A 70,155-nucleotide genomic window follows, 5' to 3' on the forward strand; every position below is an offset into this window, starting at 1 on the left:
GCCAGCGCTACTGCGTCACAGATGCAAACAATTTCCATCAGGGTAAAAGCCCGGATGATACCACCATGGCAACCAATTTTAAATAGAAACAATAGGCCAGCTCCTTCGCTGAAATAAAGACACAGGACCTGAGGATCTGGTTCCATATTCGTACAACAGACAATGCAACTTTTGAGCATTCACATTTTATGTGTTTTTATTGCTTCGTTCCTCAGAGCATCTCAACATGCTGTTTGCAATTTATATGCAGTAAATATTAATGAATTGAAGGCATCTTTCTGTGGCTAGCAGCAGTCAGAAAACAGCATGGTGGATAAAGGAAGTTCTTGCCAACTTCATTATCTTTCCCCTTACAGAATCTTTAAGTCCCATGCAGAGAAGTCAGTCTTTTCCCTTGAAAATCTCCAAAAAATAAACAACAAATCATTAACGTTGAAAAGATGAAGTGCTGAATCATGCCTCCCACGCTTTAGAACTTGTGTTCCACTGAGTCTAATTATTTCACACTTGCTACATAAATCTTTGAGCAGTCTCTTCCAAGAATATTCACGGTCAGGGTTGGAAAGAAGGAAGTTCTGATGAAGAGTCTAACATGGGGACAAGAGTTCTGGTGAAACTCACTGGAACCTAATGTTGGCTCGTTTCACAGGAATGGGATTTTATTTGGCCCCAGCCAACCTCAAGCAAACTTGAAATTGCTGTGAGTACAGTGCAGTCAATGTGCAGCTGATTGAGCGTATGGAAACCGCAAGAAAACGTTGAACATATTTTTAAGCATTTTAACCAGGGTCTTTTGTGTATCTGAAATGGTGTGAAAATTTGTTAAGATCCCACCAGTTCTCTCTCTCCCTTCTTGCAGCCAGCAAGCCCTTAGCAGAGTCAGTGGGTGCAGAAATAGGAAACTACTTTTTGCTTTTGTTTGGGTATTGAGGATGAGGAGTTACTATTAAAAAAATAAATTAAAAATTACTAACCTACAGCAAATTCAGAAAGGGCATGTATCAAGTACTCCATGGCTCTCAATTCTGAGAAGGAAACTTCAGTGCTCTGGCTTTGTTTTCCCCTGTGCCATTCTTATCTGACAGGTAATATCAGTTGCCAGAAACTATGTGGGTTTATTCTGTACTTTGTATTCTAATATAAAGGGAGCTGAATACTTGTCATAGTCCTTTGGGCAGGGCTCCTTACTGCTGCAGAGTTTAATATTGAGATTGGCAACACTAAGTTAGCTGATGTAATCTGTTCCATTACAGATATTTACGGCACGCCATATTACAATACAAAGGCAGAGGTTGAAAGGCAGAAAGATGTGACAAGCCAAAAAAGCCAACCCATTCAAAACTGAGGCTGACACTGCAGGGGTCTATCCCCCTCATTGTACATTCACAAAAATGTCTTTTAATGCCATTAGGAGCATACGTGATGCAAAACTCACATCAGGCGTAAAGCAGCTCCACTGGTGGCAAACAAAGTCACTGTTATACACACCACATCTGACTGTAGATCTGTCTTTAACATTAGCCAGTGACTCATGATCACCAGCATGTACTGTCCAAAGTCACTCCTAGGTTTCCCCATTCTTTGGCCAAACATCACAAGCCTTGGCTTATTGTGGCGCAGGGGGAAGGGGCAGCATAGAGGAGAGTTTGTTCCTCTTTCTAGCAGCCTCTTTGTACTCCTGCAGTAGCCAGGAGCTGATACAGTGACCTGTGAGTTATTACAAGTCAGACAACTATTTGCCAGCTTATGCTTTCAAAGTCCTGCCTATTTCCTTCTTGAATTTCTTGCGTACCTCTAAGTCTCATCAAGCCTCATCAAGCAGCTCTTTCAGATTCGAGGGCAGGAGCTGAGTGATTCCCTACCTGTTTAAGAGCCCATTTCTTTCCTACAGCCCTCTTGGAGGATCTGTGGCGTCTGTTGGGCAGAATCGGCACTTTCATTAGTCTTAATGGAGCCTCTTCTTGTGGCAGACACTGGAGAGGCTTCGCACGTAACAGGAATTTCTATTACAGACCACGGAGAAGATATACACCCCACGCTGCCTGGTGCTTGTGATTTGAAGTGAAAGAAATACTGATAATGTGGTATGAATGCAGTGCTGTGTTTCCGATACAGGTGGGCCCAACCCAAGAGCTCGTTTCCCTGAATTTCTTAAAGTTCAAGGGAGGTTGGAGCCAAAGTGCTTAACTGAACAGACTCATTTTGTGTTTAGTTTTATTTGTCATTGAAATGGCAAAACTTGCTTTATGTAACCAATGTTGTTTGCCATACCATTAAATCAGTTTCTTGCCTTTTGCAATGGCTTCTCAGTGCTGTTGGTAAAAATAATGTTGCTTTTCCAGTATATCATGTAAAGTGATTTCAGCTGCATTTTTTCCATTCCTGACCTCTGCAATGCTTGCATTTTAGACAGTTTTATACCCTTATTGATTACCTGATGTAGTGTTCTAATTTCTAGGAAGTAAGAACATAGCCCTTAAATCATCCAGGCTCTTTGAAATGTTTTAATTTCCTCAAGTAAATAGAGCGTATTTTGCCAGGAATCTTAAATGTATGATACATGGATCTGATTCCACTTTTACACAGGTCTTGTACAACTCCCTTCAGTGAAATTGCTCCTGATTAGCATTGAGAATCAGGTCCAGAATATGGGGGGGAGAGTGGGTTAATGCCATTTTTTCTGACATTGAGTGCTTTAAAAGCACGCTGAGACTGTAACCCATTACCATTTCTCAGTAAGTGCCCTCTGAGAGGATTGGGAAGGATTGAAGAGTTTTTAACCAGTAAGTCACTTCAGGTCTTTCACAAAATATTAGAGATTTAGCCATTTCTAGCTGCTGGCTCTTTGATGATTATATATAGTGGGTAAGCTGGTGGTCTCAGCCACCGGTGGACAAGTGTCCATACCGCAAGCACTGCTATTGAATTGGCTCTTGAGGGCAATCTGGAAAGAGGGAGAATGGAGTGTGGGTCTGGTTCCTTTCCCAGGTTTTGCAAGTTTTCCTGCCAACCAGGAAAGCAAGTGTTTTTTAAAAATGCTTTACAAAAGCGTATTATTTGCCTCATCCAGAATTGTCATGCTCCAGCGCCTAAATATGAAGGCTGATATTCTCTAACAACCCCGTCAAACTCCCACACCGTAGATGACTGCTACAAGTTATAAGCACTCCCAAAATAGGGCTGGATTTTCACAGTGATAATTGAGAGCCATAACTTTCCACCGGGGAGGCTCTGTAGGTGGGAGCAATGGCAGAGACAGTAGTATCAACAGAGTCGAGGCTCTTTACCAGGATGTTACCCAATTCTATTATAGAATATATACCATAGTCTAGCAATGTATAGCCTTTCTTCAGTGGATGTCTCCTGTAATCGGTTATGGACCCATCTTTTGCCAGTGTGAGAAGAACCCTAGGGAAGCTAAGAAAAAGACTTTGTCCTTATGACTGCCCTAAGCTCTGGTTCACGAGAATGTTCATATTCAGGGCTGTGCTTAAGCTTTATGGACATTTTTTAATCAGTCTGGCTTTGGTGACCTGATGACCAGGAAAAAATATTCATACAGGTTTTGTTTTCCTTCAAAAGAACCGAAAAGGTTATCTAGTGCTACCACTACTAAGGAAAGCCTTAAATCACCACCAACTGCTCACTAGCTCAGTTCTGATGTAAATATCAGAATATTTAAATGCAAGTTAAATAATGAGAAGCTAAACAGAGCAATATTCTCAGTCACTGTAAGCAATAACTGTTGTTCTTTTGGGCCTACATGTCCAGAAAGATTGAATCAAAGAATACTTATGGGTCACATTCTTATCTGGCACGCCGCCGTCTCAATCAAATAACACCAGAGTTGCATTGCGGCAATTGCTGTTGAGATCAGAATCTGCATATAGATATTCTGTCTCTCAAGTTCTAAAAGTACTGTTACATTTCAACTCAAAGAGAAAAGAGAGAACAAATAACACAATTTATTGCTGCAGATTATTTTTATGCCTGTGTGCTCCGTTAAGAGAATAATCTGTAAATGACTTATTATCAAGAAAAGTTATTTGTTTGCACTAATCAAGCCTTAAACTTGGAGGCATAATATGGAACTAATTATTTTTAACTAACTAATCAACATGTTTCATTCATAAGTTGGGATTTATCAATATAGCACATGAAAGGAGAGAACATATTATTATTTCAATTTAGATAATATGCAAAAAGCACTGTGTTTGTAATGACCTGCTTTCACTGAATATAATCAAGCTCCAAAGCTCTATTACAGGCTGGAAATAGCAGCAGCTTACTTTAATGAGATTTCTGGCTCTGGGCCCCAGCTGTTCTACGCAAGGCTCTCCCTTTGCTCTATGACCTACCAATATGTGCTGTCACCAGTAATGAGACAGGACCTATTTCCTAACATGGGGAAAAATTGGAAAGCATGAGTTCATTCTACTCTGTCAGTGGAAACACACCCTCTTTCCCCTGCAAGGCATAAGGAGGGGAACACTGAATATACAACATCCCCCCCCTTCCCTTGCCAGTGGAAATATAACATGAAACCCCTAAGGTAGAGAACTCCAAGGTAAGACAGAAACTCTCTTCTCAACTCGTCCCCTTAGCCCACAGAAAACCAAAATTCATTAGGCACATACAGAATATGTCTCTCCCCTGTGAAGTACCCCAGCAGAGGACTTTACATTATCTGCAAGGGGAAGGGGGACCAGTAGCAGTCTTAAGCTCTGAATTTCATGGATTTTGTGGAATTATGCTCATCTCAGAGCCCTGTTGGGAATGTGCCAGGAGCCAAAGAGCTGCACTTAATTTGCCTAAAATGGAACAGATTACCACTGCTCTCCTTTTTAATAATGGAGATGCAGCCTGGAGACTACAGATTCCAGCAAGCAACGCTCCAAAATGAGCCAAGCAGCCCAGGAGCTGGGCTGGAGACAGAGCACTGCTCACCGGGACCCAGCCCCGGGGCCGCATCCTGACACGCTGCTGGGGGGGACACACACAGGGCTCCCGGGTGGGGAAAAAAAGGCCAGTCACATTTTGGTCACTCTGAATGAGACTCTTCATATTGCTTTCCTTGCTCTTTTCATTATTATATCCCACACTTTTCAGAAATTCTGTTCTTGAAAAGGTTTGATTAGCTGACATTTGGGGGATTTTATGCTATTTTTATCCTTAAGCTGTCACTTGGATTCATTAACACTTCGCACGTGAATCTGTTTTTTTAGGACAAGAAGGCAGTGTTTTTTCCCCTGAACAGCATTATTAAGTATTTCAGGAATCTAAAATCCATAAACTATTTCTGTGTCCTGGATACAAACCTCTTTGGAAAAAAAGCAATGAACATTTTAGTCAGAAAATTGGAAGGTGTGTGTTTAATGCACTTTGAAATTAAATGATTTGGTGCTTTTCAATTTGTCTTTTTGCCCTTCCCAAATACCCAAAGGCACTAGCCCACTTTGTAAATGAATAGGCTATGAAATCTTATTTTGAGAAATGAAGGTGTCACCGAGTTGCAGTAAAAATTATACTTAGCACCAGTGCACTTTGTAAGCCCTGACTAATTGGCCCTTCAAGAGCCCTGATGCATTCCTCCTTTATTAATAGGAATTAAATAACCAGTTATTTTATTTTAGAAGTGGGAAAAGTCAACAACTCAACAAAGAAAACCAACCCAACAACAGAAAAACAGAGAGATTGAGAAGCTGAGTCTCCATAGTACAAACAGCTCCTTTCCCACTAAATGTACTGAGCAACAACTGCCTTCCAGATGCCTCTTGGACACGGTGGGTGCCCGTGGACAGGCTGTCCTGGCTCAGCCTCCCAGATATTTGGGAGGGGGCAGCCCGCCTGTGCCCGAGGCTGTGCCTGCAGGGTAACCGCCTTTGGGGCAGACGTGCCCATCCTGAAAGGGTTCTGGGGAGCCCTGAGCACACAGCGCAGGCGCCAGAGCAGGATCTCCCTCTTGCTTCCCCCCTGGATGCAGTGCTGTGGTGCAGCTGTGATCAAATTTTAGGAACTTTCAGCTTCAGAAATCCCATCTCGGCAGAGGGAGAGGCGAGGTGCTCTGTGAAAGCCGGCAGTGGGCAAAGGAATATCCCTCGTGTACTTTTTTCCTTCTGCAATTTCAGAAATAAAACAACAACTGCCTTCCAGATGCCTCTTGGACACGGTGGGTGCCCGTGGACAGGCTGTCCTGGCTCAGCCTCCCAGATATTTGGGAGGGGGCAGCCTGCCTGTGCCCGAGGCTGTGCCTGCAGGGTAACCGCCTTTGGGGCAGACGTGCCCATCCTGAAAAGGTTTTGGGGAGCCCTGAGCACACAGCGCAGGCGCCAGAGCAGGATCTCCCTCTTGCTTCCCCCTGGATGCAGTGCTGTGGTGCAGCTGTGATCAAAATTTAGGAACTTTCAGCTTCAGAAATCCCATCTCAGCAGAGGGAGAGGCGAGGTGCTCTGTGAAAGCCTGCAGTGGGCTTTTTTCCTTCTGCAATTTCAGAAATAAAAGGCAGTGGGCAAAGGAATATCCCTCGTGTACTTTTTTCCTTCTGCAATTTCAGAAATAAAATTAGCTTTCAAATTTCCATTTTAAAGCCCTGTATCTGTGTGGAATTTTTCGTCCAGCTTGAGGGAGCAGTATCCTTAAATTAAAAAAGAATTTCCAAAGGCCACATCGCCAGATTTTGAAGTCCTGTGGTAAGAACACCACCGCCTTCACAACACCTATTTCCTCTTCTAAATTATTTATGTATTTATTGTATTTTACAGGAGCCGTGGAAGCTAGAGGCATTTTTGCAGTGTCAAGTCATTCTAAAGTACATTCCATACAAAGAACAGGGCTGGAAAATACAGTTGTACGTAATATTGTTCATTAATATTACATAATTACTGCACACAAAATAGTTCTTTGGGCAGTGATAAGGATTTTTTCATAAAGACTAAAGACTCCAAGGCAATGTATTCCATTAAGGGGTTGCTTAACGTATGAGAGTATATCAATATATAGTACCTTCATCCAGTTGCAAAAAATGACGAAGGCAGCTTAGCCAAATGAAGCCATTAGCATGTATAATGTGTTTTACACAAGAGTTAAATGGTTTACCGGGTTTATAAAATCATACTTTGATATTGCAATGACCAAGCTGAGATATGATCTAGCAAACAGGAGTTGCAGCTGCATCAGCAAAAAGTGAATTGTTGGATTTTCTCTGTGGCCTAGAGAACATTTTCTGCAGTCTTTAAGAATTGTTCTGAAATTAAAAAAAAATTCTCTATGTGTAGGATAATATTAGCTACTGACAGCTTGCCTCCAGTTTTTAGCTCAGCCTTCCTGGCGCAGTTGTTTAGGATAAAATGTTGATGCAGCTTTTCAGGTCTGTTGGTTGCCTTTATTACTGTTGAACGTGAGCAAGTCCTGCATCTTATGTGATATGTTAGACCTAAAATAATGTGGAAGAACACCTGAGTGACCAATAATCCCATAAATGATCCCTTTGGATTTTAGTATAGCCCAGTGTACCCTTCCTAAAGTTCTTGTGCTGTAAGTACAGTTTTAATTTTGACTTTTAATTTTATTTACTAAATTGTGCTCATATGTTGTAGACTGCTGTATGGACAAGATAAAACAACCATTATTAATATAAAACTGGAGATCTGGACATCCTGATAGGGCTTTTGACATTCAAGAAAATATCAGGCCTTGTTACAGTTTCTGGTACATATGATACAGTTGATAATTGTGCTCCTAGAAAAGAGATCCTTATCCTCTTTCTGCTCCTTTTTATTTGAAGGCAGAAAATGACTTTAATTGTACGGCAGTGAGACTCAAATTCTCAGTTTCCCCACTGAGAGTGTTAAATAGGTGCATCAGTCTGAGGTTTCTGTAATCGGCAGAGTGTGCAGTGTGAACGTTTGAAGTTCGTGTGTTGAGTCACCGAGGGTTCACCTTTCTTTCCAGATGACACCGTGACAGCTGCAATCAGCAGATGCATGAGAGCTGACAGGCCTTTGATTTTAAAAAAAGAGGGTTGCTGGCAAGGCGTTTTCCGTAAGGAGTTCCTTCTGAGCTCTGTAAGTCATTTCACTCCTTAGTTCAATAGGACCTTGATTTGATAACACCCGGGGTATATCACAAACCCCACATCTGCTCTCCTGGAGTCTCCCGGGGTGAGGGGGGTGATTGAGCTGGAGAGGCTTCTTCTTGGGGATTCCATTTTTTCCAGGTTTAGTTTATCTGTGAGCTAATTCTATTAAATTATTGTTAATGATTCCACATCTTATGGGTCATACTACCTTACCAAGGCTACATGGGCCACCTGACAAAATTGTTCTGTTTTGCCTTGAAGATTTTCCCCTTTTCTGTGTTTCATTGGGTGTGTAACGCTGAAGGGTTGGAGGGGTGCTCCACCAAACCCAGGAAAACCACAGATCTCAAGATTGTTTCTGACTGAGTAAAAGTGAGCAAACAGATTTTTCTACACCAGTTCAGCCATCCTGGGTTTTGCCTGTGACCCGAGTCACAGCTGAGCACTTACTGGGTGACGTGTTACTGTCAGAATAAAAGCAGGCTGAAAAATCTAATCCTCGGAGGAGAGCAATATGTTCCCACTTGTGATTTAGTCTCCCGGTGAAGAGGTTGTCAAGGGGTTTGCGATCCTGGAGGCTGATTCTGGGGGGAGGCTGCTCAGTGCACAGTGCCACTGGCAGTCATCAGCTAAAGCTGCCCAGCGATGTCAGCCGGGGTGGCCGGGGGGACCCTCTCCTCTAAGGTAGGCAGAAGAGTTAAATTGCTTCCAGAAACGAATCCATCAGGTGCTTATAGTGATTAGTGTAAGGTACCGTAATGACTAAAAGCACTTCAAGTGCAATTCAGTCGGAAACCTCTTTCAGGTGGAAGGTGTTAGATACATCACGACTGAGCTGGAGGTGGATGTGGCAGCAAATCTGGACACTCTGTCTCATCGCTATACGTGAACAAGCCCTACTGGGAAAACTCTTTCCTTTCCCTATTTTCTTGAAAATCTTATTGGATATTTATTGCTGAGGTAAAGGGAAATTTAGGATTAAATTACTAAATTAGTTTCACATTATTTAGATGCCCAGGGGTGTGGGGTTTTTTTTTATTATTTGGATCTTATGTTTCAAGTTGATCCAAAAGTTATGTCATGGTATAAGCTACGGGAAAAATCAGTGTGTCACTTCTTACACGGTAAAGGGTTGTTTTGACTGTACAAAGATTTGAGTTTATGGCTTGAGGGATTTTAAAAAATCTTCCTTATACCCTTAGCTTTGTGCTGAATTAGCAATATGAAAGTTGTTTGGAATGCTTGTCACTATTTTAATTTGTCTGTAACGAAAAGCAACAACAATAGTATCTTCATCACTCCATGGAAACCAGCTTGTTTTGCAGTGTTAGACAGCTGGGAAAGGAAGATTCTCTCCTGGAAAAGAAGGTGGCAAATGGAATTCTATTCCTATTAAAAGTAATGAATTTTAAAATGTTTGACAAATTTTTAAGCTAATCATGTAGCTGGTTTCATGATTAGCTTCTGCAATGCAACTCTTTGACACTTAAAAAAAAATAAATATCCTGTTGGTCTTCATCGATTAGCTTCTACAATTCAAGTCTTTGACACTTAAAAAAAAAATAAATATCCTGTTGGTCTTCATGCATTCCAAATAAAGCTCAGACACGTTATTTGAGACTCTTTACGTCATCCAGCCATCGAAGGGACAACTTCCTCGCAGGCTGTTAAATGCGATTATTTATAGACACTACTCACGCTCTTTAGTGATTTATTCTCCTTTGCAACTAAATGTAGTGACTGCAATTCCCGTACATTGTTCAGGCATTTTTCCTCATAAAATGACACAAATCCTGCTGGGCAGCTGATACCATCAAAATGTCAGACATTAAGAACCCTCCCATGGTTTCAGCAAACCGTGTTTGTCAGGCAAAGTGACTGAAGTCAGATTTTGGAAGTTCTGCTCCTATCACTCCAGTTGATCTGCATCTACCCTAACGCATTGCAAGGGTGTGCCCGAAATTAAATTACGGCCATCTACTCAGTCTTTCTCAAACTATTCATGTAATAGCAATCTGCTGCTGGAGCCAAGTTCAGAGCTGCTTGACAGAAGTGCTTGTTAGCCCTGGATCTGATGATGATGATGATAATAACAGTATGACTAGAAAAATACGGAGGAAAATAACACTTAATATCAGATGGGCTCACATAGGTTGCAAACAGTAAACAAAAAGGGAAATTACAACCCAGTAATTACATGTTCACAAACAATGATGTTTTCACCATATGTAAACAAGTTCCATTTTCACACATGGAAACAAGCATATAGGATTGCAAATAGTTTATTAAAATTGTTGAGAAATACTGGGTTTGGTAAAAATATCTGTATCATCCAAACTTACGATCAGGTGACTGAGTAGGCTGGAAAGAGTGTTGGAGGAAGTAGTAGTGGACATGGCACTAAAGGAAAAATACTCAGGAAATGTTTCTGCATGCTTCCTTTTCCACTTGAGTTTTCAAGTGGTGTATCTACATATAGCTATTTTTGATTTCACTATTTTTTTTAATGTTTAATTTTGAACTATATTTTATTTGCATGTTTTAATTTGTAGATGTGCAAAAAGGGCACCCACCCCAGTAATAAACTGGAATTTTACAAACTAGATCTGTAGTAGTCAAAAGTTATGATGTTTGCTCTTGACCCATCCACATTCCTGTGCGAGAATACACTTTAAAGCGCACGTCAGTTCTGGACTCATGGTTTGGACCCATAGACCACGTAACTGTATATACAAAAATCCAATCAGGTGTGCCATGTGTGGTGTGAGCCCTCTTGTAGCCACAGTAGAAGTAAAACTGGAATTTCACTCTGCATTGCCTGGCAGCTGGGGACAACCAAGGCCATTGCTTTTATACAGATATGCCATGCGTGATGAAGTAATAATCACTAGCTCTATAAAATATATGCTGAATTAATATTTGATGTTGTACAACTTGCTACAATACGCATTCACTTTCAATCCAGGATTTCCTAAAATAAATTAGAAAGGAGGGCCTTTGTGTTGGTTACTGGGACAGAATTTCTCACTGGGGCAATCCCATCCTCTGGTACCACACGCTCCAGCCAGCTTTCCACCAGGCTGAGGCGAAGGTAGGGTGGTCCAGGAGGCACTCCACGAGCTACAACAAAGTTCAAGATATCGGAATAGCGCAACAGAACTCCTCTCATCCCTCCACCACTCCAGCTCCAAGAGCTGCACTTCGGGACGGACGTCTCTATAATCCCCCTCCCCATAAACACCTCTATAAATAGTGCTTAAAAAGTTGTAATGGCCTCATCCATCATCCCGAAAGACGAGGCTTGCTGGCTGTCACTGCTCAAACATTGTCGCTTCATCGACAAATACAGCTGAAAACCAGAAGAATCCCTCTCGCACCCTCGGGACAGGAAGCGATTCCCCTGGCGCTGGGTGGGGAAGAGCCCAGCCTGGGCCCTGCAGCTCACTCAGCTGTGTCTATCTGTTTGTATCTTTCACTTATTAGCTTTTTGCCTTTTTTAAAAACCAACGTAACACAAGGTATTTGGGAAAGCCTTTAAAATACCTGAGCGAGTTTCAAAAGACTTTCAGAATGACCATCTTGGAAAACTCCCCAAGTTTCTCATACGTTTTTAATTATGGCCCTCTCTCATTGCGTCCCATTTCCACGTTTCAAGAGATAAAAAGCAAGCAGAAGTCAGTTGCTGTGGTATTTTCTCCACACCAGTTGCCCTCTGAGCATTTTGCTACATTATTTTGCTGACTTTCCGTTCCACAAGCGAGATGGCTTGAAGGTGGCCCCGGCCAGGGCAGTTTGGGTTCAACTCAGACCTTGGCCACCTAAGGGTGTTACAAACAGGAGTTTTGGGTGGGATTTGACCTTTAGGTATTAACCACGACATTACAGGAGGGGAGGCCTGTCAACATCCACCGGCCTGGGGTGCCCCCAGCCAGCCTGGCCTGTCAGAGCTCGGCCCCGCTGCCATCCCTCCGTGGAGGAGGACGACCTGCCCTGCACAAAGATGGCGGCTGGCGGCGGGAACCGCGCTCCTCAGCCCAAGATGGTCGCCCCGCCGGCCCATCCGTCTGACCTTTTGCCCTTACTTAGGATGGCTACCAAGCTTGCGGGGCGACGTGCCCACAACAAAGCTGGCCACCTTCCCCAGGCGGGGGGTGTTCCCTGCCCCTACCAAAAATGGCGGAGCGGGGCGGTGCCTCAGGGCGGGAGGAGGGGCGGGGCGGGGGGCGCGCCCTCCGCCGAACCGGAAGTGGCGCGCTGCCTCCGCCAGCTGGTTGTCATTTCGTGCGGCAGCTCGGTCCGGAGGAGACGGGGCTCGGCAGCGGCCGGGCGGGGAGGAGGAGGAGGAGAAGAAGGAGGGAGGGACACGCTGCGGCACCGAGGCAGGAAGCGGCGGCCGCTGGGGGGGTGGGGGGAGGGGAAGGAGACAGGAAAAAAAAGAAAAAGAAGCAAAACAAGGCGGCGGCAGCAGCGGAGGCTTCGTCGCGGCCAGGCTCGCCGGCTACCGAAGCGCCTCCCGACTCCCCGGAGCCGGTGTCGCGGCAGCTCTACCCTGTCTCTCCCCACCTCCCGGCAGCAGCGTCTCCCCCGCGGCGACCCTCCCGGCGCCCGGCCGGTTTACATGAGGGGGAAGGAAGCCCGGCTGGAGCCCAGAAGACGCACAGCAGGGGAAGGACTGCTCCGAGGAGCCGCCGCCGGACTTCACGCCCCGGTTAGTCCGCCGGGCCCCCCCCTCCGCGGCGTCCAGCGGCCGAGACCCCGTCCCGTAATCTCCGGGCGATTTGGGAGAACCGGTTAAACACCTTCCATGGGGGAGAGAGGAGCCCGGCCCCCCGCCGCCGCCTGCACCTTCCCCTCCCTGCCGGAGGCTGCTCCTCTCTTGAGGTAAAAAAAAAAAATAATAATAAATATCTCCCTCCTGCCTTCCCCCGACAGCAGGACTCTTGCGAGGGAGGGGGGGGACACCGCGGGGGGCACCCCAGAGAGAGCCGGGGCCTGGCCAGCCCAGCCCGCCCCGCTGGATGCCGAGCCCCTGAGGAGGAATAAGGCGTCCCCGCACATCCAGCCGGCCCCGCAGCCAGGCTCCGCGGGGAACCCGCGTATCTCGGTGGAAGGAGGCGAGCCCCGCACCAGAAACCACCCTCCCAGCAGCCGTGAGAGCAAGGAGAAAAAAAACAACCAACAAAAAACCAACCTCCTTCCCCTTCCTCCTGCACAACTCCCCTCCCTTCCCTTTTCCCCAACGCTGAATGCTGATTTCTGAGATGAAAATCTTCCTCTCCGGATAGCCGGGACTCATATGAAGGACACGCACATATTGGATCATAAATAAGAAGCGAGTCTGGCGAGCTCAGAAACCCAGCCCGAAAGGAGCAGCATCAAGAATCCACCCTTCTCCTGCACAACTCACTCCCCACCCAACACACAGAGAATACTAATTTCCTGAGATAAGATCTTACCCCTTTAAACAACCACACATACACACACAGAGCGTGTATTATTACTAAATATAATAGGTTAAACCCAGCAGCACGGGAAAAAGCCTCTTCTGTAACTCACTCCCCCTTTTCACCCTTCTGAATGCTGAGATCCTGAGGTAAATTTTTCTTTTACCCACAGCAAAGACTCTTTTTGAACAGGACACAAATATATATTAGATTATAGAGATGTATTAAATTATTCCAGATTTAAATCTATTTTTTGCTGCCAAGGGGTCAGGGGACCAGACGTCATTGTATATATATTTTTTTTTTTCCTCCCTCTTAACTCATTTATGGGCGAGTCAAGGCTGCTGAGGAGGAAAAAAACAGGATAGTTAGAATCTCTTTATCCTTATTCCCCAGAAGCTTTTTCTCTCATTGCTGTGCATTTCCTTTAGAAAAAGGAAACCTCTTATTTTGTGAACCAAAGATTTATTTTTTTCCCTTCCTCCTGGCCAAAGGAAGGAAACGGACACAAATTGACACATTTAAATAGCTGAAGAGATCTATCTTTTGCAAAAAAACAAGTATCTTTATCCAAATTTGAAATAAAAAGTGTGGAGGGAGAAACTGGAATATCTAGCTAAAAACAGGATTCTTACTAATCTCGCCTCAGAAGAGGACGAGGTAAACACTAAACATCAACTTGTTCTTACGGGAGGATTCAAACCCTAAATATAATAAATGGGGGATTACGGGTTTGGAGTGTTAGTGCAAAACAACACTGGAAATAAGTCAGCTTTTCCAGTCAGATTTCATCCACATCTGCAGCCTCCACACCATCATCAAAATGCAACCCCCAGCCCTGCTGCTTTTATAAATAATAACACAGCTGCCAATGGCAGTAGTGCTGGGTCAGCTTGGCTCTTTCCTGCTCCAGCTGCCCATAATATTCAGGATGAGATTCTGGGGTCAGAAAAATCTAAAACTCAGCAACAGGAAAAGCAAGAGTCCCTAGAAAAACAGCAGCTTTCCCCTGGTCAAAGTCAGGAAGCAGGCATGCTCTCTGAACCTGAGAAAGCTAAAACTGAAGAAAACCAGGGCGATAATTCTTCAGAGAACGGCAATGGAAAGGAGAAAATAAGAATAGAATCGCCGGTGTTAACAGGATTTGATTATCAAGAGGCTTCGGGGCTAGGTACTTCGACGCAGCCCTTGACATCCACTGCATCTTCTCTGACCGGTTTTAGTAACTGGTCTGCAGCTATAGCTCCTTCTTCTTCGACAATAATCAATGAAGATGCAAGTTTTTTTCACCAGGGAGGGGTCCCTACTGCCTCAGCTAATAATGGTGCTCTGCTGTTTCAGAATTTTCCACATCACGTCAGCCCTGGCTTTGGTGGTAGCTTTTCCCCCCAAATTGGACCCCTCTCTCAACACCACCCTCATCACCCCCATTTTCAGCACCATCACAATCAGCATCAGCAACAGAGGAGGTCTCCTGCAAGTCCTCATCCACCTCCATTCACACATAGAAATGCTGCTTTTAATCAATTGCCTCATTTGGCTAATAATCTTAACAAGCCACCTTCTCCATGGAGCAGCTACCAAAGTCCATCGCCTACACCATCTTCATGGAGCCCTGGTGGCGGTGGATACGGTGGGTGGGGTGGGTCCCAAGGTCGAGACCACCGCAGAGGACTGAACGGAGGGATAACACCCCTGAACTCCATCTCGCCCTTAAAGAAGAATTTTGCAAGTAATCATATCCAGTTGCAGAAATATGCTCGACCCAGCTCAGCCTTTGCTCCAAAATCGTGGATGGAAGACAGTTTGAATAGAGCTGACAACATTTTTCCTTTTCAGGTGAGCATACTCTGTTATAACCATAACAAAAATAACACCTAAGTGTATTAAAATGCCCTAGAAAGGCTTGGGGGTTTGAACGGTACCGTCTGATTGTATGACTTCTGTGCTTGCAACTGAAAAATAATAATATATGGCTAACTTAAAATGTTATAGTGTGATTTATGCTGCAATCTGTGAATCATGGGGTTTTTTTGAATAGTGGTAATCATGTAAATATCTGTTGCCCACCAGACACCTGTAGTGGCCAGTTTCCTTCAGCTTGATGCTTACAGACATTCAGAAATAGCCGATGAACAAATTTAGTTTTAAGTAGCAAGTAGGGCTACACAAAGGAGTAAGGAAAAAAAAAAGCTGCCTGACGAAGTATGAAAGATCTGAGGCCTTCTGAAGTATATGAGCATGTACCACATCTGAGAAAAAGTATGAAGTGATTGTATTTTGTTTTACAGTATGGACTTGTTGTGCAACATAAATTTTGTAGCATTTTTTGGGAAACTTTGAATTTTTTACATGATGCTAACCAATGTAATTTGCTTTCCTCAGTCATGGGCAGAAAATTTTGGTTACAGGCCATCACCAAAAATAGACATGGACGAGTTTCAGTTGATGTCTCCTATATTTTAATGTGGCCTTATCCTGGCTGGAGACAGGTTGTCTGGCAGTTCAGCCTCTCCTTCTAGGCTGACTTTTTATGAATTTGAAAAGAACTGTATAATATTGAACTTAATTTGCAGTAAAAAAAATTAAAACAGAAGTACTCTTCATCTCACTGCTGGTTAAACTGAGCTTTTGTGTGTGTGTGCCTTTTTGTAAAGTCCTTTAGGGTGAATCCAAAACCCAAAGAGTTCTTTTACATTTAGTGGGCTGTTTTTCAAGATCTTCAAATAAGTGCAAAAGCAAAAATTTCAAAACGATTGCAGTATTCCTAGCCATGCTGTAAGAACCAGGGCGACCTACTTTAAAATAATTTGCAAGATCGGTAGATAAAAACTGTGTAATATGTATCATGTTATAAACCACCCCAAAGAGGGTGTAAATATATTTAATTATGACTTTGTGGATTTGGACTCGGGAGCAGTTCTTCTTCGTCAACTATTGAGTTTCTGTTTGGTTTGCAGGGGCTGCCTGCGCAGCTTCTGACAACAGAGCAGCTGCTGGCAATAACTTTCCATTAGAGACCTTTTTTTCTGCTGCAGAGCTACTGGCTGGTTCAATATCAGGTAGAGAGCCCTTGTAAATTTAGAATGCGTAGTAATAATTGATTTTAATGTCAGGGTTTGTAATTAATATAATGAACCTGTGTCCAGCATACCAAATTTATACACTGACACCATTAGAAAAAAGGACACAGCTGGAGTCAGTCTTTTTTCAGCCTCGCTGCAGCGAGACTTGGCTCACGGTTTAATTCATTCTGTACCCTGACACGTAGCTGATGTTGAGAGTGACAGAATGAGATCAAGTGTGTCCTTGCTGCTGTGTATAAGGCCCAAATGTATAGGCAGCGATAGAAATGTGCTGGGTTTTGACATCAAGGAGATTTCAGGAAATTGGCAAAGTCAGCCTTGACTTCTGGGTTGTGTTCCAAACATAAAATATCAGACACACGTATTTAGATCAGGGTAAAGAAATAATTTTTGTGTAGCATGTTGTTATCTGTTTACATAAACACTAAGATGAAGCTGTACATGTCAAGACCAAGTCTGACACTTCTTCATGCCAAGAAAAGGAAAGTGTTGGAGTGAAGTACTTTCCAGTCTGTTCCTATCACTTCTGCGAAGAAAAGGGCAGGGCAGCAAAACAGGACTTCGGCACTGCAGACCTAGAAAGATGCTGATTAATTTTGAAGCCATCTTGGACAACTGCTTTTTATAACTTTTTTCTTTTTTGGAGGGGGGTGTGTGTGTATAAAATTTTTAGGTCCTGTGGTCACTTAGTCATTTGTGCATTGAAAGCATACTGAATTTTTGAATCGTTGGAAACAAATGATGTAAAATTTGACCTTTGATGTCTTTTTTTTTTTCTTCTTGATTATGCTGATTGTACACTTGACTCAAAGCAGAAGTAAGGAGTTTTGCTCATTGTATGTTTGTGTTCATGCATATATATATGAAGTGTCCTCGATGATGCAATCATGTACTGGACAAGGCTATTTTGTTACTGGAATCTTCTTAGATTCCTATTTAGGGAATAATTGAAAGCTGTCTTTGCTGCAGGAACATAATGGAGTAATGTGATACAACTATCCCTTTCATTTAATATTTATGTTTTGCTGCTTAAATCATTAACAAGCGTTGCTGCAATCTAGTGAAAATTACTTTCCTTAGAAGGCAAGGTGTAAACCAGCAATTGCGAGTATTTGGGGATCACTTTTTTTTCTCAAAGGTTGTCTCTACTCTAATGCTTTGTGAAATGCAGAAGTCTGTGTTTTGGTGGAAATCTTAGGGTAACCAAGTGTAAGTGCTTGTTTCCTCTTTGGAGAGGACAACATTGCATAATGTTGTCCCTATAAGTCACTAGTGTGAACTACTGCCCACTTCAAGTGGTTCTGCTCATGGTCCTTACGTGCTTGCGATGAAGTGGGCATTCCAAACAGCGCAGATAAAAGGAAAATACTGCGGTGATCTGTTTGATAACCCTGCAGTTTGATGATTGCTTGCTTGGTATTGAACTGCATGCAAAACATTATGCTTTTTGTTGTGTTTTTCATTTGGAATTCTGTCTCACAACACTTCGGAAGCAGCATGTCTGTAGGAACCTCTTGTTGCAGAGATGAAACTGGAAGCAAGGTCACAGAAGACTGTTACCAGATCTGTTAATGAAATTAAGTTTTGATATTGTGCTTTAGCCACTGGGCAGGCTTCCTCCTTCAAAGATCTTTTGAATAGAGAAAAGCCATTGTTCTTTGTGCGTTCATTTGAAAAGGAAATGGTCTCCAAACCAAAAAATGGTTCCTGAATAAAAAATAAAAAAAAAAGAAAGAGTTTTTCGGATACAAGAGCCTTCCCTGAGAATTAATAAATAGAAATGCTTTGACTGTGACTATTGCATCTTACAAAGTTATTGGTTTTGTAAATAATTCCCTCTACTTTTCTCCCAGCAGCACTGAGTGCTCAGTAATTGCATTTTACAGCAGCGGCGCCCTCAAGATTGTTTTGGCTTTCCTTTTGCTGTGTACTTGCACTTCCTCATGAGAGTGGAACATCCTGCCTGTTATGCAATGCATAAGTCTTGCTTTGATAGGCATTTCCAGGTTTCCAGATCTCATCTTCAAATGCGTGACGGTGTTTTTAAAATTGATCTTTGAAGGCACAAGCAAGTTAAGCAGTAGTGTTCAGCTTTCTGTCAAAATGCTTAAAAATAATTTGTGCTTCTTCCTGGAATTAGGCTTGAAAAGAGCTGCCCATTTCAAAGAATTTTGTACATGAGAGCAGTTCATTATATCCACTTGTTCGAAATGTTTTTTCCTTTCTTCCACAGTGGCTAGTTTCCAGGTATATAACCCCTTCCAAATGCATTGAGGGTCTGTGCCAGAGAGACTTTTTCTTCCCCCAGGCAGATATGGAATGTTTGAGAAAACACATACGTGATTACAGAATGTTTTTTAATTCTGAGCTATACGTCATGATTTGTTTGCCCATAGAAACGGGTTGATTTAATAAGTGCATTAAACAAATTCATGGGGAACTGGAATTAAAAAAAAAAAAACCTCTTGAATGCAATTGCCAATCTTTCCTCTTGAAGGAATTTTACAAATAAGTTTCTTTACCATGCCTCTTTATTTAATATTTGCTCTTTGTTTTTGAGGAACCTTTTCATAAATCGTGATGGCTGGTTGCATAAAATGAGGCTACTTGTTTTGCAGAATTTTATTTTTATTCTAGAAGCAGCAATTATTCCAAGAAATTTCAAGCTATCATTTTAAAATAGAATACATGTGTGAAGTTGGATTTTTAAATGTCTGTTCACCTATTTTTCTGTAAGTACATCAGCTGTGTAGTAATTAGTGTTTCGTATGCTGCTCCCCACAGCTACTGATGTGTGGAATTAGAAGCACTCTAATGTGGTATGACATGCACAAGTTAAGTACTGTGGAAGTTAGCACTGTTCTTGTTTTATAAACTTACTACTGACGTTAATACTTTGGCTTTGGCCCTCCTGTGCGTTTTTGACCTCAGGGTTTCTTTTTAAAGAGAGCTTTTGTTAGAAGCTATTTGAATTATGTTTGTATTTTCCTAAGATTAAAAGGAGTACTCTTATTAAGCATTTTGCTTTGAAAATTGCATACTTAGCAGCCCAGCACAAAGACTGAGAACACAAGATATTGTGGAAAATAATTTCTAGAAGATACATAAAAAACTTAATATGTGGCTAAAATAGAATCAGACATGTTACTGGAAATTTTTATAAAGGTCTGTAATTTCTAACACTTAAAAAAAAAGTTCAAGTTTGACTAAACCAGAAGTGCTCCCTCCCAAAAAAACTCCTATGCTATGCGTCACTTAACTTTTCCAGCTTTTTCTTATTGTTCCCCGGTGAAGCTATAAAAGATGATCAGGGCAGCACACAGCAACATCCTTTCAGGAAAAACCTGTTTATTCAAAGCCTTTAATTCACTGGATGCTGGACTGGGAGCTGGAATACAGCATTAGCAGGGTGGTGGGAAGGAGGAGAAGCTTACCCAGAAGCATAGTCAAGTCCAAATTTGTTTTGCAATTAAAAGAAAAATGTGGATCTTGTGTTCAGTACCTACAATGTTACCTCTCCCTACGCACTTTACTTTGCCTGAGACACAAGGCTTTTTAATGGTGGGAAATATGTACAGCTTTTCAGAATGTTTCAGGCTTCCCGTGCTAAAAGGAGAGTAGCAAATGCAGTTGTTTTATAATTTTTACAAGCATTCTGGTTTGACAAAGATTTAAATCTATAAAATAAGCGCAAGATTTACAACTACACCTACTCTATAAATCACCTTCAATAAAATGCTTAACACAAAGGCATATTTTGCATTATATTGATGCCTTGGTCTTCAGAGAAATTATGAGATTAGGCACATCCTTACCTACCAGCAAGCGCTTATACCTTACCAGGCTTTACTTTTTGTACAGTTTGGGATTTTAGCACTGGGAGGCCCATCTTGGGAAGCACTGGATCAAAACTCTCAGGGTCAGGAATCTTCATTGTTCAGGTGATGATAATGCTGTGGGTGCAGATTAAATATAATGAATCTGCACTTTAGTAGTTAAGTTAGATGTACGTTTTTCTGATGTGTGAGAGAATTTAGGTATGGAATTTTTAAGTGCAAAGTATGGTCTTCCATTGTGGAATTAAATGTCTTTGGACTTTCAAAAACAGAATTGGAGTTGGAATGAGAATTTAGTGATTTCCTCTCTAGAAATGGCTTCATTTTTTACAAATCCTCTAAACAAAATAATCTTTTTGGGTGCTAGTGGGGAAGCCACTGTAGTCAACGCAGGTGGAGTAGTTTGCCCGTACTGCGTGACTCCAACGACAAAGTTGTGACATGAAGCCCTGAGTTCTACTCTGTATGCTTTAACAATGAGATTGCATTATTATGAGCAATCTACATACTTATAAATGATTTCTAGACAGTACAAGGATCAGAATAACTTTATTTTTCTGTAGACAGAGCTGGCCAGTGTGTAGTTCAAAACTGTTGTGTTTGCTGTTGGAGAATATTTACAGTCTCAATAGCTCTCTCTTAGCCAGATCTGCTGCTGTCACCTCTTCTGTGTTATTGTGAAAACAATACTGCTTATTCAAAACTGTGTCTAATGAATGTCTTTTGAAATGTGGGCTGACTTTTTAAACATAGCCATGTATTAAGACTGCAGTTTGATTACTTTCTTTTTGGTTGTTTTTTAGTTGGTTGGTTGGTTTTGTTGTGGTTGCTTTGTGTTCTACCTGGTGTCTTTCTGTTTCCCAGGGATAAATGTGTGTGCTCTCTGATAAACCAAAATTTTAGATGCCTTAAACAAACTTGTGTAAAGCCAAGTTCTTGTGATGAACGTGGGTAAATAATATCAGGCTGTAGTTAACTTATTTTGTTACTGAAGTGTACATACTCTGCTTTATAACAGGGTAGTCATTACCTCTATATCTTCTCTTTATAAATAAATAAAAAAGTATACAGTAAGCAGTCCAGCTCCATGGAAAGCACTGTAACTTTGTGAATTGATCCATTAAAAACACCACCATATTGTTGTTAATTCTCTCTACATGAAGTCTCTGCAAGAAAACATCATTTTTTTCCTAAGTACAGCATGGCTTACATGCTTTATAACTCATAACTAACGTGTATCTGAGAACAGCTCACATTTAGTTGCCAGTTAATCATCAGTATCTTGACTGTTACAGCTTTTTTGATGTTATAGAATTAAATGTATAGTTTCACATTTCTTCAGTAATATGGCCACTACCACTAACCTGTCATCAGTCTTTATTTTTATGTTAGTTTTATGATACATATATATATTTCAGATATAATGTGTTTTTGATAAAATGTTCTGGCCATCTTGGAAGTTAAGACTGGCAAAATTTGTGGTACTGTTTTAAAAGCAGTCTGAGAATAAAAGGCCTTTAAATTGTATAAAAATTCTAAAAAAAAAACACCTACCAATGGTGACTTTCTATATTAGTGTGGGTCCTTTAAGTATCAGGACAAGTAGTCAACTAAATTAATGGAGTTCTTTTATAATAAGCACTGTGCAAACCTCTGATCCAGCTGAGCAGGGCAGTTTGGCTGGTCTTTATTTAGGCCATACGTGACTGACATCTTTCCATGGGATAGATGTGTACTGGTTTACTTACATACCAAGTTCTTGAATTACTCTGCATTTCCAGAGAGGGGGACTGCTGCATTCATTTTGGGAATATATCCCAATTCAATGTAACAATAGTAGCAGCTCTTCAGTGTTGTGTTTAACTTGGCTTGTTGACTTTTAATTAAGCAGGGACACGTAACAGCAAACTTGTTTCAAACAATCCAGGAATAAGACTGATCTTCCCGAGGGTGTTGAGGCTGGGGCAGTTCAGCACCATGAATTGACAAGGATGATTAGATACGCTGTAAGCACAGAGACCTTTTGTTGGAAAGATAGGCAAGAAAAAAATAGCAACGTATCAGCATTTTGAGGGTCTTCTCCATTGCTATGAAAAGTTACTGGAACCGCTGGAGAGTGTGAGTATGAGTGTGGGCCACTTTTTAGCCAGTCCTTCTGTTTATGTGCTTGCTCTCGGCTGCAGGTAGGAATATGACCAGGAATCTTTTGTATCGATGCGCAGGATCGTGTTTTAAAATATTTGCAGTATGATTACAAGCTTATGGACCTTACGCTAAAAAAGTGACAGCGAGATGGTTCACTCAGAAGGGGAAAACTATGAACTTCTCACCACAAAAAGCTTCCCCTGGAGAATGTGGTGTCCCTGTCAGCTAACCAGTTCAATTATTTTTTTTTTTTTCTCAAGTATTTAAAGTCTCTGTTCTCAATATTAAAAACTTACCATTGCAGCAAAGCCCTCTGTTCGTTACTATAGCTCAACCCAACATAACACTGGCATTTTAGACAAGAGACTTCAGCCTCACGTACTCCAGCACATACACAGCAGAATAAACTAGAAATTACTCGGCCTGAGTTTCTTTCTTCATGTCTGTCGGACAACTGAAATATTAAGTGCCACAGATTCAACAAGGACTCGGACCTACTGAGCTTCTGCACTTTGTGAAATAAGAATTTTGTAGCTGTTCATGGATTGGAGTTAAGGCTCATTCTACACAGAGAGAACACAAAATGGAAGAAGCAGTAGCTATTTAAAAATTAAAATGCTTGTGACAGTTTGTCTAAGGTGCCTCAATTACCTTGTAATATAAATGACCAAGGAAATAAATATTGTGGAGAGACAGGGCAGCACTATGCTTTTTATAGCAAATTTGATATTGGACTAGACTAATAAAGCAAATGGTTCCAAACTCTGATCTTTTTAATGCTATTTGAAATGCAGCACATCCGGGTAGAAATACTTTGCCTGTTCTGTGTCAGTAATAAACTGTTCTGAAGAGAGGAAAAATATCAGAAAATTTCATTGAAAAATACTATTTTTTAGTGGTCAGAATGTAACTTAGGATCTTGGAAATGGATCAGGACTCCAGGAGCTGGTGGATTCCTGCTATTAAAATAATATTAGGTGTTTAAAATCCAAGACGACTGATGATTGTCTGATACAAAGAATGCCTTTTGCAGCTCTGCAATCAATACGGCTTTAGCACTTCATCACTGGAAGTAAAGGACGTTATAACTTGATGCACAACAGTCTTTGTGCAATACCATTTTTTACTTCTCCGCTGGTTTTAAAAATGATCAAAGCTGCATCTGTGTGCTTTGGAGACATTTCAGCTTCGCAGCTAGAGTTAGGGACAAAAAAATATATATTCACTGCTGTAATAACAATAGTTGTAGAGAAACGCTTTAGAGCAAACGTCTGTCTTGAATTGCTCACATTTTGCTTTCTTATTTGAACAGATGCTTTCCATGCTTGATCTCAGTTCAGAGGTGATTGCCTTAGAACATGAATGAAATAAAATCTTTAGAACCGATGTTAGAGTTCTTTTTGGACACAGAAAAATTAAATTCAAGGTGGATTAATATAACTGTATAAAATTATATCCAGGTGTTTCTACAAATGTCCAATGTATAAATACATAGATAATATGGATAGATGAATAACTTTGGGAACTGGAGTGATTTTTTTGCCTCCATTAGTGACCCTTCATGATACTGTAAAGATTTCAAAGTTTTCTGTATAATTTCAGTTATTCTGAATTAACTAATTAAAAGAATGCAGTGCCAGGATCTGTTATGTTGTCTTACACTAGTGTAGTGTCAGGTTTGTACAATGTGTAATTTGTTCTTTTGCTTGGGAGAGTCTGAACCATACATGTGTTAAATGATGGCTCTCCTAAATGAAGGAGAAGTATTTGGTAAGTACACTTCAAATGGCTTGAGATAATGAAACAGTAGGGTACACGAGACACCTTGCCTCCTCCTTCAATTCTAGTAATGCTTGGAATACCAAACTTGTAAAGTCAGGCAATTAAAAATCAGGGCGAACTAGTTGCCTAGTAAACCAGACTCTTTGGAACACTACTGCTTGTATGGAAAACTTTATAACTATGCAGAATTTGAACTGACTGTGCAGGATTAGATTAGTTGTTGTTGCAATAGTAGTTTAGGTGAAAGAAATTCAATGTGTTTCTGGAATTTAGATTGTCTTAATTTCGGGCTGAAATACCTATTTTGTGATTTCTCTTTGCAGTTCTGTCTCCCAGGATATGATCTTTACTTCCTAATTGTGAAATTATTTTTAACAAAGTTTAACTGTATAGCAAGGAATATAAACTAAATATTGAATTGGGCTTCTTAAATGATCAGTTATGATAAATATAGATCAGATTCATATTTAGCAATATTCTGAATTTTAATATTCCTATATCAGACTGACTTTAGTGGTGTATGTCTTTTTGCTTAATTCTGCTGTAGTAATGTATAACAAACCTGAAGTTTTAATGTTTCAGATGGTCTTGTTTAACACTGTATGTTGCCTAAACTGGCTTTGTTTGTATTTGCTTGCAGGATCGCACAAGGACTTTTGACATGCATTCACTGGAGAACTCGTTAATTGACATAATGAGAGCTGAAAATGATTCACTGAAAGGTAAATTTAGAAAGAGACTATTTCCTGCAGTAAAGAATTGGGAAGACCAGCTTTCTTAGAATAAGGAACTTCAGTTTTGGTTAGGTAAAGCAGAGTTAACGTCGTGCACCTAATGGGTGTCAGTCAGCCTGGGCAGGCCTCCTTTCTGTCGGTTGTCTCTAGATGAAGCCATTGCAACACACCAGCACTTGAGTGTGTTTCGTCTTTATACAAAACAATGTGAAACACAAACATAAGCTGATCTTTTGTGTAAGTTGCCAGTGTTGTTTTTAATAGATACAATGTGTGCAGCCTGTAAAAATGATCAACTGGAGGAATCTTGGTGCAGCTCAGTGAGCCGTAACTTTTTGCTAAGTAGTATTTTCCTGCTGAAGTCATACTTCTTTCTGTTTTGGGAAGAATGAGGTTTAACTCTGTCATTTTGAGAAGAACACTGAGTACTTTATCAAGATTTTTTTTAGTTCTTCACTTCTCTTTTTGCTGCTGCCTTCAGTGGCAGAATTTGTACCATTGGGAAGGAGGGTTGAACTGATTTGCACTTAGGATTTGTCTCTTTCTCTTTCTTTTTTTTTTTTTTTTTCTGAGAAGAACACTGAGTACTTTATCAAGATTTTTTTTAGTTCTTCACTTCTCTTTTTGCTGCTGCCTTCAGTGGCAGAATTTGTACCATTGGGAAGGAGGGTTGAACTGATTTGCACTTAGGATTTGTCTCTTTCTCTTTCTTTTTTTTTTTTCTCAAAGGTAATCTTTCTTTTAAAATACCTCAACTTACAAAATATTCAAAGCATTGTCTACCTATTTTATCTCAACCTGAATAGAAACTCTTTATTGTATATGATTCAGAAGTCTAGTTTCTTATTCTTGTTCTGAAGAGTGAGTAATTTGTTTCAGTTTGATGATTACTTGTGTAAGTAAAAGCAGTCAAACTCTTACATAGGCACACTATCTAAGCATCCAGTTTTGTTACCAGTCATGAGACCACTAAAAAAACATGTGGTTTCTGAAAGTAAATTTCTTTCGATACCAAGGCTTGTGGTGTTCCTGAAATCTGACGTTTTAATAGTGGTTCTTGCTCAGAAGACCAACCTTTGATAAACTGGCAATAACTTGCATTTGTTGCAGTCACCATGGTCTGAAATGCAGCTCACGTTTCATGTCCCCAGTGCTGTGGGGATTCAGGGTGATGAGAAACATCAAGAAATACACTTTCCTATTGAAATGACAGGGAGAGCTTGATGTAGATAAAAGTAATGCAAAATTAATTAAAAAACTGAAATACATTCCCTCCTTATATAGTGGGGGCCAGGCTTTTATTAATAACAAGCAGTAATAGCTTCTATTTGTTTTATATGCTCTCTGGGAACATCCTGTGCCCCCAGCATTGTCTACTGTGCCAAGAACCTGGTGCCCTTCCTTGACTGCAGCTCCTGGGCTTTGCCATGACACCTTCTATTCCGCTGTCAGGCAGGTCCAGCTCAGGTTTTAGCTGCTGAAATCTGGCAAGATAACAGCCCAAAGTGACATGTCTGTAGAACAAATAACATTTCCCTTTAAATTTGAATTTAACAAAGTCAGGTTCATACATATTTATATTCAACGACTAAACAAGGGTAGTTCTGCACAGTAGTACCATTTTTAGTTTAAATGCTTTGAAAAGATGCTTTGCAATTGAAATAATTTTTTTTAGTGCTTCCCATGTTTTAAGAATGTCAGAATAAGTGTGTCAGCAAAGGATACATATAGTTCTGATACAGGTTAATTCCTGCTTGAGCTTAATTGCTAATCCCCTCTGCAGAGTCATCTGTGGTTTGTCTGAAGTTTTGTGTGCGTTGTATCATATGGATTGAAACACAGTAATATCAATCAGTTATTGTTCTGGGAATTATTTCTTAAGTTCTTTAGAAGTTCTTTTCATGGTTAACAGTTACAAAACTATAAAGAAAAATCCTCACAACTGAGATGAAAAATTTAAGGGATTCTATGTGAAATACTTAGTTGTGAAGTCTCGTTTTTCAAGGATTTCCTCAGCAAAAATATCAAGTTTGCTTGCAGTGAAATATGCAGTACACTGAATTTGACTGCTGCTTCTGTGGCATAGCGTACAGTCGCTCAGTTGCTATAACATACTTAGGAATGGATCTTTACTCAAACTAGCATCTACCGTGTCGTGGTAATGCTGCAGGGATCATCTGTAAGTAGGACGGGATTTGTAAGGAGAGGAAACCTTTAGTTAAACCAACTGATACAGTGGGGAAAAAATTTTTGAGTCAAGTCTGAAGAAGGGCTTGTGATCACAAGCCTTTTGGGGCTTTTTTTTCCATCTGTATCAGTTAGTGAATGATTATATCATAGATTCTGTCTGTCTCCTGCTTTCACTTTTCTTGCCTGATTTTTATTTAAACTGATTGAAAGGAGTCTTTAAAAACTTGGGATCTAGAAATCTTAAAATATTACAAATTATGGTTGTCAATTTCTTGCTTGCCATTTCAAACACCTGCAGTTAAATACGCAGATCCAGAACAAGTTTTTTGTTTTGCATTTTAAATGGGTTAATCAGTGCATAGAGTGCTTTTAAACTAAAGTTGGATACTCTAAGAAAGGAAAAGCTTATGGGTTTGAGACTTTAAAAATAGCCTGGGCAAGACACTAATAAAACATACTGTAGAGAGCAACCTCAGAATGGCATGGAAATAATTTAGATGATCTAATAGGTCTCGCTACTATCTTGTGAGTCTTTGAGAGGCTTTAACATTGACTCAACAAGAGTTCAGTGTGTAACACTAACACCACCCCCTTTCGTACTGTAATGGACTTCAAGAGAAAGAGGTACTATGTTAAAATATAGCTTCAAAACAACTTAAAGAGTATGGACATGATAGTACATACCAGTCACTGTTTAGAACCCACTGTCTCTTGGAAATAATTTCTGTCTTTAAATGGTACGTTCAGAGCAGCAGGTTTTGGATACTGTAATAAAATGATAAATAGGAATTCTTCAAAATTTAACAGAATCTATTTACTTCTTGACTGAGGTGATTAGGCTGTGCTAGCCTTGGATTTGTTCAGGACAGTAATAATTATGTTCTTGGGTTGTCTTGCTATATGAAATAAATAGTACTTCCTGCTTCAGGTTCAAAGGTGAATCTTAAGGTGATTCAGGACATTCAGTATTACCTTTTAATGCTTTTTGATAGGCATTTTACCATTTCTTCCCCCCCCCCTCCTTTTTAAAGTATATTTTTATCCCTGCTCAAATCCTCTTCCTTTGCTGAGCAGCTGCCATTTCAATATGTTATTTTTATCCACACGAATGAGCGTGCTGTACGCTGCATAGCCAATGACAGCCTGCAGAAGCCTTTCCCTGGAGACTAATTGCATCTTCTTTACAATGTATTCGGCCTTCGTGAGCTGAGCCTGGGATCCAGAGACTGATTTTGAATCTGGGTCTTCCAGATGGCAATTTGAGCATTACTGTAATAGTAGTAGATTGACTAAATATTTCCTTGTTAAGTGACACTGAAATGTCTTTAAATACTTTATGACCACAGACTGTTTTGTTACGAAATATCCTATGGTTCTGTTCAGAATATAAGGTTATTGCCTGGAAATTATGCAAGGTGAAATGGATTAAAGAAGCAGGCCAGTACATCTGCTTCTAGCGCTGCAAAGCACTCCTGTAAAATTTGGGTGTGAATAGCTCAGTATCTGCATGAATGCTATGAGTCTCTAATGCTAATAGTCTCTAACAACTAAATATAGTTATGTACAAAAAGGAAGGTTTTAGAAGTAGCGAAAAGTCAGAGTATACATACAGACACTGGGAGAGCGAATCGAACAGGAACTCTGCCTTTTAGAGATGGAAAGCCAGAATGGTAAGAACTGGCACCATTCAGGATTTCTCTGAGCAAGCTGATATACCAAACTGCATTCTTAAAGCAATCATCAGCCCCTTAATAGTGATCTGAAAAACTATTAAAGATGTGAATAAAGTAGGTAAACCTCATAAAGTGTTCTTCAATGAAAGGAATCAAAATAGTTTTGACAGCATTTTCTGAATATCTGATAAGAAACTGAACCAGTTGTTTCTTTTCTAGCTGTGTGGATTATGCAATATGTTCATATTAATTGAATAGAACGGGCCATTTGGTTTCCTATATGACCCAGAAAATTAATGAGAATCTGGTGAGAATCAATCCCATTTTTTGCCAACGGCTAAATAACAAAGGCTATGATTCTTTTTAGGGAAGTGGTCCTTTATAAGTGCACAAGACAAAATCTAAGCTATTTTAAGATGTAAAAGAATAGATTTTAAGTTTTTCTTAAATTTTAAAACCATCATTATTTTCATAGCAGTGAGGAATGCTTGAGCTTGGTGGCTAAGGTCAACCTTTCTTCCCTACTCTTGGTCTGTGCAAAGAATTCCATGGTCTAGTTATTGAGTTCTGACAGTTAACGGCCTAATAGATTTTGAGGTTTTTCTTAAATTTAAAAAACAGCATTATTTTCATAGCAGTGACGAATGCTTGAGCTTGGTGGGTAAGGTAAACCTTTTTTCCGTATTCTTGGTCTGTGCAAAGAATTCCATGATCTAGTTATTGAGTTCTGACAGTTAACGGCCTCCGGCAAATGTGTCCGTCTGTCCTGGTGCTGCACTCATCTTCATGGCTCTGCTGCCTCTGGACTGGAGCGAGCTCTCCCAGGGGAATGTGGTGGTCCTACCTCAGGCTTTGGAGAGCAGTACCAGCAGCCGATCTCGTTTGTGTGCCTTATCTTAGAGCAATCCCATCTAAGGATTACTCATTTGCAACTTTTTAATGTATCCAATTTAGGATAAAATGCACAAAAACTTCTGTTTCAATGGACATTTTTTTGTAGACCATTAGGTTTGCTGTAACCCTCCGGCAAATGTGTCCGTCTGTCCTGGTGCTGCACTCATCTTCATGGCTCTGCTGCCTCTGGACTGGAGCGAGCTCTCCCAGGGGAATGTGGTGGTCCTACCTCAGGCTTTGGAGAGCAGTACCAGCAGCCGATCTCGTTTGTGTGCCTTATCTTAGAGCAATCCCATCTAAGGATTACTCATTTGCAACTTTTTAATGTATCCAATTTAGGATAAAATGCACAAAAACTTCTGTTTCAATGGACATTTTTTTGTAGACCATTAGGTTTGCTGTAACTGTCCTTGGGAACCTTCGATGGTTTACTGTGTTGAATGTTTCCTACTCAAGATCTTCTTGGATTTCACCTCCTATACAGTAAACCAGGAAAGGCTAATAGGATTTGCCAACTTGAGGGCATATTAATTAAGGGGAAAACCAGTTGTTTGACTGGCTCAAAATATTGCTGAAGAGGGTTTAATAGCAATAAACTACAGCCCATGCTGATGGGGCTGTGACGCGGGAAACTGTGTGTGAATTTTATTTGAAATGGGCAGCTCCCATCCCTGTTCCACCTTCTGCTTCAATTGACTTTTTTTTTGTAGACCATTAGGTTTGCTGTAACTGTCCTTGGGAACCTTCGATGGTTTACTGTGTTGAATGTTTCCTACTCAAGATCTTCTTGGATTTCACCTCCTATACAGTAAACCAGGAAAGGCTAATAGGATTTGCCAACTTGAGGGCATATTAATTAAGGGGAAAACCAGTTGTTTGACTGGCTCAAAATATTGCTGAAGAGGGTTTAATAGCAATAAACTACAGCCCATGCTGATGGGGCTGTGACGCGGGAAACTGTGTGTGAATTTTATTTGAAATGGGCAGCTCCCATCCCTGTTCTATCCAGTTTCCAGTTGGGCTGGAGCAGAACTGTTCTCACTGCTCTTGACGACAAAGGGCAGCCTTTCCTTCCAAATGTAGCTAATATTCCAAATTTTGGGGCAATGCTCGGTATTTTAATTTTTCAGTCTTCTGGTATGCTTTTTTTCCTCAGTCCCTCTCTTGACAATGGAAGTGTTTGTTGATTTATCCCAACCTTTGGGGTTTACCAGGGCCTTTGTTTAGACACAGCCAACAGCCTGGTAGGAAAATGGCATCACCTGGGCAACAGGAGCCAGCAGAAATCTTTGATTAATAAATACTGAGATCAGACCATAGGCTGGATTATAACCTTACATAGGAGTAATCACAACCATACATAATGTATGATTTTACATGCGTTCGCTATTATCTAATAGACTCCCAGCTTTCTCATTGAAACTGGCATTTGGTTTTTGGCTTCAACTGAAAGCTTCCTTGTACAGTGATGCTTAACTTGATGAGGCTTAGAAAGGCGAAACATGATTTGGGAGAAAAAAAAACAACAATCACGCCTCAAACTTAGAAAAAATACCAGGAGTTGAACATAGCCGATATGCAGTGAGAAATTAAAATAAATCCTCCCCCGCCCCATCTCTTCCCGTGAGGAGACGAGTTTTGGGCCGACCCTGAGCCAGTCTCCCCTGGCGCTACCAAATACCCCACAGGGGGGTGACCCTCCTTTTAATTTCACACAGAGGTGAAGGGAAATTTATTCTTTTTAAGCGGCAGCCCGCCGGAACGTGGGTGAAATGACTCCAATTTAAAAGCCAGCCGCCTCTGCACGGCTCATCTTTGGTTTAGAGGAGGCCCTCGGGAAGGGAGGGGGTGTGAAACCCCCCCCGCGGCCGTTGGCTCTGTGGGCTCTCCCGCATGGCCGCCTGTGCCCCGCTGTGGGGCTGCCGCTTGTGGAGCGCCCGTCCCCGGGCGGCCTGAAGGCTTCACACCCCCAGGTACCTGTGCTCTCCTACTTAGAGGCTCGGCTTCCTAACTGTAGCCCAACCTTCCCTGTATTTTCAATCTGCTGCGAGCTGGCAGGGCTCCTAGTGCGGTTCTGAGGGGGAGAAGGGAATGTTGCCGGGTGTTAGCGTCAGTGGCAGGTTCCGGTAACTTCCTTTGGAGCCTGCTCTTCTTTAAACACCGATTTAAAGGTCACCGTTTGTGTTGTGCTTCCTGGAGGCACGGAGGAGCCTGCGTGCCCTCCTCAGTTTGTGTAATACCGGTGTTCAGCAACAGCGGAGACGTTAGATATGGCTGTATTCTTAAAGCCACAGGCAGGCCCTCTCGCTTTTTATTCCCCCAGCCCTAATTCAGGGTTGTGATTCCTCACCTGCAAACCCCACGGGCCCGTCAGCAGCGGGAGTGCGCCGGCTGTGGAGTGATTCTGTGGCAGGAGGAAGAACGTGGGTCGGTCTGGCATATTTTGGACGGTTAAAGCCTTGAAATCGGGCTGATTGCGAAGTTCATGGGAGCATAGAATGGCTCAGGTTGGAAGGGACTTCAAAGATCACCTAGTTCCAGCCCCCCTGCCACGATTGCCTGGTTTTGTGGCACTGTATGCCATAAGAAAATGGGGTCGGTTTAAAAAAAGGTTTTTGATTTATAGCAGTCTGGAATTGGCAGCATTTAGGTGGTTGTAAATGAAATGACAATTTGCCCGTTCTTTGGAAGACGTTATTTGGACTGGAACACAGATTGCCCTGAGGCAAAAGTAGAGTGTCATTTAGGTTAAGACCTCTGAGATTTTTTTTCCTGATTATTCCTTGGCTTTGGCACCTTAATTTTCTATTATCAACCATGAAAAGCCAAGACCTATTTACGCAATCTCAGAAAACGTTGTGCATTACCTAATAAATAATTTAAACCGTTTGTATCCACGTACAGTGATGCATATGATTTAAAAAATAAAGCAGTAGTTGAGTTACTGCTGTTTGTTTTACTCTTTGCACAAATACTCTTACTACACTGAAAACTGCAAAAATCCCAGGACATGCAGCATTTAGGATGATATCATAAACACTTTTGCAGTCATCTGGAATGATTTGGGAAATAATAGGACAACCCAAATTATGTACTGAAATGTAGCAGTTTAGTATTTGTTTTCAGTGATGAAAAACATAAGTTGGAAGAGTTGAATTACTGTTGACATTAAATTAATTGCTTTGGTTTTATTGATATTCTTAATTTTAATTGTGTGGGAAGTAATTTGTAGGTTATGGTGCTGCTCAGAGTTTGGGGAATTTTTCAAAATGTTAACATTTATTTGCCCTTGGATCTGCATTCAGAACTTGAGTTTGACTTATGTTAAAAATATATAATGCTAAATACTGGAAGAAAATAAGGTAAGGAAACAGATACTGCTGGTTACCTATGCTAATACTACTTTTACACAAGAAATTACTGGGTAGGTTTAAACTTTGTGATAATACCTGCATTTTTACAGAAATACAGTCTTTATAATGCAAGTGTCAAACAACTATAGTTTATACTTCACTACTGCAGGATTTAGAGGTAGGGTATTAGTTCAGCTGAGGAAGAGCAACACCTTGATTTATGCTTTCTGGCTAAAATTAAGCCATTGAGCAATAAACTATAGGGTATTAATGTAACCACTCTTTGAGGCCAGGAAATTCCTTGCCCTGCTGCCACAGAGCAGTACAAATATCCTAGGGTTTTCTGATCCTTGTCCAGCTTTGAAATCAGTGTTAGGATTCCTGTTAACTTCATGGGAGTATGAGACTTACGGATTTTTTTGTCCAGTCTTGAAACATTTCACATAGGCCCCTTGCCATCCCATCCCGTCTCCAGAGTCTGTATGGAAAATTAAATGCCTTTCGTAGTCCTTAGACAAGAGACTTCCTAGGAATGTGTGTGCTGGAAATGATGTGGCAGTTAGAGAATTTTAAACCACAACAAAACACTGCTGCTGAAACTTTTCATGTGTAAATCGGTGATTTGATCTGGAAAAGTGTTACAGCTGACAAAATTGTGCTGAATTCCATGACAGCAGCCTTGCTAACCTTTCTAAGGTTTTCTTGTTTTCATTTTTATATTTTTTGTCTTTGTTAAATTAATTCTATCCCTCCCTTTAGAAGTGTGTTTAATCTCCTGCCTTGGTCAATGTCACTGTCCACCAAGTGGTTTCTTTTTTCTTTTCTGAATTCTTGCTTTGATAATCTCTGACCATTTTGGATCATCTTCAAAGCAGCCTTTAATTTGGAGCTGTACTCCATGAGTAGTGCCTGTTCCTTGTTTTAGAAGAGGGAGAGCTCACCCGCCTCCCCTCCCAAACTGATGAAACTACCTGTCTTTGGGCTTTTTCCTCACTTTGTTCAGTTTTTTCCTTGATGTTGAATTGTTAGCTCTTTGAGTCTTTTGTTGGCCACATTTTGCATACTCTCTACCATCATGTTTATCAGGCTAGAAATGGCATGAAAGGAGCAGAAAGAAAAGCCTGAAGTGCTTTTCTTAAGGCTGGAGATAAAGAAGAGTTGGGAGGTATAATGAGAATCACAGAATTGAGGAATGGGGATGAGTTTTGAGAAAAGATAAGGAGGTGACAGATGAGGTGTAAGTGTAAACCGGAACAGCTCCTAGGAAAGTCATACAGAAACAGTTTTTAATAGTGGAGAGTCTTTGCATATACCCAAAAGTGACTGTGCAGTAGCCTGAAATATGATTTTTACATCAATTACTTAAGGTGTTTCAAAAAGAGTTGTGGTGCGTGTACAATTTGTGTTTTCGCTATCTAATTATTTTAATTTAGTATTAGGCAGAATGATAAGAACTATTGATGAGGTGAATCTGAAAATACATCTTACAGTGGATCTATCTGTACTTGGCTTAATGTATTGTCTGTTGGAATGCAGATCAGTTAGCTGTTGTGCTAGTTTTTGGGGGTTTCTTTTGGGATGTTTTTTTTTTTTCACTGTAATGTTATTAGGTGGACTATAATGTGGATAGTTGATGAGTGGAGCAGTCATGTGCCATCTCTAGGTACGCAGTTGTCAAGTGTCTTTAGAGGTACAGGGAGTAACTTTCTTTCAGTTTTGCTTAGAAATCCTATTAACAAGATTTCCCAGCTCTGCAGTTAGATTGGATAGGTATGATAAAAGGATAAATTTTGTGTATGGAGTGATAATTGTGATAGATCAAATATATAAACCAATATATAATACATTAATAAATTTCCAGTAATTTATAATAATGTTACATACAGATCTTCATATTGTCATTAGTATTAGTGCACAATGGTGAAGGAGAATTTTATAGCTTTCTGAAGGCATCTTAAAGAATGTCTGAGTTGCTCATATGTCATTTTAAATTTTTATAATGAATAGTGTTGGTGTCTGGACCTGTATACCATTTAGGATCTAGGTGCAGCAAATGAAGTGCTGTTTCTTTTAAAATACAGTTTTTTGTTTCTTTTCCCATTTGGATTGGGTGTGGGGAAGTCTCCAGTTATTTCATGTGTATTACTGGAAAAATTAGTCTTACCTATGCTTGTTACTGTAAAAATGAAAAATGGGGAAATGCGGCAGAGACTTGAGCATGCTTGGTCTTTACTTGCTTGTGTTCTGTTTCCTTATTGTTTGGGAGTGAAGTAAGAGGATGCTTAAAAAAGGAACAAAGGCTTAAATTGCATTCCAGGCTGTCTTGTGACCGTGCTTTCCACAGACAAAAATAAGTTTCTTTGAACCTATTATTGTACTTGGGGAACTCTGGTTTTAGATCTCGCAGCATGTAAGTATATGCCAATGTCAATCTAGCTCTTGCAGGTCACACGCAGGAATTGCATCTCAGGTTATTCATTAAAGCATGGGTAGAATTCAGCCTGTTCGTTTACATTAATTGTTAGGCTGACGGTACAGGCAGATACCAGCATCACTTGGGGCAGAATGTTGCGTATAAAGAATCCAGGAAGACACTGAATGTGAACCATGACTGGAAATGGGAGGTTTGTGAAGTTTTTGCACCTTTTCCTTATGTTTTCATAAATTGTTCAATAAATTCTGTAATAAGTTCAATAAAATGTTCTTGTCACTTAAGAAAAAAAAGTGATTTTTGATATATGACATCTTGTTCTTTCCTTTCCCCATGTCAGAAAATCCATCATTAGTGTGTAGTTTGCAATTGACTGAAGTTAGCACATTTGAAGTAGTTTTGTGACTGAGAACCTGATTTGCTCTTTGCTGGCAAAGCTAATACTAATTAGCTTTAAATAATAATAATTTCTCTCAGTTGCAAACTCTGCCTTTTATTTTCTGTTTTTAAAGTGAATATAGTAGTAGTTGGAGTGTTCAAAAGATAAATGCTGCCAATTATTCCATATCATAAATTGGAAGATTTATTGAGGGAAAAGATTGGATATTTTTATAACTACTTGTCTATACTCCAGAAGTCATACATTAATATAAAATAAAGCTCAGTGCCACCAGCAGTAGGGTGCTTGCTTTTCTGAAATGCACATATAATTCCAGCTAACATCCAGTCTCCAGCAGAGGATTGTGCTTCATGATTTGCTTTTTCTGCTTTTGGTATCTTATATTTGACCCCATGGGGGTTCCTGGAGGAGAGGGAAGAGTTATATTCAGATATGTATAATATTTAAGGGTTCCACTTAAATTGATTTGCAGTAACGCAGTGTAACATAATTGGAATTATGGAAAAAATACTGATACCTTGTAGACAAAGCTGTAGCCATGGTTAGGGTTTAAAGCAGGTTTGTTTAGGAGATTTCTCTGTGTTGTTCTGTTTGATAGTGAAGAAAACTTCAAAGTTAGCTTTGAAGCTTCTGTATTTTTGAGTGGAGTGAGACTGGATTTGGTTTGTCACCTTTCGCGAGTGGTTAAGTGGTTGTTGAAATGTATGAAAGATGATATCTTGAGGTTCAGTCTGTGTTAGCCTGGCAGAGTACCTGAGAGCAGCAGCAGTGGTGGTTTTAAAGCTCTCACACAAGCTGAACTGCAGTGTTTTCACAGTTAACTTTTTTTTTTTTATTTTCTCTCAATTTCCCCTTCAGGCTTAAGCTTGACTAGCATGCTGGAAGCCTGTCTAGGACTTTTTGTCCTGGTTGCCCAATCTGGGAGTTAGCTTGAACTTCTTGCAAAGGTGGATTTGAACAGATGCTGGGCTGGACTGGCCGAGCTGGAAGCACGTGTGCCTCTCTGCCCCGGGCAGTGTCTCTGGGTGCCACGACAGCTCAGTGCATGGGAATGAGAGCTGTTAGTTATTTTTTATTTCCCCAAACATTATTCTTTTCTGAATATAACTATATGGTCACTTCGGTGAGGCAGTTTTGCTTTAGGCAGATTAAAGCCCTAAAAACTTGAAGCTTGTTGCGCAAGGCTTGGAAACAGTAGTTTTCATTTTCCCTGTTTCTCACTTTCTCTCCTCCTCTGCCCCCTAATTATTTGATGTGTAAAGTTGTCAACAATCAAACTATTAGATGTTACTAGACTGATAACATGCTTCATGCTATACAGTCAGGTTCTACCCTTTTACCATGTGAACCCAATTAATTCGACATAATCACGGGTAAAAAAGTGTCAGCATCAGAAGAGCCAGCACTAAAAGGCTTTTGTAGGAAGATTCTCCTTAGGGTTTTAGAAGAAAAGAAACCCATTTGCTTTTTGTGTGTCGGTTGTGTTTTGTGACACTGACCTGGAATTTAAAATGAAAGATTCTAGTCAGACCTGTGGTCGAATGCTATGGAATACCAGAAACTTAATTTTGTTAGTGTTCTCAACAGAAAGAATGGGTAAATACTTGTCTTCAGGCATCTGGCTTTACTTGAAATAAAGCATAATACTCGCATCTACAGTAATACTCTTGTTTTTCAGCATTTGTTTGGACATTTTGGACATGAACTAGAGCTGTATTTCTCATCATATGCTTTTTCACTTATTGTTTAATGTTTAAATAGTGTTTCTTTAAAAATAAATTAAGAGGAAAAAAAATGCAGGTTTTGGCATCTCTGCTGCTTAATTTTGCAGAATCAGTACTTTCAAAGGTGTTAATCCTTGATTTTATTGTGCGGCCAAATGTAGTCTACTTTCCTGGTTTCATGCTGACTTTGACAGTGCTAAAAGTGTGAGAAATGTACATTCTCCAGATGTATATAGAGAGATGTTTAATTTTTATAGGATTGTCTTAGATTAAGAAAATACTGTTTGAATGTTTTTCATTCTTTTAAGTTCAGTAGTGTTTGAAATCCAAATAATAGGGAATCTGTAGTATCTCTTTTTAGTTACTTGGTTTTGACAATTTTTAAAACAGGGATCTCATTTGACAACATCACGAAGATGGCTATGACTGCAAGATGTAAGTTCTAGCATGGAATAAGCTCACTGTCAGTGTAGATTTGTTAAATTTTTTGATTTATTGATAGAATTTGTCCTGGATCATGTGTCTGTGTCACTTTTTACCATGCATTGGCAGTCTGTTCCACAGTCAACGTACCATGTGCTGGGGATAATTTGACAGAAATGAGATTATGTGCTTGAACTGGGCAAAATTTTTGCACACATGCTGGCCCTAGTTAATAATCCTGGAACTGTGGCCTAATCATTTTGTCCTTAATGTTTTAGAACTAAACCAAATGAATGCATAAAAATCAGTACTTTTTTGCCTGCCATGAAACACTTTCTGACACTGTCTGCTTTCCTACTGAAAATATCATCTAAGACTTAAGCTGTAAGGCTCTTTTAAATAGGAAGAAGTATAGGCAGATACAATTTTGTATTGTAATTTGAGAAAACATATACCTCTCTGAAAATAGCTGCCTTAGTCTCTGAATTGCTGCTTCATATACAGAGATAATTTAACCAAAGGTAGGTTAAATATAGATGTTCTTTATAATTTTCATTTTTCTGCTTTTGGTTTGGTTAAGGATACGATTAGATTCTTTGCTAGTGAAATAGGGTTTGAGATGACCTTACAGAACTTCTTGTGAAATGTGCCTGTGGTAGAAACACGTGGTCCATGCGTTACACACGAAATGCGTTGTGAAACATGAAGTGATGATAAAATCTAACTCTTGAGTTATAATCAACCCTACCTGCCCTCAGGGAGTAGTACAGGAGAAAAGGTAATAAAATACTATAGTTCGTATTTTAATGGCTTCATGCACAGCATTGTTAATTTTGCTACAATTACAAATTACAGTTTAGTGTGGAATAATTTAGAAATAAGGCTTTGTTGGAATAGTAAAACCAGATTGTACTTCAATTATTTTTCTATAATTTAAAGGTAGAACTCAAGAAAGCATATATATTTTCTATAATAGATTTAAGGATGTCTAGCCCACATCTAGAAATAATCCCGTGAAACTGATTTTCTCTGAAAGTTAAGTCCCAAGTGAAACAGAAGACGGACCAGGGCCAAATTATCTCCCTGTCTTCTCTTTAGGGGAAGAAAGTGACTAGCAGAGTGTAAACATTTTCAGTGAAAGTTTGAAAGTCTGTGTTTGTGTATTGATCTTACTTGCTTTTTAACATAAGAAACTGGACACCTATGGCCATCTGCAGTTAATTTTTTTTTTAAGTAATATGGAGAGGTTTCAAGGTAGTCTTAGAGAAAAACTTATTATCCCCCTTTTAAAAAAATATCTGAAGTTTTACATTATTATCCATTTATATAATACTTTAATAGCTGATGATGGTATAGAGGCTTTGTTTTCCCTTCTACTATGTGCTGCTGTCATCTGCAAGAGTTGTAGCCCTTTTCCCCTGTACTGGTTCCCTCACTTGTATCCCAGGTTCTTGTCACTTTTTGTCCCTAAAAATCAACAGTTGAAATCATTACTTCATTCATGAAACTTAAGAAATTGGGATCACTTCAATAAAATCTTGTTCAGCTTGAATATTTTTCCTAGATTCTGTATGATCAGTGTAAAATGTGAAAGAGTCTGTGCAAACGGACATAAGTTTCCTGGCTTTGCCGGAGCGGGGTGGTGGGAAGCTGTCACAGCGGTAGAACTAGTGCTTGGTGGGAGGGTGTGATTGGGTCTTACTTGTTCTCACAATCGGGTTACCTAAAGAGTCAACACAAATATTTGTCCCTTTTAAATTTCAAAAAAATTTCTCTGGTAACTTCAGTGATTAACGTGCATAGAAACCTGAAATTCCTCAGAACTCACTAATGAAACCGGTCAAGTTTGATGTTTGAGAGGAAAGAAATAAGAGCGTATCACTAAGTAAAAGATTACAGTGTGTTACTCTGTTGGCCTCTGTGCCAAGGTAAAGAGCAGGATCCTTGCCTTGAGGAGCTCTGGGACTAAGTTATAAATTCAGTACAGAACTGGACCGGTGGACGTCAAATGTCTTAAAACAAATACAGCAAGGTAGTGAGAATGAAGGTACAACCACAATTTAACTTTGAGCATTCAGTTGCTCTGTCCATTCCAGGGGTTTATGATGTTTATTTTAATATTAACCATGGATGTGTGTATAATTCTCCTAGTTGTAACGTGGCCTTAGAAAGTTGGGATGAGATTCACAGGAGATACGGATCCTCTTGCTTGCTGCTCCCTTTGCTTTAAACAGTCTGCTCTTGAGCTGACCTTTTTATGTAAATTTTCCACAGTTAATGGCACAAAACACACCTGAAATTGCTACTATCCTGCAGACTGGAAGGCAGCAAGAACTGTTAAAGAGCACCAGGTGCTCAGCCCGGGCATGCTTTTTGCAGGACAACCTTGTAGTAAGTGATTTAGGTCTCCTGCATGTGTTTTTCATGCTTCCTCAGCAGAGTACCTGTGTCATTGGGAGCTGTGTACTTTAGACAGAATTGCACATGTGATTCTACACAACGTATTGACAGTCTTTTTGGTGATGAGAAGAAAGCTCAGTACATTTGATTGGAGGTATGTTAGACACAAAAGACGTGATTTAAAAAAAAAAAAAGAAAAGAGATGGGGAGATGGCCAGGAGCCCATTAAGTGTCTCAATTGAAGAGAAGAAAGACAGAAAAATTTGAGTGGGTTGCTTGTTTAGTAAGTTCCTTAAAATGAAATACAATAAAAGCAGCAGATTTTTGCAAAAGACCATTGGCTTTCTATATGTCTTTATTTCTTACATTGAAAGGAGTGTTGCAGGGAGAGCTGAGGTGACAAAATAATTGAAGTGACTGCTAATAGCATTTTAAATTTCAGACTGATTTTGTTGGAAAAATATCTCTGCATAGGTTATTAATAAGCAATTGAACCGGTTGCATAAATAATTTGCATTTTTTAGGTTTTGTAACAATTCTTGCAGAAATATCTTGTGAGACTAGGCCATTTGTGCAATTATCTGAAACGTTGAAGAATTGGGAAAAGGAAAAATAGATTTGAGGAATCCAAACCAATGTTGTAGTTATCTCATTTCTCAGCAGGGGATAGGCAAGCATCCTCATCTTCAGGATTAAATCTTCTTCTCTGGTTGGTAACAGTTATCTTAAGGCTTTGTTTATGTTGCAGCTTAGCTTGGGGACTCCCATAGCCAAGATTTCTCTTAATTTAAAATTATGAAAGCCAGAGACAGAATTGGTAAATCACTGTTAACTGTCTTCCTGGCCTGCCAAGAGAGCATTCTTTAGTTTCAGTCTTGTGTATTACATTGTGTGAAATTAATCGCATGTGATGAGCTCTGAATTCACTGAGCAGAGAAAGTTTGTGTCTGGGCTGCTCTGGGGTGGTTTATAAACTGTGGCTCCTTAGAAATGTTTTGAAATGTCAAATGTTGGTATTTTGTGGGTTAGGTGAAGCAGATGCAGAAAATAAGCAAATTAAGAAGAAAAAAATTAAATCTTAGTATTTGGTTCTCAAAATCTCTTCAGTAGTATTTGGCACTGGAAATACTTCTTACCTGGTGGCTGGGCTTTTTGTTGTTGTTGTTGTTGTTTTCCGTATGGCAAAGGAGAAAAATCCTCTTACCTTGAGAGACACAGGTGGCAAAGCAGCGAGGAGCCTGCTGACCTAAATTGTGGTCACAGATCCGCAGTGGGAATCGTATCTCTGCTGCACGCTTTGTTGCCAAGAATGGGTGTACTGAGTGAGGAGTTTGTGCGGTTTTGTTAGTAATTTAGAAACCACAAGCAAGATTTTTATGGCTTTATAGAGGGAGCTGTTTTTGAAAGTGCTTGATGTTTTCTAAAACGTGCAAAGGCTTCTCAGCTTTGTTAGAAATGCAGTAAGATTGCCGATTGCTTTTCGTGAAAGATGAGTTCCTTAAAACTTCCTACTTTGAGGACTATATGAGCATTTTGGATTTATAAATTCAAAATTACCATGGAAAAATGATACTTGTAAAGGCCCTCAGCCTTTAAGATTCTCCCATAAAGCCAGTACCTGTGTGAACATTCGAGTTCTGCTTCAGTCTGAAGACTAGGGCTTTGGTATTTTGTATTCTTGGTGTTCATAGTGAGTATCTCTATCAACAAAAGATCAGAGAAGTAAAAGGATCTTACAGATGTTAAATAATCATGAAGGAAATTGGATTGATATGATTTTTATTTTGAAAGAGGAAATGACTTCTGTTGTGGTTTACAAATATTTAAATGCTTAAACTAATTGTCAGCCTCAGTTTTAAATGAGGAAGCAAAATAAAATACATGATGTGCTCAGAGATTCTCATAGTACTTGCCAGGAGAAACAAAGTTTTGAAAACAGTTGGCCTGCTTTCAGACACAGACTTTAATGAGATTAAAAGAGAAAGAATGTGCAAGTTTGATTACAAAGTTTGGCCGTATTCTGACAATGGGTCCTGGAAGCCAGGGCAGAAGAAGGTTCTGTTTTTTAGTGGTACAATTGATTTGTTTTGGAAAATGAAAAGTAGGAAGCAGTGGGTAGCTGTCGAATAATTGCAGCAAAGTGTACTAAGTTGATAAGAGAGAATCTATCCTGTTGTACACAGGCTGCAGGAGGTCTGAAAGGAAGTTTTAGTGGCACAGAGGTTTTCTCCTTGACTTTAAAATTTTCAGCTGGTTATTTGCCAGTAATAACTTAACCAAGGATTTTGTGGGTTGTGCAAAGCTTTAATAGCAACCTTATTTGGAAACAAATTAACACAATAGTCCTCCACTTTCCTTGCATTAGGTCTTTTCCTACAGTTCAGATGAAGATCAGAGTTAGACTATGCTTGAGCTGGGCACGGTGGAGGACATGGTGTGTTGCAGAATGTGTCAGGAGACTTGGTATATGAGAAAAGACCCATATACTTACAGGCATACACCCAACAGAGGATTAAGGAATAGATTCAAAAATGAATGTGCAAATTAAGAACTAAAATTGTTTTCGATAGATTCAAAAATGATTAAGGGATAGATTCAAAAATAAATGTGCAAATTAAGAACTAAAATTGTTTTCAGAATCTCTTTGAGTACACATATAAACTTCGTCATCCTCATATCAACATGTTTTGTCAATTAAGTAATGGAGATGGTGCAAGGAAGGCCTGGTCTTGTGGGTGGTGGGGGAGGTCAGCTTGTGAACACCATTTAAAATGACTCGGAGTATGAAAAGGCTTGAGAATCACTGAGTTAGTAAAAAGGCGCTAAAACAAGGTCTTTTGGTCCTTATAACAATGTTTGAAAGGCTGTTTTCTTTCTCATTTAACATGCAGCAAGGACATATGGGAGAAGGCGAGGTAACAATATTCCTATTTAATTTTCTAATGTTGACAATGTCTCATGGGAGAAAAAACATTAAGTTGTTACTAGAGGGCAAACTCCAAAATTTAAGATTATAAAGCTTCAGTTTCACATGCGTTTACATAGTCTGCATGCCATAAATAAACATTTAAACTGAATTAGGTAGTACTCCACAGTAGTACTATTGGGGCTGAAATGATCACGATCCTTACAGTGGACATCATCTATATGATTTGTTATGCTAGAGCCATGTTGCTGTGTTTGTGTGTATGTTATGAATGCCAATACGCTGGAGAAGTTTATTTTGGTTGTTTTGGGTGCTGATGGTTTTCTTGACGCAGCGTAGACAATAGAGAATATATGTCCTGGCCTGTGAGGGTAAAGAACCAGATCCTGCAAGCATGAATGTTGAATTATCTGTCGGCGGTGGTAATGCTGCTCAACCTGAAAAGGTTGTTTAGGCAGGGAGAATTGCTCCCTTCCAACAATACCTGCAGGATTGGGGTCTTAAGAGATCAAACAAAAGATGTACATCAGTTCAGTAGGAGAAAACAAAATAACATTTAAGTCTATATTACAATATTTTTATTATAGGAGGAGCCAGTTTTGACTAGCTACAGAAATAGGCCTGATTATAGTTGATTTTTATTTTAATTACCGGTGTACAAATATTCTTGAAATTTCAAATAAAGCAAGCTGACCGAGCCTTCCATTTTTTATTTGTATAAATTCTATGGACTCTAGATTTTATTGTATTTTTTTTCTTTTAACTTGTTAGCTGCTTGATTTTTGCATGGAAAATGTCTGGATACTGGAACTGATCAAATTTTCCATTTTCAAGATGTTTTCTTTTTTAAAATAAATTTATTTCAAAGGAAGGAAGCAAGAACAGGATAAATTAACCTTACCAATACATTACTGTGGCAGATTGTAGTGAATTCTAAAAAAGCAGACATAGTATATCGCATCATAGGCAAAGGAAATGTATCCTAAAACTTGTAGCATAATTTGCTTACTTTCCCTATATTTATTTATTTATTCCTAAAATAATCCTTAAATGAGTAGAAGTCTATTCAGTTTGTTGTCTAGATATTGAATACTGTAACTAAAGGGTGAATTTATGGAAGAGATCAGCTTGTGTGCTCTTTTTATGATATTATACAGTTGCACTTATAAATCAAAGAATCTTATTTAAAAGTAATAACTATTATTAAGGAAATCTGTGATAAAGGATTATCACAGACAAGCACTGGGCTGTGAAGGGAAGGATGCTTACAGCATTTTCTCTTAAAGCGAGTCCATTAATGAAACCCTTTCGTAACATCTAAGTAAACTTGCTTCTAGGAATGACACAGTATTGCCTAGTTTTCAGTCTTCATTTACAGTAAATTGCAGTGGGTCTTCCTGTTTTTATCAGGATATTTTTGTTATTTAATAGTGGGTGGTTTATAATACGTTTTGATATCAGGTAATTTAAATGTGGAATACATTTAGCTGGTAGAATTCTTGTTTTCCCATCTGCACCGTGAATTTGTATCTGCTCATTGTAAGAAGCTGTTCACTGGAAAATGATACATACAGCTCAGGTTTTAGTGATGTATGCACTTGGCAAAGTCCCAGAAAAAAAAATTGGCTAATACTCTCTTCTGTTTTTACACCTTTTGGAAAGAAATCTAATTAGAAACATGAAATAGAATGGAAAATGGTAAACTTGAGCGTCCATTAGAAATATTGGTTTGTTTCAAATTTTCATTTGTTGTAGTGCAGTTACGAAGAAAGTAGCAACATTTTCTCTGAAATAGTGCATTTGAGTTACAGAATTATATTGAAAACTCTAAGGGTCATGTGAAATGGAGGACATAACTGCTCATTAAAAGGGAAGATTGCAAACAGTTCTACTGTTAATGTAGCAATTAGTGCATTTTATAAAATAATATTTAAACAGCGTGTGCTTTGTTCTGTTAGTATGTTTCTTTTCCTTCTTTTTTTTTTTTGTAACCCCCTCTTTAGGTCAGTCTTCACTGTTTCCAATGGAAGACGGGTTCTTGGATGATGGCCGTGGGGATCAGACTCTTCACAGTGGTTTAGGATCACCTCACTGCTTCTCCCACCAGAACGGAGAGAGAGTGGAACGCTACTCCCGCAAAGTCTTTGTTGGCGGGTTGCCACCAGATATTGATGAAGGTAGGCCCAGAAGATCTGATCCAGAGAAGCTCCTTCTGGCTCAATGACAGAACCGTGGTGTGAAACCTTTTGTCTGTTAGCTAAGGAATGATTGTTTTTCTGAACTCTAGGGAAAAGCTTTGATACGTAAATTGCTCTTTGCATGTCGTCACTTTCAGTCCATGGCAAATGTGAGATAATTCAACTAGTTTAGGCCTTAGCATTGTTCTGCCATTGTAGGACAAAACTGTAAGTTACCACACATTTAACTGACTTTTACAGTATGAAAATGATAAAAAAGGGATAGTGGTGCAAAAATAAACAAAGAAATACCATCTGTTGAAATTTGTAAATATATTGCAAACATTTTATAGGCACCAGAAGCCAGTAGTAGGAAAAGCATTGCTAGTAGTTTTATAAAGTTTGTATGGCATAGTAAGTCGTAGCTCTTTATTTGGTGCTTATGTGTAGTTCTCAGAGGTTGTTTTCAGCAATGATTATGTCCTGTTGTAGTTTCTGAGGTGTGCACAGTGAGCACTCGGGCAGGGATGAAGCTGTGTGGAGGCAGTTACATACAGTGGGGAACCAGGGGTTTGTGGTGGGTCCATCGTACACACCCAGGTGACAGAACACTGCTGTCCCTATTAAAAAATCAAATGAAAAAATATGCACAAGTGTTGTGAAGCTTTATTTCACTAGAGTTCTGAGCTCTGTATTTCATATGTATGAGCGTGCTGGGATATTGGTTAAAAGGACTACAGCAACTCTAAAGGAGAATCTTTTTAATACCCATTTTTTGTGTCAGGGAGAGTGATTGTAATGCACTGCAGTGTGTGCTGCTGTGACGTGATAACCTGACCTTCATGTCAAACATAAGAGCTACTTTATTATTAAAAGGTCAAATATGACATGGTGTTTACAAGAGGAAAAATGATCTTCAGTCTCTTTTTCTGTGGTGGTGTTGGGATTTTGTTTGTTTTTTAACGTTGCCACCTGTGTTGTTTTAAAAGCAGATGAGCACTTCAATAGTTTGGTCTCTATGGGCCCTAGTTATTGAAGAGTAGGACCTTTTCTAAACCTGCTTCTGTCAGCACTTTTCCTGTTAAATGCACAGGTGTGAATTAGAATAAGGAACATATGATTTAAAATCTACATCACAGTGGAATTTTTGAGGTTTTTCTGATCCCGTTTCTAGAAAGCATTTTATGTATGTGCTTTAACATTAAAGTTGTGTCAAGTGCTGTTCTGAATGGAGATCTATTTTAAGAATAGATATGTAGTAATTACCGTTCTCCTTGGTTTGTATCTTCATCAGCATGTAACTGTGACACACTACCATTGCTCTGTATGTTCCTGGTAGTGCACAGAGAAGCTGTCAGTACAGATTTCAGTTGCTATTTCATTAGGAATATCACTGAAGAATGTAAACAAACTGAAAAAGTTTGTTGTCAGTAACACCTTTTCAGATTTCTAACCAAATTTGAGGATGGGGACAATCCTCTAAATTGTGTATTAGGAACCCCCAACAGCATGCCAGTATGGAAAGCCCTGTAATACCTTAACCAGAACACATCTGAGCAGTGTGCAAGTTTAGATGGCACTGCAGCAAGGTGAAGTTTATTCTTTTTGTTTCCATTTTTAAATGAAAATCCTTGTTCAGAGAACTTTAACTAGCAATGTTTCAAGTGTTTGTGGAGAGAGAAAAGGAAATAATCACTCAATTTCAGGAAGAACAGAATTGCAACTAGACAGCTAGCATATGCAAATTTATACCAGTAATTTGAGGTCAAAGGCAGAATTGAAATGCCAGAATTGCTTCTTGAGAAAGTAATATGTTCTTGCCATTTCTCCTATAAAATTACATAACTATGTCCCAAGTTTACTGTTAGTTTGGGGTCAAGCTCAGATAGTGTTTGCACATGTGGCACTGGCATGTGATATGAACAGGCACGGCTGGGTCTTGTGATAGTCCCTTCATTTTTTTCCAGTCTTTTTGCAATTAGAAGGCCTGTTAGCAGAGCTGATTGTTTACTAGCGAGTCAGCAAATTGTCTCTAAACTCTTGCGGGAGAAGTGTTGAAGCTGAATTATTATTATGGCTGTATTGATGCAGTGACTCCATTTGTGTGAAGTAGCGGGTTGCGAGCTTTTATTTATAATCATCAGTAGAAAGAAAAGCTTGATCTTTGACCTGTCTTGTTTTCTAATGTGTGTTCTGACTTGTCATAAAGATTCTCCATCAGCTGGTGAGCATTGCTGTGAGCTACTGAACCTTTAGGGTCAAACAATGTTTATTTATAGGATGGAGCTACCTGAAATCAGTGTTCTTTAAATGTCTTCCATTCAATTTATTTTAATTTCAAATCGTGCCTTATCCCTTCTCTCTTTACAGATGAGATCACTGCTAGTTTTCGTCGCTTTGGACCTTTGATTGTAGACTGGCCTCACAAGGCAGAGAGCAAATCTTATTTTCCTCCTAAAGGTAAATATCTGATAATCAGTAACGTATGAGCATTTAAGAATAATTTTTCTTAATAAGACTTCATTTCAGACAAGATTTTTATGACAACGACCCAATGTTCAGGGGCCAAAAAAGTTGAATCATTCGGGTTGTCATAAATTGGTGGAATGTGGAATGTGGCTTAGCAGTTATTCTGCACTAAAAGAATTCTTCCGTAACTTCCTGGTTTTACTTTATTCCATTTTCCTTTTTCTCCCCACCCCATTCTTCATTTTTGTAATAATAGTCAAGGCTTGTCCTCTTTAAAGGGACTAAATGCCCTCCACAGCATCTGGGAAGGGTTTGTGCCTTAGGTTAACAGCCAGCCTGGCAGGTTTGCCTCTACAGCTGTGGCGCTTGTTGGTTCCTACTGCTGACTCGGCCTTTGCAAAGGAAATGGGGAGAGAGGGAGCTGATCAGAAAGCTCCCGGCTTTCCTTCCTATCTCTGCAAAGGACTTGCAGGAGGCTGGGCTGGAAATGTGTGAGAGCATCTTAAAGTTTGTCCCTTACTGCATGGTAGCGTGATGACATGGTGCCAAGCGTAGCTCTGGGTTAAATTGTTATCCTCTAACCAAATAGACAAAAGAAGTCATGTGTTTGGTTTCCCTTTCGTAGGATACGCATTTTTGCTGTTCCAAGATGAAAGCTCTGTACAGGCACTGATTGATGCGTGTATTGAAGAAGATGGAAAGCTCTATCTTTGTGTTTCCAGCCCCACTATCAAAGACAAACCGGTAGGTAGAATTGTCAGGGCCTGCACAATTGCTGAATGATAACCAGAAATTGTTCTCTTCAGATGTCTTTTTTTCTGTCTTCAGAGTGCTAATGTTTAAATTTGTTTAAAGTGTCAAATGAAATTATCAAAAAGACTAACCTGTTTTTATTCTATTATTTTTAAACTAGACATTATGAAGTTTGTTAGTCTAGTTACAATTTATATTTTTGTTAGAAAAAGGTTTGCTAAATTTCACCATTGCTGATGCAATAAATACATTTCTAGACAGGTATTTTATGCTTACTATTGAATAAAATGTAGAATTCGTATTGTCTGAGTGTTGCATGTAACGTGTTTTGACAGAGACAAATTAAATCCAAAAAAACCATAAGGTGGCATTGAACTGTAAATTATTAGTACAAATGGTTTTGGGGCTGATGCAAGTCTGTGAGTAGTTGGAGAGACTCCTGCTACATTCCTGTATTTCTAATTTGGCCAGCTGTAAGCAAATACAAAGAAGCAAGTTTTGCATAGTAAATAAAAACACAACTTTGTGCACTGGAGCCTGTTGCATTGAGATAAGGCTGGTCGAGTGCTCACACTTGGCTGGAAGAACACGAGTAGGGTAGATACGTGTGACCGATGTTCAGACAGCGCAGTTCAGTCATGATTAAGTAAATGTTCAAGTAGAGGGCGAGTTTTTTCCCAGAAATTTGGGTAACAAGGAAGTGGTGAAATTTAGTGTGATCGAGTAGTCTGTCTTAACAGAGCTTATTACCATTTCATTTTGAGAAATGATTGCTGAACGAGTAGAAAATGAGTTTAGAAAGTACAGCCATTAGGAGGTGTTTTTTTTTTTTCTTTGTAGGATACTGTTTTAACTTATATTACTGAGATACTTTGAATTGTGAATGGTTAAAAAAAAAAGGCTTTTTGTCCATAGGTTCAGATCCGGCCTTGGAACCTTAGTGATAGTGATTTTGTTATGGATGGTTCACAGCCTCTTGACCCACGAAAAACCATTTTTGTTGGTGGTGTTCCTCGGCCTTTACGAGCAGGTACACTGCGTGTTCCGCAGCACTGGGCATGTTGAATATGCAGTCCAATTTGGGGAGCAACGGGGGAAACAAATTATTTCAGCAAGTGTAGCTTGCTTATAGTGGGGGACATGAACTCAAATGGACTGTTACATTTGATGCTTTTAGAAAAAAATTGCCAAGTTTACACCACTGTTTCATTTTCCCTTCTGGTTTAGTGGAACTTGCAATGATAATGGACCGGCTGTACGGAGGGGTGTGCTATGCTGGAATTGACACAGACCCTGAGCTGAAGTACCCAAAAGGAGCTGGGCGGGTTGCATTTTCTAATCAACAGAGTTACATAGCTGCTATCAGTGCTCGCTTTGTTCAGCTGCAGCATGGAGAGATAGATAAACGGGTAAGGTCTTCAAGCGTATTCTATTTTTGTTCAGTGCTTTCTCTAGAAATGCTTTTCCATGTAAATGTGTGTCATTGTGAAGACTGTAAATGTTATATCAGATTAATTGCATATTTAGGGCTAGATTGTGCCGCTTAGATACAACACAGAATAAAAATGAAGGAGTGGTACAGAGCTGTTGCTTCTGGAACGTGGGAGGCAACTGTGAAGCAGACTTTCTCAAATTGCTTAGCATAATGGGAAGCATGTCAGTTGCCTTGCCCTTTTATAAGAATATTGCACTCGTCATATACTCCCACTGCAAGTATTTGCACTTGTAGTGTTTGTATAATGTCAGGGAGTGAGTTATCTGCCACGGATGGAGCGGTTCTTACTCCCGTTCTGCATCTTTTGAGAGAGCGGGCAGAATCTGGCCCTGCTGTTACACATTGTGTGCTGGGTGTTCCAAAAGAGCTTCATAGTAACGCATTGGAAACTCATTAGTGTGCCTTACAGCCTCACAGTCATCCTCCACACCCTACGTAAGGGCTGTGTCCGGTTATTTTATTCCTTTATTATTGTAAATTAAAGTAATATGCCAAATGGATCTGCAGTTTGCTTGCCTCTGCCCTCTCATCTATAGAAAATGTTACACTGATCTTCGGATCACAGTTTTGAGAAACTTGGATTCTTACATCTACCTTTTTATCAAATTCATGCTTTGGGTTTTTCTTACATGACTGTCATTATTGATCTTACTTTTATAATTGCTAAGAGGAAAAATCCCAAACTTGGCTGCTTAACTGATTATCATTTCACTATTGCTTTGGCTTTAAAGCTTGGGGAGAAAAATTGTAACAGCAATTTGACTGTGGGCCTGTGAATTGGAATGTCTTTGTTCTAATCTTGGCTCTGAAATAAGTTCCGTACGGCTTTGAACAAATAATTTGGGCAGCCCTTGTGCAACTTCTGCTTGCATAAGCAGACACTTGGGTGAATAGTTCCATTGAAGCCGGTGGAACTACAAATTTAAGTAAGTACTTGTGAACTCTAGCAAAGATTTTGCAATCTATTTCCCCTTCCTTCTCTCCTGCCGCTCCCCCTTGTTTCCCCATTTGGTGTGTAGTTAAGAAGAAACGTGGCAAGATAAGTGCTCAGAGGATTCCTATAAGAAGGGTTGGGTGCATGAGATACAAAAGTGCAACAGTGGCATTACTGCTTTTATTAAGAATGATTTCTAATAAAGTTTTTCTGTAAAAATAAAAACAAAATTAGTAACAAGAAGGGATTTCCTGTAAAATTAGGCAAGGAGATGCTGCTAAAAGGTGTGCTCTTCAAAGAGATAACGCAAATTAAACGCTCAGTGGGCTGCAGCACCCACCACTGCAGAGCTGATGATGTTGCTGCCTGATGAAGCTGCTGTAATTTACGCTGTTTCTCTGTACCTGGGAAACCTCGATACACCTTGCACGAGTAACAATTGTGGCCCATCTTTGGCACATGCACTTCAGCACACACTCAATAAATATGCTGAAGATCTGTTATCTATGGGTTGCAAACTTGCACAAAACCCAGTGCTGCAGTAACAGGCTAAAGCAGGCAGAGGTAGTTACCTGTGCTGTAGTTCGCCCTCTGAATACGGCTGGGGAGACATAATAGAGCAGCAGAATTGCAGCATTAGCAAGTCCTGCAGAGCATATTTGTAGGTTTCCTCTTAGCACTCATAGAGGATGATGCTCATCAATGAATACCCAGCCTCAAATTAGATAGCAAACTAGGTGCTGAAGGGAGAATGGGGTGTGAGGTGTCTGCCTCTGCTCTTCTACAATTTCATTCTTCTCAGTTGGCATGGAGGGGTGTTAGGGAAGCAGAACTGTAGTGGAGGAAGAGGAGAAAAACTGAGGCCAAAAAATCAGCTGCTCTACCATCTCCAAGTAGTTTATGTGGACTATAAGCACAGATGGCATTAAACTACTGCAGTGCCCTGTCTGGACTGTGATAAAATAAAATTAAAAAGTTTAAAAACACAGGAACTTGTAAATGTCCTTATCAGAATGAGCTGGCATCCCTCTGAGACTTGAGATACAGAAAAGAGCATCCCTAAGCCAGGTGCTGAGATAACAGGTAAACAGTAGAGACACTAGTCACAGTCTGCATATTTGGAAATGTTTGTGCAAATGCCTAATTAAATGAGCTTCAGAGAAGTCTCACAAACACTTCTAGAACAGGAACTTGTACCTGTGCATTTTTAGTGTGAAGTTTTGTGTTGCGCTTCTGATACGTCACGTAGACCTTTCACAGTTCTGTGGAGCGAAGGAATGGGAGGGGAGGCGAGGACTGGTTTTGAGGTGAAACTGAGCCTTTAGGGGATGGCAGTGCTGCAGTTGTGATTTAAACACTAGGCATGTCTCAATGAGCTGTGCTGTAGCTGGCTTGGGTACTGCAAGAGGCAAGCTTTGCCTGCTGTCATAGAGAAGGCGCTTGGGAGCGCTGTGAGCGGGTTTGGTTTTGGTGTCCAAATGCCTCGCTGAAAAGCTTGGATCCTGCAGATGTTGCAGTGTAGCTGTATCCTTGGAGCACCAGCTGGTAAGTTCCTGTGAGTCATTATCCGTTAAGAACGTGAAGAAATTTTTCTTCTCCTTTCTTGTCTGCCCTGCTAAATTACTGCTTGTTATCTGGCCCTTAATGCCAACTGCGTAGGTGGCCATCAGCCCCATTTTAAGCTTCTCATTTGATCCCAATGAGATTAGGTAGGTTTCTTTTTGCTGAGAGGACTAAGCCACAGAGAAAGAAGACATAAATGTGCTGTTGGAAATTCAGACATTGAAATTTGCAGACCACGTGCATATTTAATCTGCCGTCACAGTGTTGTGTAAACAGTTTACATTCTTACCTGAAAGCGCAGGAGCTTGATTGTGCATCACCATACTTAAAAATGCCCCCCAGAATTCCCCAGGGTTTTGGTGTGAATCTGTGTATCAGTTCTTAAACAATAGCTTGATTAGTCCTGTCTGTAAATCAGTGAGAGCCGGTGTGATACTGATGGTCAGCTCTGGTGCTGGGGTTTTTTTAAGGATCCAGGAGCAGGTCTGTTCTCAAGTGCCTGTAGTTTTGGGTGCTTAGTGATGATGATCACGTGTAATGAGGGGGAAAATCCTTGCATACGATGTTTCCTGCTACAGAACTGTGATCACAACCCTGCTAGAACACATACAGTAAATAGCGTGGAATTGTCATTATCTACACTGTTGTTAAGAATTGTAAACTTTCTTCTCGTTTTCTGAATGCAGGTGGAAGTTAAGCCATATGTCTTGGATGATCAGCTTTGTGATGAATGTCAGGGGGCCCGTTGCGGTGGAAAATTTGCTCCATTTTTCTGTGCTAATGTTACCTGTCTGCAGTATTACTGTGAATATTGCTGGGCTGCTATCCATTCGCGCGCTGGCAGGGAATTCCACAAGCCCCTGGTGAAGGAGGGAGGAGATCGCCCGAGACATATTTCATTCCGCTGGAACTAAACGATCACTGCAGTGCTCATATGCAGGCCTCCAATTAAGTGCACTCTTCTGTTCTCCTGATTGTCCCTACCCCACCCGGCCCTTTCTCTTATTCAAGATAGCATGTCCTTTTGTAGTAGTCTGTAATTTAACAATAGTATAATGAAAGAATGACCTATAATATGGGTATTTTGTAGAATCTTGTCATTGAAAACTGTATTGGGAACTCCTTTTCGTATTGATAACATGTTGCAAGTGAGTTACATTCTCTTGTCTTTACTACCGAGAGAACACTTAATTTCGTGCAACATTTTCTTAGAGGAGAGAAAAATATTAAGAAAAGAGAATTGAAACAATAGAGTATTTTGGTTTTTTAATTAAATTATTGTTAATAAAGAACATAAGAATACTTTTATTAAAATAACCGTGTAACAATAACACTATCAGTCTGTTCTGACACTTTTCCCCCAGGGAAGCCTGTTTTTGCCTCTCTTTTTGTTTCGACTTCGGATTTTTCCAGCAACAGATGAAGTTAGCATTTACCTACCAACAGGAAAGAGCATGTTTAAAGCAACAAAAATGCATGAGCAAAGTTGAAGCAGCATTAGAATAATGATCTTTTTTTTTTTTTTTACAATCTTTTAAGGGTTTTGAGGCTGAAATTTTAGCTCGGTATGTGCTCGGACCGTGCCTCTGACTACCACCCACATCCAAATTACTGATGAGATAGGCAGAGCTTACTATATTTTCATCAAAATGATTACATTTTAAGAATTCCTGAATGTAAAAGTTGAGTAAAGTTACTACTGAGGGGGGAGTGCACTTTTTTTTTTCTTTAAGAGAACTCAATTGTCTTGTTACAGCCCTAGAAATCCTACCAAAGCTAGAGTAATGACAACTAGTTAACTGGCATTTCCTCTCCTGAAGGATAAATATATAGATTTTATTTTTGATGGCTATATATAACTCTATATCCTAATATACTAACATTCATCAGGGGCCAGCCTTTGCTCTCCATTTTGACATGAAAAAGTAGAAAAACCTAAAGATACCTCAAGGATATCACAGATATCCTGAAGTTTTGATATTCCATTGTGTCACACAAACTAAAATTGGCTGCTTATTCGTTTCCCATCTTGGGTGTAAAGTTAGTTTTAAATACCCTCTAACTTAGTTGTAACAGAAGGCATGAACCCGAGTAGTTTCCAAGTCTCGTTTTGCACTATTTCCTGAATTTGTGCGTGAAATGGTGCAAGTGTGCATATGCCTTTCTTACTCTTCCTGTAGAAAGAATCCCAACTTCAGAACTTAATATGGGGAAATAAAGAAACACAGGTATTTGAAGTGCCAACATTGCTAAGTTAATGCCTGCTTTATGATAAAGAAGTTCTACCTTGAGAAGCATTAACACAGTACATGTTAATCGAATGATAAAGAGTGGGTGCAGGGGTTTAGTTTGAAATAGTTGAATGAAGGAGTAGTTCTGAAAATTATTTTTGTTACTTTTGAACTAATGCCCTGGCCAACTTTCTCCAATGATCGTTCAGCAGTGTGCAAACAAACCGACTGAGTGGCAATCTTCTGAACCGCCCCAGGGGCGCGGGTACCATCCTGGATTCTCTCAAACCAAAGACTTGCCTCAGCACTGCTTGGGAAACACCTGCTCCCTTAAAAGCCTTTCTCGCCCCTCTCGGCCCCTTCCCCCGGCCCAGATTTATCTTTATGAGAAGCAGTTTTTATTTTCAATACAGGCTTTAATGAACTATACCTTACCAAGTTCCAAAGGTCAAAATGGAGACATTTGCTGTCTACTAGTCAAGTATAGAAAGGGAGCTGCTTTTAATGAAATCCCTGAAAATATTGACAACAGTAATGCAAATGCAGAGTGCTCTTGTGTAGATTGTCAGGGACTTTTTTTTCTCTGAAGTACATAATTATAGTTGGAATGTTCCTTTAATTTTTTTAATGCTTGTAGGTGGCTTTGGGGTGTGCTATTGTGCCGATCCTACCCAGTAAACAGGTGAGATGGGTTACCATTACAAGAAATAACACTGTTTGAGAACTAGCTTTGAATAATAATTTTCCCTTTGTACATGACCTGCTGAATTTCGGTACAGTGTTTTTGTAGCTAACTTATTTTGTCATGCACATAATGTATATTTGTTATGCACTACTTTTGTATATCTTGTTTTTCCAACAGTGAGCATTTTTAGGCACACTTTTCACTGACGGGATATCTCTTTATGCAATACCTCAATTTTTCATATTGCAAAGAGTAGCTTTTTGTACTTTTATTACTGAGAGATCTTCATATACTTCATTTTTTAATATAAATAATTTTAATAAATTTTATTTTCTTATATTCTGCTTTTTATACATTTCAGTGCTCTGCATACATTTTGAATTATGGATGTTGTGCACTGGCAATGCTATTTTAGAATCTGCAGAGAAAAGAAAGCATGTTGCTTAAACATCTTAGCCCAGCACCAGGTATTTGGTGTACATATAATTTAAGAAATAGTATATGTAAAGTTGAGAATTAAAGAAGAAAAGCATGAAAGTGACAAATGACACTGTCTTTAGACCCATGAAATTTAAATGCATAAATATAGTGTAGAAATTTAAAGAAACATCAAAATTGTCTACCGCTTCTTACTAAGTTTTTAAAAATTATACACAGATGCAGACGTTTTTGGTGAATGTTTAGCCATTTTTAATATTAATAAAAAATTGATGTTAGGTGTTTGATGCAGAAATGTGTCTGCTCTTTTAAATTATATTTAAAGAATAAAAGAGAGCCTGCTAAGTGGCAGGCATGTAATGTTAGTATGCATGACTAATGTAAGAAATTGTTATTCTACTAATATTCACTTGTGATTGTGTGACAAGCGTGTTTACAGATTATTTGGTTACACTTCGATTTACAGGGCATAAACAATTATATACATTACTCTGTACTTAAATAGTGATTACATGTCCTTCTGATTACATGGGATTTGTAGTTGGGGTTACCATGTAGCTCCAAACATAATTAACATGTAATTAGGTTACCAGTCTTAGGGTATCACTTGGATTTGCAAAGGGGTTAATAAGCATGTAGTTTTATCACACTAGCATGGCACCAGCCATGTATTTACAATGTAGTTACAGAGTAATTACATGGTTATTTTTGCAATGTAAAATAAAGTGTTTCTGATTATTTTATATGTAAAGGAACCCCACTGCCCCGTGCTTTTTGGTATAGTATCTACTTCTCCATACACAGACCTCTGCAGAATGCAAATTTAAAACTTGCAGTGAATGAATTTAGTGTTTTATAAGGATGCTGTTGGAAAGACTTGATAATTCACCCCTTTTGTTTTTGAAGAGTTAAAACCTTCTGTTAAAAGGTGATTTAAAACTTGAATGTGATGAATTGTGGCAAGTTAACTTCAAGTTATGTGCAATACCTATTTCAGACTTCTGGAAGATCTTTGCAGTGTAATTCTTTGTTTTTAATTGCAGACATTTAAAAATGTCATTTTCTACTGTTCTAGTAAATCCTCTTTCTTGCTGGTGTTTCTAAAGAAAAGAATCAGAAATCAATCTTTCTACTAATGTAAATTTGAGATTATTTTTAAAAAAAAATGGAATAAAAGGTTTTGGTCATTTGCTTTATTTTATTATCTTATTTTAAAGCTACTGTGATAGCATTGTAAGAATTGGGACAATATTGTATTCAACTGTTTTATTTTTTATATTTTTAAATTTTAAAGTATAATTAGTTTTTATAATTTTCATCAGATTTTTTTGTTATATTTTTTGGAAGTGAAACTTTTAGCAAGTGGGTGTCTAGTTTTTACTAATCCCTAATATGTTTTTCCCCCAATGTATTGCTCATATTATCAGAAGGAAAAGTTATTTAAGTATGTCAGTTAATTGTACTACTTGGCTGAATTTCCATATAGTTTTTACTGTGTATGGGGAGGTTGTAGTATTTATTATAGCATTTTAAATAAGGGTAATTCATTTTTTATTAAAGTCATTTTCACGTTTAAGTTCATATTTTTGTATGTTCTACTCTAAGTTATATAACACAGGTTACTTTTTTTAAAGAGTTCATTTGTTGAAGTGCTAGTGAAAATTAATGTTATTAAATAGTTTGCAAATGACTATTTATACCAGTATGCATATAATTTTTAAATATTTGTAATGTGAGATGTTGAATGAATAAAACTTTTAACTCAATGTTTCTTCTTAACCTTTTTATTTTAAGCTTCCTGTAGAAACGTGGTCCTTTGTGGCCGAAGCCGGTGGGGCTCGGGGAAGTGATTTTGATGAGGTGGACGGCAGACATCTGGCTGGCTGAGGTGTGGAGTGCTTTAGGCTGAGTTCTCAGCCCTGTCCCACTCGAAACGTGGTTTTGTGGGGAGGGTGTAACCACCTGAGAGATGGCGAGTACCCTGAACACTGCGTTAGAGCGGTGCAAAATCAGTGTGTGACGCTGCCAAAATGGAAGGGGCGATGCCTAGAGGAATGTGATTCGGGCTGTAAGAACCCTTTTTACTGCTTGTGACCAGATGTTGTCTTCAGGGAACACTGAACGCTAACTACTTAATTTTGTGGATTTGGTGCTTGTTGAGTGTTCGTTTTAAGTCGTGTGTAGCTCTGGAACAGCCTTTCAGCAGTTTCAGCACTGCCGTTTCTATTTTTTGCACAGCTTTAAGGATATCAGCCTGGCCAAGGAATTGCAGTTTGATCACTTGTTTCTCCTTAGTGCTCTCTGCAGCTCACTCATAGGGACAAAGATGAGAACCAACACAGAGCTGCGAAATCAAGGTAACTGGGCAGGTGACATGTTAAACGACAAGCATGTCACTGAGGCACATGAAAGCCATTGTGGAAGTGAGAAACCACTGTGCAGCTGGGACAGAAAGATAACCAGAGTAGGTCAGAGTAGAGCCAAGCAAGGTGTGGACAGACAAGGACTCTTTTTTAATTGTCTCATGGTTGTGATCTGATACTAACAGAAGGGAAAAGTCTGGCGTTGTAAAGAGCTTGCTAGTGTCAGCCTTTAATTTAAAATATCTAAACTTGAAATGTCTAAAAAAGTCTTTGAAGTGTCACAACTTTATGTCTCTGCCCTTCAAGGAATACTCAACAGAAAATGTGCATAAAGGATTCAAGTTTTGCATCCTCAGTAGCTAGGAATTCCCCAAACTTTGTTGGTTTTCTTTCTTTGGTACAACCAGCTAAGCTTTGATGAAGTGTAATCCTGATGGATCTGGAAGTAGCTCTGCTGAGTGGAAGCGTGAATTGAAATACGTGCCTGTACCTTGTGAGAAGAAACTGTTGCCCAAAATACAGCACTGCAGCAGGAATTGAACAGCCCACTGCTCCCACCAGCACTTTGCTGCTGGCATCTGAGCCACTCATCCCGTGTGCCATCATCAAAGGAGCGGTGGCGTAAGTTTGAGTATCATTCTTTTCTGTGGATGCTTCAGGAAATGCAGATCTCACAGAATTGAGCAATAATGGGATTAGTTCTGCAAGATGCTAATCGCTTCGATTCCCAGCGGCTTCAGATGATGCAAACTGAGAGGCTCCTGCCTTTAGAAACTCGTTTTTGACGGGAATGAGTAATTTTGCTGGTAACTCCCCAGGTATACTCCCAATGCCTTCAAATGGCTATTTAAAAATAAACAGAAAATGCTGGTGCCCTTTGGATCAAAAATACCAGGGCCAGAGATGGGTTGTCTGCCCAGTGACTGGTGAGTTCCCCAGGGCTGTGTGTTGTCCCAGCCCAACGGCACCAGACAGCACTGACCGCTGTCTCAGCGCGTGACTCGGCGGGTAACGGAAGCATTATCTCTCCCTTCTCTGTGTTGGTTTTGTTAGGAAATAGTCCTAGTTCAGCCTCTCCCAACGCGATAACAAGTTCTTGACATTGTTTTCAAGTGCAAATGGCCTTTTAGAAAGCGTGTGCTTATCAGTGGTTTATCTGATAATGCTTTTTAACAAGTATGATGGACTTGAAATTTGGTCCTGGAATATGGGGAGGTTGAAGCCTTTGATGCCATGGTGGTGGAGTTAGTGATGTCCTTCAGAAACAGGGCACTTCCTGACTGATATCAACCCAAAATACCTATAAACTTAGAGGTGTTTATCAGGATACAGCATCTGATTTACAGCTGGGGGGGGGGTGTATTCTTTATAAAATTTTTATATCCTGAAGACTGCAAAATACTTTGTTAAATGTTTAATAAAAAAAAAAAAATTCTTGCATAGCAGACTTAAAAAAATTCAGCTCAATAAGGTGAAATGCCAAAAGTTTGGAGCGTTCAAAACTAAAACTAACCACTCTTGGTGGGATGGCCTTGGCTGATTCTGAACTGCTGCTGAGAAGTAACTTTCTAGGAAAGATGATATAACAAATCCCTTTTGGGTTTCAGTTTGTCCTGAAACTATAAATAAGGGCTAGAGGCAGACTCCAGAAGATGGAGGTGTGCCTGCTGGGTGGAATGTCAGAATTTCCACAGTACATGAATCTCGACTATTTTATTTCAGCACAAACTGCTCCCCCACCGCAGTCGGCCACCAGCTTTCTCCTGGGTGCTGCTTCCACTCAACGAGCTGCTACATTCCACGTCAGTGAAGAAACTGTGCTTGGGTGGAGATGGATATACCACATCTAGCACAGATTTACAGGCTAAGGTATATTTTAAAGAGAGTCTCGTAGCTGTCAGGTTGTTGTTGGACAGTTTCTACTGCCCGTCCCGAGTCTCCAGCTGCTGTTTGTTCAGTGCTGCGAGAGCCGGCGCAGCCACAGTCCAAACTGCACATTGCTTGCCTACAGGAAATGTAGGACAAATAACAGCCTCGGAAAGGATGGATGAGGAAAAAACACTGACATCTCTTCCTCTGTGTAAAATAAGCTGATTCAGTCTGCTAGCATGAAAAACAGCCTCTGGGATAAGAATATACTTGCAGCTGTCTGTGCAGTCATAGAAACTGAAGAGGGCAGAGGGGGAGTGAAACGGGGCTCTTTAAATACGTCACCTCCCCATTTCACATGGGGAGAAAACCGTCCTGAAATTTGATTCTCTGATGAATGCTATCAGCTATCACCTGTTTTCGGGACACATGAACTACAATTTGCTGACTTTTTATAGGGCTTGTCAGAGAGACAATTTGAGGTTAAATGTTAACTTATTTGAACGTATCTATTGCTAAGGGCAGCTCCCTCAGCCACCCTGTTTATGGAGCTTGGGAGACTGTAGTGTGGTGCTACTCTGTTAAGGTTCCTTCACAATATTTGCTAGTCAAAAGTTTTCAGTCCTCCTTATGTATATAAAATATGGAAATATATAAGGTCTGTGTTTGATTTTTTCCTTCTGAAATTTAATTGTGGCGAGTCATGAAAGCTGAGATTAAAATGTCTGAACACAACGCAGGTAAAGGGTAACTGTGAGAATACATTTTTGGTTTTGCATTAATCTGAAAGTTTAAAATGGACTTAGTTTTATCGCTGTCAGCTAGGTGGCCTTTTTTATTCCAAAACTGTATAGCTGGGTGAATTGCTTTGCTTTTCGTGTGAGCGAAGCACATTGATTTTACTTAAATGGCAGACTGTCAGTGCAGATGCAGCTGCCACATGCCGTGTGCCTTAGTAACTCTTAGCACAGTTTTGTAATCTGTGGAAGGGTGGCAATTCACACACATTTATAAAAAAAACAAAACAACCAAAAAAGTCTCCGCCAACCTTCTCCAGCCCAAGGTTTGGGAAAATGTTTGCTCAATCTACATCACCATCTCGCTCTGCTGCTGACTCATGAGCCGGGATCAGTTTGCTTAGCGATTGTTTATGCCTTGCTGTGCATGTGAAAGCATTAAGTTGTCAATTTAGCAAAGTGTCATTTTTCAAGACAGCGCTTGTCGCTTTAAGCACATGCCCAGGACTGGTTTGTGTAGGGAGTACATTCAATGCCAACTGTTTCTGAGTTTTCTTTCAGTGAGTTAAATGCGATGTTTCTTAGGTTTCTGAGGAACATTCTCATTGTAAGCAGCAGGCAGTACCCCCCAGCTTTGCTTCAGCGGGCCAGCTGTTCACAGGCAGATGTTGCTCTGTACACACTGGCAGAGTCAACTCAGCTCTTCAGTCAGTGGCAAGAAAATTTGCTCAAGGGTTGCTTTTAGAGGGGGATGTCTTTGGTGGAATGTGATGGCAGAACAAAGCAGTGACTGCTTCAATTTTCTCTGCAGAGCCAGCAATCCTTGGAGACAGAAGCCCTGCTCTGTTCCTTTCCTGGCAGCATCCTTATGTCTCTGGGGGTAGGGAGGGAGTGAATGTTAAGGAGCTGGAACATTTCTGCAAAGACCCCTGATTCCTTACAAAGTGGACTTACTGCTGAGGAACGAGTAGGTTCAGTGGTATTTATACTGTAAACACGACTGTCTCATGTATGCAGACAGACGTACTGGTGATTCCACCAGCACACTTTGGCCTGAGGTCATGTTAGATTTCAGAAGAGAGGCTAAGAAAATGGGAGCTTTCTGTGCTTGGACAGATGGTCTTGGAAGACCTACATTACTGCTGAATCTGAGGATGATTTCATAATTTTTGCTTTTTATATCCTATACTGAACCAGTATTCTTCTGGGATGCGAGAAGACAGTATCCAGAGGTTTATTGCAGGTAGGACTGAACTGCCCCATCTGTGTGTTCATGTGGGGTCTGACTGCACATTCCCAAGAATGACAGTGGTAATATTTAATATTATAGTCCCCACAGCCTGAAATTTGAAAGAGCCAAGGTAAAGTTCTGTTGTCTCTGATTTGGAAACAAAGGATGTCATCATTAAATACCAATAACTTGCACATTCGTGTAGAAAAATGAAATGGGAGAAACTGAAGTCCTTGCCTGCCTTTTGCTGTATCTACTTGATGACAAATCTTTCCCTTCTGGAAATAAGGCTGTTAAATTTTTGGTGTTATTTTCAGCAATCATTTTTTCCTTTTTCAGTGTGGGGTCTAACTGAATGGCAGTGGTAACATTTAATATCATAGTCCCCACAGCCTGAAATTTGAAAGAGCATGTGGGGTCTGACTGCACATTCCCAAGAATGACAGTGGTAATATTTAATATTATAGTCCCCACAGCCTGAAATTTGAAAGAGCCAAGGTAAAGTTCTGTTGTCTCTGATTTGGAAACAAAGGATGTCATCATTAAATACCAATAACTTGCACATTCGTGTAGAAAAATGAAATGGGAGAAACTGAAGTCCTTGCCTGCCTTTTGCTGTATCTACTTGATGACAAATCTTTCCCTTCTGGAAATAAGGCTGTTAAATTTTTGGTGTTATTTTCAGCAATCATTTTTTCCTTTTTCAGTTCCCCCATTGTTTTATTTCAGATTGGCAATCTCTATTTAGAAGAACTTTATGTTACAGTATTTAAGCCAAGGGTTCCAGTCTCCTTGACTTGGATTTTGATTATAATGTCTATGGATCTTCTCAGTGATTTGAAAATCTCTCAGGGGGAGGCTCAGGCTTTTATGTAACAAACTTATTTTATAGTCTGCTAAATACTTTTATGCGCAGCATGGAGAAATGGGAAAATGTGCCTCTCCTTATGACTGGTGTGGATGAAGTGATTCCCACAAGTATGGTTTGTGCAGCAATCTGAGATACGCAGGTTCATTAATAGGAAATGCAGGTGTGTTAAAATGGCAGCTGGCCATTTTATCTCTGCTGCGCTGCGTTGCTGCTTGCATAATTAACTGTGAGATCCATTGTAAATTATGAAATTTTGTAAGTAAGCAAAAACTGAAGGCATAATGCATTCCTTCGATTTACCAAAAGTGGTGAGTTTTGTTTTTATAATGATTCCTAGTTATACAAATAAATGGTCCCCGGTGTAGTCTGTAAAGTAACCACATTCTAATAAAATACCTCACTCCAGCGACTCTTATTAAATATTCTGTGAAAACAAAGGAGATAGAGTAATTGTTTATGCTACTGCTGAGGGTATAATTAGCAAGGTTTGACTGTAGCTGATGTCAGAATTAGCATACGTAAAAACCCCTGTTAACAGTGTTAAGATTTGTATTTCAGAGGTATTCACAATTTGCAGCTGATGAAGATAAAGTAATACTTAATAAACAATCAACAATCTGCCTTTCCTGAATTATGTTGAATCACGTGAGTACTTTGTTTAACCCCATTGCAAAGAACCCTTATAGAAAAACAAACCTCTAAGAGCAGAAGGAGTTTCCTTTTTGCAGGGAACCACTAGAGAATGAGGGAATCACTAGGTGTGTGTGCAGCAACGTCCCATCGGCTCCTTCCTTCCTTCTCCTCGGCATAAGCTGCAGACTTGCTACCACCAAACCCTACCTTTGTTTAGAACAGTAGTCAAGGTTAACAGAAGATGATGCGTCCTTGGCCAAAGTAAAACTGAAACAATAGAATTCAGGAAACAATGCAAGTTCTGAGCTGGAGAAGCTGCCGTTCGAATATGAAACAAACAGCATGATGAGGTACAGACTGAAAGCTAGAATCTGGTCTGTTTTGAACTAGACAGTTGAAGATGTGGTGAAGAACTGAGATGTTTGTCCAAAGTGACAAACACAGAGATGGTGGTTAGCTGTCAGTGCACACGTGGAAAGGAGGTTGAAGGACAGTGGCAGCTAAAAGAGCTGAATTTTCTCGCTCTTCAGATTACTCGTAGATTTTAGCTGGCATTGATTTTTGTCAGTGGCAATAGATCCTAAAAGGGATCTGAGCTGAATTTGCTTTTGGAATCAAAGTCCAGGAAACATGCTGTTGGGAAAAATGGACAAAATGTGCCACACAAGGCATGCGTATTTGTATGAGTAGGGTGGAAGCATATTCCATAAATACAGATGCTGAGAAAACCACTGATTTGGCAGCCCTGATGCCCTGACAGAGCCATAAGAAGGAAGCAGCTTGCCAGTTGGCAGAGTGAGCTGCTGGTCAGGAAGGTAGAGCAGCAAGTGTTCATGCACAGCGTGAGGACAGTCATAGAACGAAAATGGTGCTGTTTAGGTTTATGTTCCTGTGTTCCATGGTGGGTTTTTTTGTGGTGTCGACTGAGACTCATGTATTTCAGCAAAGAAGTGCTATCTCCACAGGGCTTTGTAATTAATGGACATGATGCAGGTTGCACTCCAGGATCAGCTTTTAATGAAGCTGCTCAGTTGCCTCTCTCTGGACTTAGTACCCCCACGTTGAACTGGCTGGCTGCTGCCTCACTAGGCCTCTGCAGAGGAGGAGGGAGTCTCTGGTGTTTGGGTTATTTTTCTGAGATCACAGCTGATCTCAAGGCTACCGACTTGGTGATTGTATCGTATCTGACCTTCATTTCAGTCTTTATTCTTCGGAGCCTGGAGTAGATGCCCTTTTATCATTGGGAAATAACAAATTACTCTGGCGAGCTGTCGGGCTGTGCCTCTGGAAGTCGTTTTCCACCTTTTCAACTGCATATACAAAATGCCTTTTTTTCTGAGGGTGTATAAAATAGCTGGAAGTCCTGGGATACCTCTCAGCAGAGTGCAGTGGGTTGTTTCCCTGCCCTGGGCTCCCCCCCGCCAGGTCGCTGCAGGAGCGGGGACACAGGCTTGTTCCGTAGGTAAGGCTGCCACCTGGTGGGCTTCCTCTGCACAGCACCCTGCCCTGCCCGGGGGACAAGGGGACAGCAGCCCCGCAGAGCCCGGGGGCTTTCTCTTCCTCCTCCTCCTCCTCCGAAGGCTGGCTGGGGAAAAGACTCCAGTTTGCTTCCTCGCCTTTTGGGATCCATTCACAAGGGCGACAAATTGTCAGCACCATTCATATTGCTGGTGCTGCTAAAACAATAAGAAAACAAAACAAAACAAAAAACAGTCTTTCTGTAGAATTTAGGGCAACAAAGATGATTAAGGGATTGGAGCGCCTCCCTTATGAGTAAAGGCTGAGAGAGCTGGGACTCTCTAGCCTGGAGAAGAGAAGGCTGAGGGGAGGCCTTATTAATGCTTCTAAGTATGTAAAGGGTGGTTTGAGGGAGGATGGAGCTGGACTCTTTTCAGTGGTTTCCAATGACAGGATGAGGGGCAACGGGCACAAGCTGGAACATGGGAAGTTCCACTCAAATATGAGGAAGAACTTCTTTATGGTGAGGATGCCAGAGCCCTGGAACAGGCTGCCCAGGGAGGGTGTGGAGTCCCCTTCTCTGGAGATCTTCAAGCCCTGCCTGGATGCCGTCCTGAGTGATGTGCTCTGGGCAACCCTGCTTTGGCAGGGGAGTTGGACTAGATGATCTCTAGAAGGTCCCTTCCAACTCCAATGATTCTGTGAATTTATTTCACTGAATTTCACTGAATTCTTTCTAAGTTGTAATGCTTTCCCTCCTCTGAGCAGCTAAGTGTGCTGAAACTCTCAGAAATCACAGGGAGCAGTACTTCGGTGCCAAAGCAAAAATCAATGGGGCTCATGCTCTTAAGTGGTTTGAGAAATCCCACTTGTCGCTAGCCATAACTCAAAAACCCGCTGCTGCAGTGGGGCTCATCTCTGTGGAGCATCTCCGGTGGACGGCTCCCCACCGCCATGGGCATCCTCTGGGTACCACACGGTGCGCCTGCTGCTGCTTGAGGGACAAAATGACAACAGGTATTTAAACTTAATGTTTCATCGATGCTGTTCAGCAGGTGGCTGGAGCTACCCCCATGTGCACTAGCAGGTAAGCTCTTCGGAGTACAGTGGTGTGAAAATTCATTATAGCAACGCAGGAACTGCATTGACAAGATGCTGCTTGTTCCTTGTAAATTGCGGGAGAGACAGACAATACATGCGTCCCCTATCTCGCTTTATCAGTAAATTGCACGAAATACATCAATATATGAGTTCAGGCAGTATACTTTGTTTTAAACCCTAACTAATGCTGGCCAAAAGCAGCCTTGTGGAGCCGGTTACTACCCTGTGTGTCTGACAGAGAGACACTGGCAGGGTACAAGGCCCGCTCCCATTCTGCGCTTAGCCCCTTGTCCCTTCCTGCTTAGAAAACAGTTATTTCTCCCTTTTTCACAGTCCAGCCGGGACACTGAAATGGGATGATGGCGAGGAGTGAAGACGAGGCTGGAAGGCTGCTCTGCAGGCCCCCCCAGGCCATGCCTGCCCAGAGGAAGGGGTGGCGGGGGCCGTGCACCCCACACAGCGCGGCATCCAGGCCGCCCGCCCCCCGAGCCGCCATGTCCCCTCAGCAGGGCCTCAGCGCCGTCATGCCCCGCCACAAGATGGATCCCAGCCGCAGCCAGGGCAGGCCACGGATGCAGCTCGTTTATGTCAACAGCTTTGGCTCCCACCGCTGCGGCTCCGTCATCCGCTATGGCAGGGGGTGTCCGCAGGCTGAGGCGGGCCGGGCTGCGCCCCCGCTTTCCCAGCCGAGCCCCACCAGGGAGACCCAGGGGCTGAGGGCCACCCCGGCGCCAGGGGACATGGCCGTCCCTGGGCCGCACACTGCCGGTGGCAGGGGGCAGGCGGTGGGGAGCTGTGGCATGGTGAAGGCCATCAGCCGCCACCGTGGTATGTGTAACTGAGCCGCAGGGTCCTCTGTGAACCAGGGCTGACCCCCGCCATGTCCTCCTCTTCTGGTGGGGAACCGCTTCCCTGTGGTGGGCTGTTGGTGCTCTCCCACGAGGGCCTTCCCTTGCAATCTCCCTGGGCACACTGAGGGGTGAACACAACTTTTTTGTTAATACACCCAGTTCAATCAGACTGGGTATTTAGGCAGGAGGTGGAGCATGGTGTTAAACTTTCATGAGTGAAAAACTTAACATTTTTGCCCCAAACTCCTACAGTGTTGACCTTCAGTGTCTCCACCTGGTAAGATGAGACGGCTGCCTGCTGAGCAGCCTTCCCCATCCCTTTCTGAGGTAGCAATAAGGCCAAAAATAAGCTATATGTGCAACATGGCTGCTCTGGGTCCTTCCTGCCTTTTCTCAGGAGATTCCTGCCTAACCAGGGAGCTGCTGTGCTGCTGGCTCCCTCCTCGCTGTGACAGACTGAAGATGTTTCTTCATGTTGTTCTTTCTCTGTGGCTGGGACCAAAGAAAGTTGGGACGGGCATGGGTGTGGGTGCCTTTTTTTTTTTATAGAAGCAAACAAAAAAGATGAGGCAGTTTTCCACTGGTTGTGATCTGTTACAAAACATAGTTCTGCTGCACAAGATAAAATGGAGTGAAAATGGAGAACATGACCTGGCTTCTGGAGAAGCAGCTCGGGTGTGAGCTGGAAATGATGGGTGACACACATAGGGTGGTCCTGAATTTTACTAACTTGTTGCTCTTGAGATGTTTTAATTTTCCTCTATTTGTTTTCTCCTCCTCAAAGCCATTTTTCTAAAGATGACAAAGTGAAATGTTAACATTAGTCTGTAATTAAAAGCAGCAGTTCAGCTGGATTATTATCTGAGTGATGGCAGCCTGTGCCTCGGAGGCAGCCTGTGACTACCAGTGATGAAGCCTTGCTCCTGCTACGTGGATACCTTGGGTAACTGGTGGTGGGGCTGTGGTGGCCCAGAGGATGCTGATTTACCTAAAGCCCTGCTGTGACAGGGGACGAGCCTGCGGCTGTGACCATGTTCAGCATCCCAACGTGGGTCACCCTTTTGCTCAGCTCATGCCATGCCCTGCCTGTCCAGTGGCTCCTTTGAAAGCCGCCATTCTCACCCCGGTAGGAACTCACCCGAGTCCTTCCTCCTTGCGGCTATGTGTGTCTTGAGTCCACAAGATCAACCTGCCCTTCTTGCTTCTGTTTTTTATTGCTGGCAGAAGTGATTTTTCTGGTTTTCTTGCCTCAGTCTGCTCACCATTTCCTCTTTGAGCTCAGGCAAAATTTCAGTAGCTGCCACAGCAAGGGGAAAAAGAGGGAATTAAAAGCTAGTTTGTATTGCCTAGAAGCCTGTTGTCTCAGTTTTCAGATGTTGTGCAGTTTTGAAATCTTTTTTGTGGAGTTTGAGAGATGCCCACTTGCCCCATGGTTATAATGGAGAAAATAAGCAAGGGATAGCACGATGCAAGGACTGATATCCTGTAACCTGCTGGGACCAGAAATAAGTATCCCTCTGGAAAATCTACAGCTTCCTCACGAATATATTGTATGCTTTCTAAACTCTCTTCCCAGGTGACCTTCGAGAGGCTAAGGCTGACACCTTTGACTTTCCCTTTCCTTCAAGAAATGTTGATAAAGCAATTAAGCGGAAGAAGAAAAAGGTATAAAACGTGGGAACTGAATTAACTGCCTTTGCATTTAAGAAAAGCGCTTCCTGCTTGTTCTGTGTATGTCTATGTGAGAGCATAAGGGAGATTAAAAGATTGAATTGGTAGTCTGTTACTGAAAACCTTACTTACAGAAAAGAAAAATGGTATTATTTTCCCTCTCTGGAGGCTTTAAAATTCTGGCTCTCATTCAATAAAGCACTTAAGTGTGCATTTACCTTGAAAAATGAGAATACGCTGTTGACTTAAAGCCTATACTGAAATGCTGTGCTGGGTTGGGGCCAGGGCGCTGCACACCTTGCTGGGTGAAACCTGACAAGGAAAATCTCCGCAGCTCCTCTTCCTCTTCTGTTTTAAGCAAAGAAATCCCACAGGTTACAAATAAGCAAAGGCAAGAATCAGAGGTATTAACATCATACTAGTAGCAATTGGAAATTACTTTCTGTTTCACAAACGTATCTCTGTTCCTGTTCAGTAGTTCAACAAATGCTTGAAATTTTAAAAGGCGCATTTATTAAAACAGTAACTCATTATGAGATTTTGTAATGTGTGAAGTACAAGTAATCAGCTAGACTATAATGCAGTAATGTCACAGATACTTGATTTAAAACCAGCAAAATACTACTGACTTCAGAGGAACAGCTAATAACATACTATAATATCGCTCTTCTAGTACATTAAAGAATCTTCAAAAAGAATGAGGAATATGTATTATGTCTTAGCAATAAATGTCCATGAGAAAGGAATTATCTTTAGATTTAAACTAGTTTCACGGATGGGGTCCAGCAAAAGTCATAACGTTAGCATGTTAACAGCCATTTATATTTGTTGGGCTGCCTCTCTGTCTGAATGCCTTTGTCAACAGTTCCAGTTTAATATTTTCAATGCACAAGTTTGAAACGTGCCCACTATAGACAGAGCTTTATGCCTCCAACATAAAGTCATCAACATCTATAAAACAGTTTAATATGGAATTGCTATGAAATAGGCAAGGCCATTTCTATTCTGGAATCTCAGCATGGTGTCTGATTTATGCTGCTGTTGAGGGATTACATGGGAAAGTTTTTGCTCCTGGAAAAATAAACAATCTTATTCCCCCCCCCCCCC

General features: G+C 40.5%; 2 protein-coding genes across 3 annotated transcripts in view; both read left to right on the plus strand.

The window, feature by feature from the left end:
- The first annotated feature begins 12,465 nt into the window (after positions 1-12,465).
- On the plus strand, positions 12,466-58,029 carry CPEB4 (cytoplasmic polyadenylation element binding protein 4). Of its 2 annotated transcripts, XM_014947975.1 has the most exons (9): positions 12,466-15,360; positions 25,011-25,092; positions 43,484-43,507; positions 45,522-45,695; positions 48,066-48,155; positions 48,790-48,908; positions 49,833-49,947; positions 50,145-50,326; positions 53,596-58,029. In XM_014947975.1, exons 1-9 carry the CDS (start codon positions 14,239-14,241, stop codon positions 53,821-53,823), a joined length of 2,136 nt encoding a protein of 711 aa, XP_014803461.1. In that variant the 5' UTR covers positions 12,466-14,238; the 3' UTR covers positions 53,824-58,029. The 2 variants fall into 2 exon arrangements, with proteins under 2 accessions (XP_014803461.1, XP_014803462.1); XM_014947976.1 differs by lacking the exon at positions 43,484-43,507 and having other exon boundaries at positions 53,596-54,026.
- Positions 58,030-67,065: 9,036 nt separating this feature from the next.
- Positions 67,066-70,155, plus strand: part of LOC106891293 (chromosome unknown open reading frame, human C5orf47) — a 7,396-nt gene continuing 4,306 nt past the window's right edge. Inside the window, exons 1-2 of the mRNA XM_014947742.1 lie at positions 67,066-67,354; positions 68,954-69,042. Coding sequence (XP_014803228.1) covers positions 67,066-67,354; positions 68,954-69,042 — 378 coding nt within the window. The remainder of the gene's footprint in view (positions 67,355-68,953; positions 69,043-70,155) is intronic.

This window comes from Calidris pugnax, unplaced genomic scaffold (genome assembly GCF_001431845.1).
Source record: "Calidris pugnax isolate Ruff unplaced genomic scaffold, ASM143184v1 scaffold27, whole genome shotgun sequence".
NCBI classification, from domain to species: domain Eukaryota; kingdom Metazoa; phylum Chordata; class Aves; order Charadriiformes; family Scolopacidae; genus Calidris; species Calidris pugnax.

Coding starts and splice junctions, on each gene's coding strand:
- CPEB4 (XM_014947975.1), top strand. CDS start 14,239: ATGGGGGATTACGGGTTTGGAGTGTTAGTGCAAAACAACACTGGAAAT. Junction 45,696..48,065: donor GCCACCAGATATTGATGAAG/GTAGGCCCAGAA, acceptor CTCTCTTTACAG/ATGAGATCACTGCTAGTTTT. Junction 48,909..49,832: donor CCACTATCAAAGACAAACCG/GTAGGTAGAATT, acceptor TTTTGTCCATAG/GTTCAGATCCGGCCTTGGAA.